The following is a 72,089-nucleotide window of genomic DNA, read 5'->3' on the forward strand; positions in this document are numbered from 1 at the left end:
ACTTAACACTAAGTCTTTGTCTCTGTCGGTCATTTCAAAACATTTTACAGTTATAAGCTACAGGTGCCATCCCATCACGCTACTAGGCTAATGGTAGCTAATGCAGCGTTCCAGACAACTGGGAACTCGAGAACTTCCCAGTAGAAATGTCCGATATCCGAACTGTGAAGTCTGGAAAGCAACATTAATCGACCTCCGACTAGAAAATTTGCTGCGGAACGCCATTCAAACCCGGAGTTCCTACTTGTGAACTCGGAGCATAATCATCTGCCCCGACTTCAACATTGTACTGGGAAGTTCTCGAGGTCCCAGGTGACTTGAACGCAGCGTCCGTCATATTGAAAGGACTCTTGGCGCTCGTGAACATGGAGACGCTCTGCATGCAGCTAACCGCACAGCTCGCGTGCTAGCGTTAGCTGGTTGCTAAGTTAACCCAAATGACACGTCTTCCGACATGCTTTTCCTGCGTCCAAATGGGCTGCGCTCTTCCCGTCATAGAGCTGTTCAGACTGTAATGTTAGATAACATGTATTTGCTGACCAGTTTGTGGTACAATTTATCTCCTTCGTGTCCTCATAAGCGCAAAGAACCCCATGACATGTCAACACCACAGAGCCTGCCATAACAGGGCACACTCGGAAAGTTGTGAAAACAAATCACTGAACACCGGTCCTTCTTACATAAAATATACAATAAATATGCTCTGTAACTATTAAGGAGGGACTCTTTGTCCTTTTTAGTGTTATTTTGTAACAACATGCAACCACTGCCAAGTGTATTTAAATATTTCCCGTGGCTGATTCATCTCATTATGCAAGTCAGATGCTGTTTAATCTGAGATGTATTGATCAGTCATAGTGTGTGATGTCTGATCATGCATAGCCTAATGGTTTTTCCTGTGATGGTCATAAGTGATTGCTAAGAGTGGTTTTATTGTGTTACAAGTTGTGATAAGGCTGGTGTGAAATGACCAGATACTGTAATGTCACACAGACCTGGACGCTATGTTTACTTCAGTGTTGTGTTCTTTTCAGTGCAAAACGGAGCTGTGACCCAAAAGGATACTTTGAATGACGATGAGTTTGAGCCTTACCTGAATACTCAGGCCAGACAGGTACGTTTATATTGACTGGTGTTTGCCAGCAGGTGCTGCTTTTCTGTTAAATCAATGTTATTTTCAAAGACTTGCATAGCCTCATGTATTTTTTAAATACTAGAGTACTTTCAAGTTACTTTTGGTTCTTGGTTAATCATACATCTTGCAGAGTCATTCTAAGTATATCTGAGAAAAGTGTTTCCTACTCCCTAAAGCAAGTAGTATGTGTCAGGAGTCAATTGTATTGGGTCTATTCTTAAATGTCTGATTGATCCCAATACTGACCTTGCAGTTTGACTGAGAACATCCCTAATATTGACATGCTGCTACCTTGGTACGATGACAGTTTGAAATGTCCATTGGATGTTTGGGATTATCCTGAATGTTATGAACTGTACATTCAGCAAACCACATCATTATTATTATTATTATTATTATTATTATAGAGTAAGTATTTGACAAAGACCACTACTTTGTTGATAAGTTTCAGAAATTCAACTTCAGTGTCTGTTTTCCTCTATTGAGAAGAATATCCTCCTGTTGAAGAGAATGTGAAACTTTTTTTGTAATGTATAGTTAAGTGCTGTGCATGTACAAATGTAATAAGGAGGGGCGGATGAGGGATATTAAGACAGTGTCTAATAGTGTGCTAAATTCTTGCTGTATGATAATGATAAAAATATGATGACAAATAATTCGCTAACTGTGCTCATCTTTTATCTTGGTCTGACTTTTGGGATCTACAAGAACAAGGTATACACTTGTCAAACAGAAGATAATGTTAACCATGAATGTTGTTAATTATTTTCTGCTTTCACTTAAGTTTGAGTGTGTTGCGTAAAAAACACTTGCTTTGTCCTGTTTTTAATATCTTTTCACTAAAACAAATTCTTTTTCTATCTAGAGCAATGCCTATACGGCCATGTCGGACTCGTACATGCCCAGCTACTACAGCCCCTCCATAGGATTTTCCTACTCCCTAAACGAGGCAGCATGGTCCACAGGTGGGGACCCTCCTATGCCTTACCTGGCCTCTTATGGACAGCTGAGCAATGGGGAGCCCCACTACCTCCCGGACGCTATGTTTGGCCAGCCAGGCCCCCTGGGGAGCAACCCGTTCCTGGGCCAGCACGGTTTCAACTTCTTCCCCAGTGGCATCGACTTCTCGGCGTGGGGCAATAGCAGCTCTCAGGGACAGTCTGGGACACCGCAGAGCTCTGGCTACAGCAGCAGCTATGCCTATGCTCCCAGCTCGCTTGGGGGTGCCATGATCGATGGACAGTCCCCGTTTGCACCTGCTGCCAATGAGCCCCTTAACAAGGCCCCTGGTATGAACAGCCTCGACCAGGGCATGGCAGGGCTCAAGATCGGAAGTGCCGCTCCTGGTGGTAACGGGGACATGGCTCCTAAGGTGGTGGGCTCTGGCTTACCTGGTGGGGGTCCCCTTGGCCCTGTATCATCTGTAGGACCTCCCAGCATGCCTCCTGTCTCAATTGCCCCTGCCAAGCCCGCCTCCTGGGCCGATATTGCCAGCAAGCCAGCCAAGCCTCAACCCAAGCTGAAAACCAAGGGTGGTATGGCGGGTGCCAATTTGCCTCCTCCGCCCATTAAACACAATATGGACATCGGCACTTGGGACAACAAAGGCACCATGCCTAAAGCTACCACCCCTCAGCAGGTGCCCCCCATTCCCAGCAATGGGCAGCCGCCCAATCAGGCTTCCCCACAGCCCGGAGCTACTGCTGCAGGGAACCCACAAATGCCCCTCAGCAATGGACAGCTGGTGCAGCCTGTTTCCCAGATGGGGCAGCATCAGCTTCCACCCAGTGGACAACCAGGTATGGCTCAGATGCCCCAGCCTCCCCTCTCCCAGGGTCCTGCTCCTCCAAGCCAACAGCAGCAACCTTCTCAACCTACTCGCTGGGTTCCCCCACGGAACCGGGCCAATGGATTTGGGGATGCTAGTGGGAGTGGTACAGGCCAGTCACCGCCCTCCTCCTCTGGTGTGGGTGTTGTTCCTGGGGTCCCCTCTGAACCTCACCCAGTCTTAGAGAAGTTGCGCATGGTTAACAATTACAACCCAAAGGACTTTGACTGGAATCCCAAGCAGGGAAGGGTGTTTATCATCAAGAGCTACTCCGAGGACGACATCCACCGCTCCATCAAGTACAACATCTGGTGCAGCACGGAGCACGGCAACAAGAGGCTGGACGCGGCTTACCGTTCATTGGGTGGTAAAGGGCCGCTTTTTCTTCTGTTCAGCGTCAATGGGAGCGGTCACTTCTGTGGCGTAGCAGAGATGCGCTCACCCGTGGACTACAACACGTCTGCTGGCGTGTGGTCGCAGGACAAGTGGAAGGGTCGTTTCGATGTGCGCTGGATCTTTGTTAAGGACGTTCCCAACAGTCAGCTAAGGCACATTCGGCTGGAGAACAACGAAAACAAGCCAGTGACCAACTCTCGGGACACACAGGAGGTACCACTGGACAAGGCCAGGCAGGTGCTAAAGATCATCGCTGGATATAAACACACCACTTCCATCTTCGATGACTTTTCTCACTACGAGAAGCGTCAGGAGGAGGAGGAGTGTGTGAAAAAGGTAACAAAGTTACTGTTGAATAAAGTGAATGATAAAACTGATGAATGAAAAACATGCTCTGGTTAACAAGTGTTGGAAAGGTTCAGTCTATGAAGCTAGTTAGGATGCTTGTGTGCATGTACAGCGCTTCTTTTTTCATACAAAGGAACACGGGAACGTCTGGAGGGTTTTCAGGATTGATGCTGGATTGAGATCTCTTCAGTTTGTACACATCAGAATATTATTTATTATTTTTCAGTTTTTCACTTTGGGTCCTGTGTGTTCTTCCTGTTGAATCTCATGTATTACCTCACTTAGAATTTATAAGAATGATGAAAGAGAGAATGATTGTACTTGGTTATATTTACTAAAAGCAAATGGGAATGAATCGGTGGAGTACATATCTGAAAACCGAGATAATAAGTAATATTGAGGTTTAATAGTTTCTTTTAATCGCCTTATGAGGGGTATATTGAATGAAATGTTCTTAAATATTTGGGTTTAAAGTGAAATCTGTTCAGTTTACTGTTGGACTGTCGGGCATCAACACAACAAACAAAAACAGAAGAGTAAATGTGTATTTCAGCTCATGTAGTGATACTCTTTTTTTCATTTCAGTTCCAATTTATTGTAAAAAAAAAAAGGTGTTTCATTATATTGTTATATAACGTTGCATATTTACCTGACAGAGGGACACATTGTGTGAAAAGGATGCCAAGGCAACATAATATTTGCCAGCCTTTTATAACACCTGCAGCTTATTGATGTTTGTAAACTGCAATTATTTTCCTACTTGCTCTTCTAAGACATTTCTTATGCTGTCGATTTAAGAAACCTTTCTCTGCCCATGTGCCTTTTTTAGCTTCTTAATGCAGAGTGCTGTTTAGTTGGATTGTTATTTACTCCACTGTATCTTTGTATATTTGAGATATGCTTCAGAAGCATGCTGTCAAGATGGTTTAAAGAAGAAAAATATGCTTCTTGAAGTATAATGTGGGGTTGCGTAAAAGCCAGAAGCTTGTTGCGTTGTTCAACATCCCTCCTTGAAAATACTCGAATCATATTGCAGATTTTATTGGGAACGCAGGCTTCATCTGCTGCTTACTTTCTAACACTTTCCACACAGCAAGCGATGAAGACACCTGTACAGAGAACTGTTTTCCAAAACTGTTATATTAATATAATATTGTGTCTTTAGAGTTGCTCCCTTATCAATGCCCAGTCTTCGCAGCCCTTAGTAACCGGTGAACATGTTAATAACATAACAGTGTTGGTGGATAAAAAGATGATTTCTGTCTATATATGAATCTATAATATTATGAGCAGCTTTATGTTATAAATTGGTTCATGTCTTGAGTAAAATATGTTAGGTTTGGCGTATGAGACACCTACATCTGAAGCCTGTGTAATGTCTGAAGATAGCGATATCACCTTTAAGTAGCAAAGCTACAAAGCTTTTAGCTACAAAGATCTGATGAAAGTAAAGCCACTGCTCTTGTTTGAACCTGTTCCCGTCATGCTCAGCTTTCACTCCTCTGTGTGACAGGTGGAGGTCCAAGGCAGCGAGCCATATCCCAGCAACCCAAGCAACAGGAGTCATTACAGGATTCAGGTAAACTGGTTTTATGCGTCACCATATGCTCAAGATATTTCAAGACTTGATGAATACAGCTGAATGTCTTGCACATAAATCAACTCGTCCTAAACCTAGACGCTGCCGCTGTAAACGTACCCGTTACAGACTTGCCGTGTTATAACCAAATGTAAAAGCCCGAGGGATTGTGCACGTTCGGCTTCTTTAAGAATCAACTAGAAGAAGTTGTAGGTTTCTGGGGCAACTTTACTTGTGAATATGATGTAAATTGTTGTGCCTAACTGGTTGTCTTTTTCCACTCTGTTCCAGGAGCGCCAAGGACGAGTCAAGTAACAGTTGGTGCTTTGGTCAAAAGACTGCAATGGCCCCCCCTAAAGCCCTTTCCACCCCATTACATCATTACATCCAGATCTCTCTATGAAATTCTACTAGGGGTGAAGAATTAACCAAGGACAAAAAAACTAAATGAAGACTTTCTTGATTTCTTTTGACTTTAAAGACTTACTTCGAACTTGTAGTAAAAAGAAAAGGAAACGATTATTCATAGGACTACAACTAAATGCATAGCATCCTTAGGTGAAATCTTTTTTGCCCCACCCCATTCCACTACATATGCTCCCCGCCCCCCTTGTATGCTGCTTTTTCCTTTTTTTAAATGAAAGGATCATCCTCTGTTTTTATGGTCCAAGAGCCAGCCTGTATTTCTCACACAGTCACACAAATCCAAAAGGAATTTGTCGTGTTGGCTTAATATAGTGTCCCAAAGTCAAGAATGGGCTGTTTGTCTCATTTTCTTTGTAACCGCCCCCCCCCCTCCTCACCACGCTGTCTTCTGAGGATGCTCACATCTTCAACCAGGACCCAGCGAAGTTTTCCTCCTCGGTGGATTTTCATCTTCAACGACACTCACTCCAGAATCTGTTTCGCACATGCTCGTCATGTTTTGTTTGAGAGGACTGCGGGTGTTCGTAATCGCCCTCTGTTTTGTTTTTGCATGTTGGACGGAGTGCGTGGGGACGGTTGGGTCTAAAGAGGAAGAGTAGTGAAGGGGGGGGGGGGTGAAGAGTGAAAGCAGAAGAAATGTTAAGTTGAAGAGCCTTGCTCGGTGTATAATTTTATGGTCTAAAAAAAATTGGGGCCCTCTGATAACAGTCTCCATCAGACTTTATTTACCCTCTGTTTCTTCTCTTGGACAAGTTAATTCATCGTTGCTTTGGGCTGCTTTCTTGTATTTTGTTTTTCCTCCTTCCTCAGTTTTCTAAAGACAGTGATGCGAGTGGCCCTGCCCCCACTCTTTCTATTAATCAGTTCAAGTAATAAATGTGGTATATTCAGCAGAACTGGTGTGCATTCCCCTTGTTTGACTGTAAAGAAACTGTCACGCAGCGTGTCTGTACATTTTATTCATCAGTTTTTCTTTCCCTGATGGGTAAAGGGATGAATGTTTTTTCTGCTTACCTTCATACCCGACCCGTCCACTCTCATCCTGACTTCAGTCTGCACCGCTGTACCCTGCATTTCTTTCCACTCTCCAAATGTGTCTCGTCCTCCGCACTTCTATTTCCCCGTCTCTGACTGCTCAGCCAACTTTACATACTATAATATCACAATCAGCTTCCACCATTTTCAGAATGTCATTGTTGGTGAGTTGAAAAAAAAAAACGGAAAAAAAAAACGCAAGGTCCTCTTTCAGAACTACTGGCTTTTATTTGTGGCATAATAAAGATGCTCCACAAAGTGGTGTATGGGTTCTTCCTCTTTTGTGAGTCACATGGGTGGCCTGCTGTACCTGTCTCCTTGTGTTGTATCCCTATCTAGTGTAGGCAGAATACAATACCTGTCTTGATTCCCTCAATTAACTTTTTACCTTGCTGTATTTTATTTGAAATGTGTCACCACTGCAAAACAGCCCTCTGGAATATGTTTATTATCCATAAGGGGCCATAAAATGTAGGGTATATAATTTATTTTCAAGCTGTGAACATGTGTACGTCATATCTCGAATACCTGCATGTGTACAAATTTTTGGTTAGGAAATCATCTGCAATCCGCCATTTTCTTTCCTCGTCAGTGCGGCTGTAGTGCACGTAGTGGCCACAAGAGGGAGACACCGCATTATGTACTGCTGTTATTCCATCCTGTGCAGAGGACAGACTGCTGCTGGAGACTGGCGTCAAGTAAGGCCTTCTTAACGGTTAGGTATCCATAAGTCTTCATTTTCAAGTTTAGTCTCTGATGAGTTAACATTGCATGTTGTCACCGACATTAGCGACATTGCATAAAACTTACTGGTTTTATGTGGGCATTTATTCTTAAGATGTATTGACCTATGTGGCCTATAAGTGCTTAAAGTTTTAAAACACCATCGTCAACAAAGGAAAGAATAATCTAAATTGGGCTGTAATATCACAACCCACAAAAAACAAAAAAGCCTACCAAAATAAAAAAACACGCATATTCTACATTAAAGCCACGCAACGCTGGCTAAACTAAATGCTAAACTAATGCTGTTTGACAGAAACGTAACGTATACTTCAGTAAACTCTCCCATGTTTTCAGGTTTGTTAAAAATTTAAAATATATATGCATTTAGGATGTATAATTCATCCTAAAATCCACGCGAATATACCTATATACACCTAAAAAATTTGAATATATTGCCTCTGAATTTAGTTGACATTTATAGCTTTTCAAAGTAAAACACAGCAACAAACATATGCCTACACTACTGACTTGAAGGCACACGAGTTCACGTTTACATAATACTAAAAAAACGTAGGACTGCCCCTGACCTCTGTACAGCACCTGATGTCCCTTGTAACTCATGGAGTCGTACAGGCTAACGACCTACACTGTAAGGAACTTCATGTAGGCCTAGTAATAATTTCATAACACAATGGAGGAAAGGGCCTATTTTAATTGGGGAAGTGTAAAGCTGCAAAACGTTGGGTTACATAACGTAACCTCGGTTCTTTGATAACAGAGTGAGGTCTTTAGTCTTTGAAACTATTTTCCAAATCTGAGCATCTCGCAGCTATTTGGCATTTAAGTGCAGGCCTTGGTTAGCAAAAAAATCTGTGTGTGTGTGTGTGCGTGTGCTGTGTGTTTGGAGAGTGGGTGGGGGGGTCGACGGCACGTGTCGTGTCTGCGTTGAGGGTGCGTGGCAAACACGCTGCCTCGAGGGGATCTCCCGTGACCCTTATCTGCAGCGTCTCTGGGGACGCCTTTCAGCCACTCCTGGGATGCAAATGAACGGCCATAAAAGAGAGACGGATAGAGCCACCGAGACGATGGAGGAGAAGAAAGGGAAATGGGACCATGGGGAGAAAGTGAAGGCGGAGGAGGAGGAGGAGGGAGGGTTGAAGGCGAAGAAGAGGAGGGGAGGAGGTCAGCACTCGCATCTCTGAGCAAAGATCGGGCTAAATGCATGGAGGAGATGGAGGAACAAAATAAGTTGCCCTGCAGTGGTGAAAGGAGAAATTCCTCTCTGTCAGAGTGTGTGTGTGTGTGTGTCTTCTTTCGCTGACTTCAGTGTAGGCTGTATTCATACAAAATCCAAAAACCTAAAAACTATATAAAACGACAAATAACAATTTTCAGTGTGTATTTTATTTTGAAATCTCATTTAATGGAACATATAATACTTGTTTAATATTTCCAACAGACTCTGTGACCCTGCTTTTAATTTGAATTCCTTTTTTTTAACATTTCTCTGTCATAATTTGCACTGTGGAATATATTGTTCAGTCGTCGAGCTACACATTAGGACGCGTGGTGTCTGTGGGTTCATATTGCACTGCAAGGTCATGGTTCTGCTTTATTTTCACCTCATTATCATAAGGCATCCATCTCTTTCTTCCATTAGTGACGCTTCACCATGTCGCACACCCGACCTCTATTTACATGACTAAATTAGATTTCTCTCTCTTTTCGTGCATTTTGTTTTGTGGAGCCTGCCTCTGATATTCAGAAGAAAAAAATGGACTTAAAAAAACGGCAATACAGGACTCAAGCTTATGGCTGATTTATTTTTAAAATTAAATAATATATGTCCGGTCACTTTATAATTTTTTACTTATATTAAAAAGGTATTTTATTTTGTAGGGTTTTTTTATAAGAGAATTCCCTTCCTGTAGGCCTATAATTCCACCCCGTCACCATTTATCAGCATTATTTTGCCTCATAACTAAAAGCATCGGAGCTAAAAATATATACACATCTATATGTATGCTATTTAGGAATATGTCATGATGATGAATGTTTAAAGCACTTGAGGGGGGGGCCTACACGCGGTCACCTGCTCACAGTCACCAGGGGTCCGGCACTGTTGACACATTGAGTGTTTTCCCCCCTTTCATTTCTCCTCGTGTCCCAATTCTATTGAGAGGTTTTTTTTCAAATGCATAATGTGCAGACAGGCGAAGGGGCCCGTAAACAGTTGATGACCTCTGTCTCAGCATATGTGGCACACTTGCCCTCTGCACGCTCTTATTGTGTGGAGATGACAGGAAATAATGAAATGTCAACCCCTGATGTATCCGAACATAAAGACTCATAGAGGCCTGATACTGATGCAGGGTGTATTCTGAAAACCTCTCCAGCCTAAATATCGTGTGTGCTACAATTCTTCGATTGTGTGAGATGATTTTATCCGATCTTCCTGCGTTTAACAAATTGAGTCATATTTTAAATCGACTACGCTTAAATTAAAACAACAGGAAGCGGAATAGATCGAAAGAAATCTACACAAAAAAATCCACGATTTCTCTTTTTTGTTTCTTTGATATTCCGCCTCCATCATCTGAGATGTAGGTCAGCTCGCATCTCTATCGCCTGCAGCGATTTACAGCTTGAATCGTTTGACGCAGCTCTGTGATTATAGGAGTCGAAATGAAGCTCATTATTTAAATGACTTGATGTGCTTTGGGCCTTTTGACTTTGAAGAGAAGTACTCGATAGTACAAATAGAAATGTTGTCTGTGGAATGACTTCTTTATTGAGACTTTTTTTTGCAGAACAAAAACACAAACAAAGCCGTGACACTAAAACGTACAGTTTTAATGCAACTTATAATAAAATAATAAAGATCAAAGCTGGACGGTGGTCATGGAAATATGGGAGTAAAATAACCCAGCATGCACTAGAATGACCCAGGAGGTGTCGGCTTCTTTATGATAAGGGCAGAATTGTGTAAAACAGTAATTCTCGTACGATAGCGCATCTTTCTCACCCTGTTTTTCCATCTTCCTCTCAGATTCAGCGAGTGTACGCTCATGCGTAAACACCCAGACCTTTGAAGTGGCCCTCTGTCACCACATGGCAAATCCCCCCGGTGTGATCCCTCTGTCCATTTGGCCACAAGACCCACACTGGTAGGCTGCCTACAGCTCTGTCTGTTCTGTCAGTATGGAAACCAGTATATTACCTCGACTGGTGCCCAGTAATTATGGCTGATACCTCTCTATGTTTCCTGTATGTGTTTCCTAGTTTCCTGCCTCAGGTCGCTGCTCTGTAACCTCTCTGCCTAATGCTTCTTTTCCCCGGCTTCTGAGCAAACCGTTAATGTCGTCTCCTGTTAATCTCATAGGATTGTAGCGAACGTCCATCTGTGTAGTCGTCACAGCCACTCTCCTGTCCTGCGGTGGCTTTTCTGCTGGCGTCTCAGGTGAGCGAAGACTGTGGCTTTTCTCTTGGCATTCACCGCGTGCCTTAATTGTATTGAAATTAAATCAAGGTCCACTGTGAACACAAAGAGCTCAAACCCAAACTTATGACATGTTCTCGGCTCCTTTTCAGCTCACCCTGCCTTCAGCGACACTTTCCCTCCTTTGTATTCATCTTGTTCTGCGATTTTCCACACGAACACCACACGCTGAACGCTTACTTTCTCAATCTTAAAGCTAAATCCTATTTTTGTAATTTTTTTTTAATCCATTCCTGTTTGACTTTCTCCTCCCTCTCTCCTCACCTGTGATCTCTCCTCCCTGTGGGCTCAGAGGCGGCTATGCGGTCCTTTCACACGTCAAAGTACATCGCATGCTAATCCCACACCAACATGCATCCTCCTTTTGAAGTAAAAACAGGTTTTCTTTACAGACAATACAGAACAAAAAACACATATGATACAAGCCGATGACATTGTGATTCCTGCGAGTGCACAGCCCCGACTGTGTGAATGCATGCATGCGTTTGTGGAGGTTTTACAGCAACAGAATGTGAACAAAAAGAAATCATATCAGCGCAGCAGTTGCAGCATTGAGGCATTCTTTGAGTACATACACTACAGCACATGATTTAAAAAAAAAAAGCAGCACAGAGAGAGGAGAGCGCAGAGAGACAGGGAGTGAGAGAGAGCGAGCGAGCAAAGCTACCTTTGTTGCACCATAAAGAGAGCAGCAGCCCAGCTACCTGACTGCTACCATTCCTGCAGACCATCTTCCCCTCACAGCAAAACAAAGGATGACGACTACATATTTAGGAGTACACACACGGCGATGCACCGCTATGCCTTATCTCCTCACCATAGCGCTGCCTCCGCTGGTCCTGGTTAAGAGCTTGGTACGGTTTAATCAGACCAAGCAGTTCTTCATTACAGTTGGTAAAGCTGTGTCGTTATCTCCCCTCTTCCCTCCCTCTCTCCCTCCCTCCTACTCTCCATCTCTCTCTCTCTCTCTCTCTCTCTCTGTGCACTCTGCGCATGTAACTATAGCCACGTACAGACTGGAAACAGGATCTAAATAACAACAGTGTCCATCCTCTGATTTATAACACACAAATAATTTAGCAAAGTGTAAATTCGGATGATTTCAAAGCAAAAACACGAGGAAGAATTTAGCTTCTTTGCCGTTACGAAAGACTCGCATCAAGAAAACTGCAACTGTTACATTAAAAATCCCTTTCTTTTTAAACTCATAACCACTGCTCTCACTTCCTTTTTATATTTGCCTATAAAGAACTTCTGTAGCACAAGCAGAATACGCTTTTTTCTCAGATCAAATACATCCTTCCTCTCTAAAGACGAGGCAAAAAACAGCAGAGGAGCTGCAGAGTATTTCCTCCTTCGGGTCCATCCGTGGTCCTGGTTTTGTTATTGTTGTTGCTGAAGTTGTAGCTGTTGACCGTGCAGCTCCATCCTGTGAAGAAGGTCCTTCTGGGGTTGGGAAGAGCAGGGGAGCAGGCACACAGAGGGGGGTTTGGTGGGATGGCGGACAAGAGGGGGCTGAAGGGACGGGAGGCAGGCAGGCAGGTGTCACGCATGCAGTCAGGGGATAAAAAACACTAAATTCTACCAAGTCATCACCGTTAGAAAAATCCTTTGGATCTGCTCAAGACAAAACCAAAAAGGAAGAGGAAAAAAGCCCAAGATGTAAAATATACATATATAAGCCGGGTCGGTATATATGTATAAGGATCCGAGGGGAGAAGGAGGAAGAGGACAGAGAGGAGGGATGGACGGACGAGGAGGAACAGGCAACTGGCTCACACACAGACACACTGCGCCGAGGCGAAGGCACGGGCTTCAATTTATGCTTTCTGGTCGACACCACCCCCCACCTCACTCGCAAACACACGCAGACACACACACATACACACACGCACACACAGCGTCCCGCCCCTATCTGCCCCTGTCCCTGTCCTGTCCCGTACTGGATGCGTGGCCCAGCTGATCAGTGCAGAGGGATTAGCCAACGGGGCCAGCTGGCAGGGATTACACAGGCAAAGTGGGGGAGGTATGTGTGTGTGAGTGAGGGGGGGGGGGTGGGAATGGGAGGGGGGACGATGGGTGAGGAGGGTAGTCCTAATACTGGAGGGGGGGGATGGTAGGCACTATCTTGTCCCACACACACACAGATGTTCACATACACATTTCATGCACACATGTATCATGCACCAGCGCCTGAGCGCGATATAAAGATGCTAACAAATATGTCTTCCGAGCTGCAGCGGCGCAGACTGCAGCGACGCAGCCGGTAATGCATGCGCTGCATCCTCTCGTCGGCGACGCACACTGCTGATAAATGTATGTAAATGTGCGCGAGGCAGCGGGGGGATGGATGGACGGATGGAGGAGGGGGCAGGGAGAGAGAGGGAGGGAACCCCACGGGAGAGCAGGGCCAGGCTGACAATGCAAGGCTTTGACCCTTGACCCCTCTCCGCTCCATCATCCGCGGCCATCAGCTGATCCCGGGAAATGGACAGCCGCAGTAACACCCCCCCCCCCTCCTCCTCCTCCCCGTCTCTTTCTACCTCTACACACACACACACTGGTCCACTAACAGGGCCTACCTCACCTCCTTTTCCATCACTCGCTCCCTCCAGCACTCCATCGCTCTTTCCCGTCTCATGCCTCACTTCACCACTTAGCTCATCCCGATATCCCCGCTCCTAACCTTTCTCATTATTTTGAAATGTGTCGACATCTACAACTGTCACATCCGTGCAGGGAGAGATGCATTCTGTATGAGAATATTTTTATGCGCTTGTGTTTTGATTCATCCCACTGAGTTTAAGACTTTTGGCTTTTCAGAACAGCTTAGACCTTTGGCACGATGCTTTCATTTTATATCTGCAGCCCTAAGTGTAGGAGTGAGGGCAATGATGTCTTACAAATTATATTAAACGAAGGAGTCTCCTCCTCGAATTTGGAATGCATTTTTGTCCTTTAAAAACTGCTGTATGAATTGTTTTATGAACACAGCTCGTTTTGGGGTTTAAAGGGAAGCTGTGGAGGTGATGTCAAATCAAATCCACTATTATCTCTCTGTTTTGCGCTCCATACCGGCCGACACATTGATTGTAATCATTTGAATTACTCTTAGTTTGGTCTTGCTATTTCGGCATTTTTCAGGCTTTCCCAAAAACAGCCGCACGTCTTTCGGGCAGCGATTCGTCACACATCGACTTCACACCCTTTGATCTCCATTTCACTAAAAGCGCCAAACACCTACTCTAATATCGTGCAGAATGAAACCCCACGTATCCTAAAAAATTTGACTTATATTATTCTTCATGGAAAATACCATCTGCCACCTCCTCAGTCAACAAATCTGCGAGGTATAAGGGGATAATTCCGACACATGTTCAGGAAGTATTAGCTGCGTCAAGTGTTAGTTTGTGAAAAGCTAAATGTCAAAGTTTTTGCAGACTGTCATCAGCAGTTTGAGCTACAGCACATGAGACAGAGCTGCGGCTCGGTCCGAATGCACGCATGCAAACACGCCGCACACACACACACACACACACACACGCAGAGGCAGAGTGATTTCTGCAAAATCAAAGAGACATTTTTTGTGGCCTCGCAGGCAGGAAACAGCAGCAGTGTTTTATAGGAAATATATAGAATCAGACATGGTTGATGTGTGACAAATAGGACATTAGTTTGGATGTGTTTACATGAAATGCACAATAAGACTGCAGCAGAGCTTTGGGGAAGAGCTAGGCCTTCTTTTTCTCAGGGATTTCAAGAAAAAAATTAGGCCGATTGAATGAAAGCGCGAGCGAAAATTCCCTCTTTTGTGGAAAACGCTCGTCCGAAATTTGTCTACAATTTGTTTTTGTCTCTTTCCTGCAGAAGACTGGAACCTGATTATTTATGGGCATAAATTACACGCCTTAAATTTCACACATTCTCTACTGTATGTGTTTATATGTTTAGGTTTGCCGTGTTTACCCTCGTGCGCGTTTGGCATGAAGGGGAGATTTTGTGACTGCATTTTGACGCCCTGCTTGCCCCGTTCTCCATTTTAAAAAAAGCTCCTACATGTGAGGATGAGAGCGGGGCGAGCAGGCATGCAACCCCACAGTGCTAGCAGCCAGCGAGGAAGATCACAGAGAGCCAAGCGAAGAATATTTTATCATGCAGAGGAAAATACAACAGCAAGCAGTTATACAAAGTGACAAGCCGGGAGAGACGGACAGACAGGCAGGAAGACAGGGAGACAGGCCCGGGACGCACAGACAGGGCTCGTCCCTAGTTTGGTAATCCGATGGAGAGATTAGCAAGCAGGCAGCATTTGGGTCGGATTATCGAGTCATTAGAAAAGACTGGTGCTCCAGAGCCTCTCTTATGTGTTAATGTGGCTTTACAGATCCTCAGTGCAGTCTGTGCAGATTGTGTGGAGAGTTTCTACAGTGGATTGTGCTTCAATATGTAAATAGGGACACATGAACCCGATGCCCCACTGAGTGATTTGTGTGTGTGTGTGTGTGTGTCGTATGAAACACACTTATTATTATGACTAATGTTATTTTTTAAAAATATTTTTCATTATATTAAAAAATACAAATTTTAACTGCAAAGAGGAAAATAGTTGCAGAAATTGTCATTCTTTTTTTTCCTTCTTTCGGAGCCAAAGTTCGAAACAGAAATGCTGCAGAAGTGGTTGACTAAAACTAATCAATCTGCAAAGATGTGTTTTCGCATCATGTTTCTTCCCTGAAAAGAGCAAAATAATTTTTAAAATTCTTAATCTCAAAATTTGCATTTCAGCACTTTTTAACATCCATTTGTTTTTTTTAATTAAAGCTTCTGTTTCCTTCCTACAAATGAACACAAATTCTGGCCTCGGGAGGAGCGTGAGCCTGAAGACGTCTCCGAGCATATGCACCAGCACTGCGTCTGTATAGCTGTTTAGCTCTGTAAGCCGTAGCATTTAGCGCCGCAGGTCAGCGGAGAATACCGACGTATATGGCCTTCGTGCTCTTGCAAATCATACAGCTGTGATGTTCGGTGATGACGGGATTTAAACGGGATCAGGAGGAAGCCAGAAAGCTTACGAGCGCGTGGGTGCCTGTGCAAAGGGGAATACACGTATTTACAGTAGTGGATTTGGGGTATTTACTGTGTAAATATCAGTGGCCATCCACACGCTTCAACAACATGTGTGTGTGTTCAGTTGTGTGTGTGGGGTAGCTGGGACAGCTGATCAATGCTGCTGACACACACTGTGTCAGATGTGCTGATATGGTCCAGTGACCGCAATATCAGTTTCAATTTCTCTGGAGTGGGCGATGGAGCCCCCCGATGAGTGCGTGTGCATGTGTGTGTGCTTCTGTTTGTGTGTTGAATTCCACATAAATGTACACGATCATGCGTCAGCACGATTTTTCAGTCTCGCACTGACCGAGCAGTTCTTGAACGAGCCATGACGTTGTGTAACTTTCAGGTCGACCCGATGCACGCACGCACACACACACGATCAGATCCACGCTCCCAAAAACCTTCCCTTTCGCTGCTGCCTCTGCATACACCCTGCCCCAGTTCCCCACCCCCATCCCTTTTTGTCAAATAAATTGCTATGTGACCTACTTCCCATTTTGCACCATTTCTGTCATGTTCTGATATTACTGTTTGAACATGAGTGATTTGCTTTGGGGCATACAGTATCAAAGAAAACACGGTGTATATAATATGTGGCATCCTGTGCTGTAAAGTGAATGGAGAATGTTTTTAAAACTGGGGGAAACATTCACATCCGCTGTTGTTTTTCTCTCCTCGGATTCTGATTTGTTGCAGCGTGTCGGCTTCTTTTAACGTGTGGGCATCGCTTTTTTTTTTTATTCAAGGCTTTTGTTTTTTAAAATTGCCCTTGTATGATTTGTAATTAAAATACATGCTTCACGTATTTTCTGATTAACACATACAGTAATACTCGTAGCCCTCTGAATAACAGGATGTCTTTGTGATGGTCATAGACTGGGGAAATAAGGTAAATCAATTTTGCAGCCTAGTTAAGCAGAAAGCACAGTGGTAATTTCCAGTAATAAGCATGGCTAATTCATTGGACCACATTGCATTTATAACCCAGTTAGGTCTGCACTCGTTGGCATCCAATATTCTGTTTGGACTTGAGGTGCATTTAGAAAGAGGCTCCTATAGCACGGCGCGCCCAATCCCAAATATGTAGGAGGATTATCAGCGGCGAGTGTTTGGAGTGTTGCGTCGTCTTACATTTTCTGTTGCTGTTTAGTTTCAAACTTTTTTGCAGCTTTAATTCTTGTTTTATTTGAAGTAAAGCACAAACTTCCATTTTATCTCCTTTAATTTTAGATGCACCTTTTTTTTCTTCTTACATCTGAATACCAGTACGTGTAACATGTCCGTGCACACTTCTACATCCAGTGTGAGCGTGTGTCAGATCAAGGCTCCCTCCTGCCTCCTTCCACACCCGTAGCAGCGATGGCACCGGAGACCACACTGACCCTGATTTATTGGGATCAGAATCCACATGACAGCAATTAATTTACATCCATTAACCACATCGCTCGCTCCCTCTTTGGGGCTCTCTGCGGACATTTTGCACTCTTGCACAATCGCTTTGAACATTCTCCGTTTCGCCCCTCACTCTTTCCACTTTTTCCTTCCTCAGCATGTTCTGTCGCTCTCTCCCCCTTTAATCAGTCACTCTCTCTCTCTCCCAGTTACTCCCGAATCAGGGTACTGGGATTCCGTATTCCTAATCCATTTAGTAGACCTTCAGCATCCCGTGCATTAAGGCCTGCTACATAAATGATAATGTCATCAGGTTCGTTCGTACGTGTTTCTGTGTCTCTCGCTGCCGATGAACCAACCCTATAAATAACCATCATGTTACATGGACTCAGACTTTTTAATAAGCCGACAGACTATCTGTGTAATCGGAACAAATTAAACAGTGCTCATCAAACCAGCTATTATGATTACACAAGGAATTTGACATTATAAGCTCAGCATCTTGTGATCATTTGCACCGATCCTCCGTGCCGGTTTCTCATTAAAGGGTTCGACTTGTGCAGGTTCTCATGCTCAAGGGTCTCTCTCCCTGCCCCTTACGATAAGACACTTTCCTGCGTGGCCTACATCTCTCTTGCTGCCTCTCCACCTCACGGTTTCTGTCTGCCAAGTGCTTTCTGCCGGCTTTTCAACTCACGAAAGGAGACTTTGGCTTCGGGGGGAATTTGCCATTTATTTCGGGAGACAAAAAAATGAAAAGGGGCTTAAGCACTTTGTATCTTTTCTCCCTTTTTTTGTCTTCATTCTCTACGCATCTTTGCTCTCTGCACCATTGTGGAGGCTCTTCATCCAACTCGGGGCCTCCATGCCTTGGCTGTGTCCTCGGGGTGAGACGTGCAGGAGAGCTCGGCTGGCTAAAAGCACGGGGGGGGTTGAGTGATTGGGACGAGCGGAGTGCAGGATGAAGTCTCCAGACTCTCATCTTAATCTGTATGAACTGAGGAAGCACTCTCGAACAATAATGCTCATGCAAAAAGGTGCATATAGGCGCCATTGCATGCACACTCGCTAAGTGTAGCCGTAGCACGCTCGTATGCACACGTACACAAGCGAGCATAGCGTACGTGCATGCCTGATTGCAAATTTATTCTAAAGAGGAAGACAATGCAGAAATCCTTTGCACACATCTCCTCACCGACATAGCTTGGGGACAGGTTCTAGCAGTATCTGTGTGAGGATTGGCTGAGGATGTGGTGCGGGAGGAAAAGTTGCAGTTGGCAGCAGACAGAAAGACACAGCAAGGGGAGCGGGGGTTCACAATAAAGGATTTTAAACCAAAGCCTCTTTGGTAAAGAGGAGGGAGGGAGGGAGTCAGGGAGGGAGGGAGGAAAGAATGGGGCTGTGGGGGTGGTGGATAGATACAGGATGACACAAGGTCCAGATTAACCCTAATCTCAGGCCTGGTGGTTTAGGTGAGGCTGCGAGGGACTGGAGGAAGCTATCCCGTGCCAGGTGGTCATGAGGAGGTTAAAACTGGGAGAGGGTGGGGGGCACTGGGAGGATGAGGATGGGACAGGGTGTTGCTAGGGAAGACGAGCGAGAGAGAGGAAGAGATGCACGTGGAATGAAATGTTTCGATATCTCAACTTCCAGCGGATGGAAATAAAATCCAAAATGGCCGACTGAAAACAGAAACAGAGATGTTAGGGATCGGGGTGGGGGGTGGGGGGGTATTGCGCAGCTAGCAGAACAGCAGGCGCAGTGACGGTGGCTGCAGGGCGATTGGGTGGTTGGTGCATGGTGACAGTGGCACATGCCCTGGTGCATGGGATTAGAGGGACACTCAGTAATCTGCTGTTTAGGCTGTATGTAGGGCAAGAGTGGCTTAGCCCAGCCACTCTTAGCACGGGTGGAGCAGCCGAGCGAGAGGGACAGGAAGTGGACTGCTGTTATATAGCTGCACTTAGCTCGCTCCAATCACCTCGCTTCTTTTCTTTTCATCTGTCTCTTTGCTCGGCTTGTATTTGCTTATAGCGTCCCATGATTCATTGTTTGCTCCACTGCATTCATTTAGTAACCCAGTACTTTGCTGAATAATCTTCATTTTATAATATATAATAAGGTATCATCAAATGATGGTTTAAGACTGAACTACTTTCATTAGAGTAAAAATTCACTAGCAGGGTTTTAACTTGTAACAGAGTATTTCCAGAGTGTCTTACTGCTTATGTAAGCTAAGTCAATGATCTCATTACTTCCTTCACGTCTGCCTGCTGTCACCGTTTTACAACACCGTCACAACTTCCAAACAAAAGTATTGTATTGAGAACGCACGAGGCGTGGGTGAGGACATGTAATTTCTACAGCATCATAACTGCATGTAAAGCCGGTGTGCCGGCTCAACCAGCTTATATACTTCATCTGCATTCCTGTTAATGCCTCCGCATGGTTTACCTTTATATGATTGTCGGTTAAGGCTGATGCTGGGTTTACTACCGCTTCAATGAATTTTCAAAATCTACATACTAAATTAAAATACAGCTGTAATCACTTGATTTACAATTCAATTTTTGAGCAAGAAGGCCGAACTTAATCACTCCCAGCTTCTCCAATGAACTGAATGAAACTGAATGTGTGCGAAACAAAATGAGACTTCTGAAGTTGGCAACTTAGGATCTGTGAAAGTGTGATGAATCAAGAAAACAGGGGCTGTACGGTGGTGCAGTGGTTAGCGCTGTCGCCGCTAGAAGGTTCCTTGTTTGAACCCCGGTTCAGACGAAGTGGGCCTTTCAGTGTGGAGTTTGCGTGTTCTGCCCGTGCATGCGTGGGTTCTCTCCCGTGTACTCCGGCTTCCTCCCACAGTCCAAAGACATGCTCGTTAGGTTCATTGACTCTAAATTGCCCGTAGGTGTGAGTGTGAGCTTGAAAAGTTGCCTTTATTACACTGCCAGTTCAACGTTACGTTCCGTCTTCTATGTAGAACGCACGGAGGCGGGATGGTGGGGCGAAGTCGTTCCGCCTCTGAGCCGGCATCGGAGGTAGTAACAAGCATAACAGAGGCGAGATGGCGTCTATGTAAACAGTGGAGCCAGAAGGGCGGAAGAGCGCTGTGTGTGTGTATTTGAAGCACACACTGTTTGTTTACACACACACGTTTTGCTTGTGCAACGCCGGAACGCTATTTAAAAGGGGCGGCTTTACGCTGGCGTTGCTTGTCCAGTGTAAAATGGCAAAGGCTGCTTGACGGCGGAGCTTCGTTCCGGCGCTGAGGCGGAACCGCAGTGTAAAAAGGGCTTTTGATTGACTGGCGGTCAGCCCAGGACGTACCCCGCCTCTCGCCCAATGACAGCTTGGATAGGCTCCAGCTCCCCCCAACCCTGAGCAGGATAAACGATATCTAATGGATGGATGGATCCAGAAAACAATCTGCAGACTTGACAAAGTTGAGTGAAAATAAAGATTAAGGAGTTGTTACTACTGTTTTTGTTATTTTCTTTGCTATTGATTTTGTATTTAGTGTCAGTAAAGGTGATTGAAATGAGAGCTAGAGGGAGAGAGGGAAAGTTCGACCTGTTACAACCTATTACAGCCTGAGCAGAATGTGGATCCACATCTTGAAAACGTACCATCATGTAGTCTCCCCCTCAGCCTTTCGTGTCATTCAAACAAACTCCATCTCCCGTCTCCAGTTTCCAATGAGCCAAGTGATTTATGTCAAGTGAAGTCAAGCATGGGCCAGCGTATGAATCAAAATTTGTCAAGTTGGCTTTTTCCCCACTCGCGCCTATGAACAGTTTTGAATATGAATCCCGGGAGAGCGCCACGTTGCTTTTAACCGACTGTAGCTTCAGCCGAGCAATCAAAGCCTTTGTTTTTCACACCATCCCACAATCCCACCTGCTTGGGCGAGACGATGGAGGGCCCTTTGAAAACAACGAGGCGGCATGATTTATTATTCTAATTAGGCGAAGTGAGACTTTAGCAAAGCCACAATTACACTAAATGGCCAAAACAGTTTTCTGGTTGGCTGACTCCTGTTCTGTTCAGATGTTAATCAGAGGTAGCAATTGAGCCAAGGTGCAAACTGCTTGTGAGTCACACTATTGCCGGGTAATATCTCCCACAAACACACAAACAATCAAACAAACACTCCATCCTGTGTTGAACTACAAATAAGCATTTTGGCTTATTTGATAAAACTACAGTTGAGCTTGAATTCCAGCTACCGCTCCATCTTGCAGAGGGCTTAATGCTCCACGAAAAATCTACTGCAGTATTTAATTCCAGGTCATTTCATAATCTCTTTGATACTCACTCACATCTGCACATCTCTTCGCTCTCACTCGCTGACAATCAAACAGCTGCAAGCTGGCGTACTCGCTAAATCCTCCGCTACAACACGCAAGACACACGCATACACCTAACATATGAAATCACCCAACACATGCATGCACAAGAGCCCACGCTCACAAACGTGTACAGAAGCTCGAATACACATGTGCACCCAGGCGTACACACTTATGCATGCAAGCGTACACTTTTACTGAAAACCGCTGCCGCACTCATGCAAGAAATGTTTTTATTCACTGCAAATTAATAGTGAGTTCATCCTCCATCATGGCAGAGACTCGGGAAGATACTACATTTATTGATCATTTGTTAGAGGAGAGCACACACACACACACACACACACACTGTGGGCTTTCTGTATATATGTACTGTATATGGCTCCCATCCAGCGCTGTGCTTCTCATCACCTTTTTGTCCCTCCTCCCCTCTCTTCCTCCTACATCCCCACACACCAACAAAACACCCCAATCATCCTGCATCAACAGGCATGTGAACCCAGTGTTCAGTTCATCTCTTCCTCTCCCTCTCGCTCTCTCTCTCTCTCTCTCTCTGCCTGCTCTATTTTCATCTGCGTGCTTCCACTCTCCTAGCTTTCGGGTAATTACCTGGCATTTGCATTGCAAAGTCCCCTGTGCCGCCCTCAGCTCCTCCGCAGGTGATTGAGCTTCATTTCCCCGGCAGATAAGAGAGAGAGAAGAGAGGAAGAGAGAGGGAGAGGGAGAGGAAGAGGAGGATTGCAGCAGGGTGTGATGCTATTCTGGCTGGCAGGATGTAGGAACAATGCCCTGGATTCTTTGTTACTGGTAAATTGGCTGGTTCAGAGCAAGCACAAGAAAGTTCTCACACGTAAATAATCATCCTCGTTACTATCACATTACTAGTCCTGCTGAAGAGGAAGTAAAGTTGAAAAGAAGCGAAATCACTTCTAACCTGTGCGGGGCCTGTGACCCTTTGTGCCTTTTTTATGTTACTTTTCAGGGAATTTAGCTTTTAGTGGATACAGTGGAGAATCTGACGGGAAAGGTGAGGCTGGACTGCGACGGGGATAACGTGAAACAGAGGTGCAAGCGTTTCTCATCCATGGAAGTAATGGTACCAGTAGGCCACTGCAGCCTCTTTTACACTGCCAGTTCAAGGCGGAATTATTACGTCTTGTGTTTTACGTAGACGCACAGAGGTGGAATGGTGCGGCGAGGTCGTTCTTCCTCCGGAATGCAATGTAAAAACACGCACTTGGGGCGGCTTCATGCTGCTGTTGCTTAGCCCAATGTAAAAAGGCAAAGGCGGCGTAATGCGGAGCTTCGTCACGGTGCTGTGGCGAAACCGCAATGTTGAAAAGGGCTTGTGATTAGTGACTTGTGGTGAGGGGTGGTGATTCTTAAACTAAAGATGTATTTAAGGAATCTTTTGGACTACAAAACACCAGAGAATTGTAAAAAAGTCCACAGTGACGTCCTTAAATGGCCTGTTTTATTCAAGCAAAAGGCCTCAAACCAAAGACATTCAGTTCACAGTGATATAAACACACAAAAGCCCATTGGGGAAGCTAAATGCAGATGAATCTTTTTAGTTCAACATTGGCCTTTTTTTTTGTTGCTTGTTGGTGCATTGATTTTCCATCTAACAGAATGTAAAACATGTCCAGCCTTTGATGCCTGGGACACATCCTAGAAATCAGCATTCAGTCAGTGCTGCACTGTTGTCGAGATGATTGACAAGCGACTTGAAGACTTTGGACTGGAATTTGCCATTTTCTGCCCGTCTCATCACGGCAAAGATGGCATTGCATGTGGTGTCGTGTTTTTAACCTTGTTGTTGTTGTAGTACCATCGACTCACCAGGTACAAAAAGGAGAATATATTATTTAGATTAAGTAGGTTAAATTTAGATTAAGATTAAGTATTAAGAGATTAAGTTTTATGGCTTTGGAATTTGTCAACAGATCAACTAACCTGACAATAAAAAACATTACAAAGATGATAAATGCGCCTTTTATACAGTTTCACCGAACTAAACACGTGTTCTAGGTATTACATCACAATAAGCATATTTCTAAAGAAAAATAAACACAACAATAGATTAACAGACCCGATGTGAAGTAGTAGAAATTAAATTGTAGGCTATATGGCCACAATATTTTAATGGGGTAGTATAAATGGACTATATCAATTTCTCTTTCAATAGGAAACATAGTGATGCTCCTCAAACAGCATTATATGGCCAGTGTTGAGTGACAGCCACAGGCAGAGGGACATAATGAGTTTCCTTTGCAGATGCTTTTTAACTTTTGTACAATAAATGCAGGGCTTGAACCATTTCATAGGCTATTAACTGTGGTCTCTTGAAGTTGTTACTCATCAGGATTAACCCAGAACACGCCTGTAAAATGAACCACAAAGGGAAACCTACCCAGCCATACATCCACACTCCAGCCTGATGTAGCAGAAGCACCTCCCACTGAATGGGGGGCTGATAATTGGAGCGAGCTCATTTGAATGCAGCACGGCCTGGATATTTATTTAAATTTAATTTCGTTCCCGCACACGGCGCACTGTAGGCTTTTGTGCCAAAGTCATATTAACCCCTTGATTAGTTAATATGCAGTGCACGACGTTGCCCACGCACGATGAATATTCATATTGATGGCGTTTTCACCGTCGTCTCCCCATCCCTCCCTCCCCCTCTCCATCACACTAAACCCCGCTGTAAAACGTAACGTTGCGCTCTGGTGGCATCCCGGAAGACTGTGCCTCACGTACACAACAACAACACACCGTGTGGTTCCTTCTACTTTCTGTGTCGCTCGCTGCTGCTGACTCAATGGCTGAAAAAACCCACCTGCCAAGCAGAGACCGCGCTTTGAAAGGAAGAGAGGAGAAAATAGTCGTGGCAGGTAAATAACACACAGTGACAGGTTATACCCAGAGTGATGTGTTGGCAGGAGGTGGGGGATGACGCTTTGTAAGCTGTTCACGTGCTGGAGTTACGGGCCACGAACGCACGCGCGGTGACCTGAAATCCATCCAAAGTAGAGAAATATCGACAGATAATGGCGTATAGCTGTTTTATTAAGGAATAAACTAGTTTGATCTGTTAAGACAGATATTATTTTTAAATAAATTGACTTTTAGCTGATACACTGATTTTCAAATGAAGGCCAAACTGTAGCAACTTGCAGCTAAACTAGCTCAGCCTACACAATGCAATTTATCTAAAACATCTCTGTGCTTTTTTGAAATTGTGAGTTAAAGAAACCTCCCCCTCCCCTTGCTTCCTCAGCAATAGCTAGAATTAGTGTTAAGTTTGGATATACCACTAGTTTAAAACTTTTTTTAATGTCTCCAATCAACAGAAAAGACAGACAACAGCAATGGCAGATCGTAATCATTCAGGGTGTCTAAACCTTTTTAAAGTGTGTGCTTGTGTCTTCAAGTAGTCCTTCATGTTAGACAATGGAGGATCTTAAACAGCAAAGCCTGCAGGGCACAACAGTGCTGTGTGAGTATGTGAGGCACGCCCTTGTTACATTTTCTGTGGGTAAATGTAACGTGGCAAGGGCGGCATGAGGGGTGGATAGAAGGCTGGATAATCTGGAATGAAATAATGGGAATGGATTACAATGTTAGCTCATTCTGGCGTTATTTTAGTTTTAAAACCTTTTGTGTCCAGCGACTGTTTTAGTGCCTGATAGTTTTAAACACCCTATTTTTCTTCCTTTGTAATTTTCACCATTCTTGCAGTACCACAGCAAACCTTTTTTATCCTTGAATTCAGCTGTTCATCATACGATTGTGGGACAGGAGTGCTTCTAGAAGTGCACTTAAAAGGGTGAAACATTTTGCGACTTCACCCTGATCCCTTTCCTCACCTACTCCATTGAGGTGCCCTCAAAGTGCATTGTGGGAGCAGGGTGTGAGTGCATAGGAGGAAGCTGTGCCGCAGCGTCCAGGGGCCCATCTGGGCATTATGCGCATGAAGGCTCCGCCCCGTCGTAAGTTCCTGCTCCGTCTGTCGGAGCAGCTCGGAGACACCGCATGGCAGAAATCTGTTCCTCCCCTTTCACCGTGGGGTGCAGCTTAGGTGGGGACGGGGTTGTTCCTGTGTGTGTGTGTTGGAATAGCACGCTTGTGTGTTTGTCGCTGTGGGCCAGTAAGCATGAGTAATTTAGGGATTGCAAGGACTGTCTCTCCACATATTCCCTGTGCAGTCCCAGCCCTGCGTGCGCATTTGAGAGTGTGAGTGCACACGTTTGTCCTCTCCACAATGAAGATCACTAATTTTGAAAGTTGCTTCTTCCCCTCCAGCCTCTTTAAAGAAGCTGCTTGTTCCTTGTTCTGATGTCCCGGTGTCCTGCGTCCCCTCCCTCGCTTCAGTCTGTATAATGTACTCTGTGACCTTGGCGAGAATGATCCAGTGGCAGATTGCTACATGGTAGGGGCACAGTAGCTATTATTTTGAGTCAGTGCAGGATAGACTGCCAATATTTCTTCCAAACAGGATGGGGGAGGTCAGCTGACCAAAATCAATCTCTGTTACTTGCTTCACTATAACTCTTCAAAGCAGGTTCATGGCGAAGATATATTTCTGGAATTATTTCTCAGTTGTTTCCCGATCTCTGCTGTCCTAGATGCCCTTGATTTTTTTTTTTTTTGTGGCTTTTGCAATAAGCTCAGAGCGGGAAGAAAGACTATGTAACCAAATGGGAAAGCATGCAAATTAAGTAAACAAACAGTAGATAATTAATGTGAGGGATTGCTTATGGGTAGCACTGTGGCTCACTGATTTCCACTGTTGCCTTAGCGCAAAATACATCTTCTGTTGTGACCCGAACCTGCATGAGTTTCCGACAGGGGGAATACAGATCCTGCAAGAATGCATGCTGGGATTGACTCCAGCCCACGTGACTCAAGAAAATAGATTTTTATATATTAAAAACGTAAATTAAGTTTCATTTTCTCTCTGTTTTGTAGTTAAAAAGTCCCATTTATTAATTTGTGCCACTTCATCAGTGTTGGAGTAAAGATATGAGACCAGGCCTCAACAGGATGTGCCTCCATCTTGCTGGAAGCAGATGATGCAGCCATACTAGGTATAGTCTTCTCCATAGCAACTGTTTCCGTTGCTAGGATACAGTATGTATGTATGGCTTCAAAGTTTTTTCCCATCAGAGTCCAGACAGTGTTCCACCCCAAGTGTCACAACACAAAGTTGGGTTGATTGTTACTTACCTCACACTGTTCTCAAAAATCGACCACCTCCGTTCAGTCTTGCCTCTTTCCTCTTCTCCCCTCCCCTCTGTTGCCCCACTCCTACCTCCCCCACCCATTCTCCCATACAGCAGAGGGTAGTTGGCATCGGTATAAAGCGTCAGCCTCCTCCGACGACTCGTGCCTGACTCTCTGCCAACCTGTGTGAAGCTAGAAAGAGGAAGAGGGAGGGAAGAGGAAGAGGAAGAGAGAGAGAGAGAGGGGGAAGGAGAGAGAGAATGGATTTTTTTTGGAAGGAAATAAACAGAGCAGCCTGGAAATCGACCTTTTCCGTTACCAGTTTTGGCATCCAGGGATGGTACCTCTCCCGTGTCTCTGCATGAGGGGGCAGCAGCGCTTGGACTTCAGTTTTACGGGTGAGAAACACGGGACCACAGCTAGAATCGAAGGGTTACAAAGACTAAAAGCCCACCGAAACAAGTACAACTTGACGTTGTTATCCGCTGAGCAACAGATTGTTGTGCCCTTGAATGATGGTAGCCATGATACAAGCAATGTGGCACAGCGCCGGGTCCGATATTTTGGTTCTGGTCCAACCGCCTACAACCACCATGCAAAAAGAAACAAAAGGTGACCAAAGTTTCCGCTTCAGTCCCGCTGTACTGTACTGTGCTTTTCAGATATCCTCAAAAACAAAGGTGCACAAAAGAAATTACGCCCATATCTCATCCAAGTTGGAAAAAAATCCTTTTCATGAATCCTTCCCCCATATTCAGCCTGTTTTCTTCTTTTGTAAGCTCAGTCAGTCACCCGCCCTGCTTGTGTTTTTCTCGTCCTCTGTTCTCTCTTTTGCTGGCGTAGTGAGGCAGCGTAGTGAGGGTATTCAGCCAGTTCTTTCTCTGTGCCTGTGTGTGTTAAGGTGGGGTAATTCTGGCAGAATGGGGTGTGGGCGCTGGGCTGGCAGGGGGGGGGCAGGGGGTGGGGGTGGGGGACGCTGGGCTAGGCACAGTGAAAGGAGCCAGCCTGGCACCACCTGGACCTCTGCCAGCTGCTCCATGGGAGAAATACCCACAGCAGAGGTTGGTGTGTGAGCGATTGTGCGGCTGATTGCGTGCTTGTGTGCGTGCAGGCGGGCATGCACGTGTCTGTAAGAGGAGAATGAGGGATGATGGGAAGGTGGTGTGAGGAAGAGAGTGTGAAGTGAAGATGGAGGGCGGGGAGGGTTGGCTCACACTTGGCTTCTCTGGACAGCGCTGTGTCGGCGTGTTCTTGGCCGTCTTCATTTTTACCTCTTTTTTTTTTGTTTGTTTATTTGTTTGCTTGTTTGTTTTCCCTGTGTTCTCTCTTGGATGAAGTGCTCTGTCTTTTTATATAGCGCCTAAAGGCATGATGGTCTGAAAGCCAAAAGAATCCTTCACTGCCTTTCTGCTCCCCTCATCTGTTGCTTCTCACTGGCTATTTACTCCTTTTATTGTTTTGGCAGGCTGATCTCTCCTCCTCCCACTCCTCCTCCTCTATCGCACACTTGTCTCTCTCTCACTCTCTCAATTTCTCTCCCTCATTTGGCAACTTCAGTGCTTTTTATCTCTCTGGCCAGAGAGGCAGGACAGGCGGGTGAGAGTGAGCAGAGGATAGAGAGGGAGCAAATTCGCAGGAAAGGATAAAGATTTTTCCTGTCCTTCATCCACCTTAAGTCACCCCTGTGGAATATTTAGCCTGCACAGTCACTGACACAGATACACTCTGATTGTAGCTGACTGTGCCCGTGAACATGACCTGGCAGTGCCGAACAACCTGCTGCTAAAAGACAGAACTGTCGCACAACAGGAGGGCAGGAAGGGACTGCCTGAAGGCAGCCAGGCCTCTGTGACATTTTAGGGGTCCTTTCATGCTTCTGCAATCTGTTACTGTACGCACAAACCAAAGCTGTTTGGCTAATATGAGAAAGTGCCCTTGAGGGGGCACAGCAGGACAGGTGGTACCAGGTCAAGTGCCTCTTTTGCTTCTTTTGAGATGTTCTTAGAACCTTTCCGTTACCAGTGTGGTAACACATGTATATTATTGGTTGAAATAATGCTGTTATTAAGTTGCTATCTATCGCCGAATGAGGTTAAACAACGGTGATTGAGCCTATGGCCCACTGATGAAAGCCAGTTGCTTTTCCGGTCTCTGTAAGTGTTGTGAGTAAACAGTAATCTACTATGGCTGAACAAACAAAGAAAAGATGGATGACTACAGATACAACTTCAAAAATAAGTGAAAATCGCTCAGACGCTCAGATGAAGCAAACAGTCTGAAAAGGAAAGCGACCGTCAGCGAGGAAAATCAAGAGTTACAACCGGAGCCAACCGTGGACGTCACACATGCAACACTGTCTGGATATCTGGGAAGTGTGCTCCCGCAATTACTCCATAGGCGCCGCCTAAGAGAACAAAACTGATAACTTGATGATTAGCACTTTAACCTGAAATCATTTTCATTGGCTCTCGTATTTGCCAATAACAATTTAGACAGTATTCAATGCCGATACTGGTACTACCTGTTTTGGTATCTAACCAACTGTCGCTTCTAATACTCTTCAAAACGCTGGTTAATCTTTAGGCGTCAGGTCGCGCACTAAGTCCTTTTAATGCTGGTGCAAGCTTTAAACTTATCACTCAAGACTTCGAAAGCATGTAGCCTGAATCAAATAATATGTCCGTATCAGATTGTTTTGATTAACGTCAATGCCACACATCACATCCTGTAAAGCCAGAGAGCAATCACACATTGAACTTAGAGCAAGCATCCATTAATGGTATGTGCCTAAGCCCTTAGTGTACCCTGTGGCCTGTTTATCTGTAGACTAATATTAGTGGTTGCAGTACAAACCAGCCTTGCTTAGTGGAGATTTGCACGCTAAGTCACCTCAGTCTTCTTAAACCCTAATCCTCCTCACACATCTGTGGGGATACACACACACACACACACTTCCTTTTTAGCGCTCTAATTCCACGCAGCACAGTTGGCAGAAGAGTGCCCCCCCCCCCAACCCCCCCCCCCCCCCCCTCACTCCACCCGCCACCTCTCAGCACTTCAGTTTGTTTTACTTATGAGGTATTTTTAACGTGCGGAAGATTAGGGCTGCTCGTGAGGTTATACAAGTGTCGGCTCCCGAAGTGTCTTCAGAGGTTAGCTTTGTGGACGCCCAGCCGTGCTGAGCGATGCACTCCACGCACATACATTCACAGACAGTGCAGTAGAATAAAAGAGAGATCAGAAAGTAACTGCATGATTGTGTTTAATTGTGGGTATTGAAGAGAGGACAGCGGGGATAGAATGGCGGTCAAAGCCGAGTAATCTCTTAAATGTCTTCCAGTGCAGAAGCCTCTGCCTCTGATCCGCTGGCCCGGGTCAGCCTGTGCCGACGTGCAGACCTATGAGGCCTAGCCGAGGCCGCTAATGGGCCTCTCTTTCTCATATACTGTAATTTGTGCTGTTAAAACACTGTTTTGATCTATTTTAACACTGTTTCCCCTCACAGACAAGCATGCAGTCAATGGGAATCCCACTGTGGAGCCTTTTCCAGACGGCATGGAGACCATCATGTTTGGTGAGACTGCACAGTCACACATTTTTGTAATCAGATTCGGCCCAATATGGAGTCGTCTGTTACCAGTTTGTGGTTATTGACACATTTTGGTGAAGTGTTGCCCTCTCTGTGCTCGCTCTCGCACCACATAAATACTGAGTGTGTGTGTGCGTGTGTTTGCTTGCTGTCTTTCTGTGCAGGTATGGGCTGTTTCTGGGGAGTAGAGAAACTTTTCTGGCGCCTTCCAGGAGTCTTCTCCACACAAGTGGGCTACGCCGGCGGCTTCACACCTAACCCCTTTTACGAAGAGGTCTGCACAGGTAACACCCCTCTGCAACGTATATCTTCTGCTCTTTGATATACGTTACCTGCTCGCGCTCCCTCCCTCTGAGGAGGTGATGTCGGCTGGCAGGACATCTTTTTTTTTTTTTCCCGTGAGATCAGTCAGGGTTCAAGAGCCAAAAAAAAAAATGCAAAGGAAGAAGAAAATGATACAGATTTTCGGAGAGGGCGTTTTAAGTACAGCGCTCTCATCCTCTTGCCGCCTTCCCTTCATCTGCAGTCAACTACTCAGAATGCACTGCTCCAGATGGGCTGCACCCCCCCCCCCCACCGCCTGTCCCCGCCCCCCCATGACCTACTTGTAAGGATTGGGCTCTGTACTGTGCTGTACTGCGGCGTTTTTTGCAAACAGAGGTTACTGTGTATGAAGCGCCGTGAATGTGCTGAGATTTTGCCGATCGTGATGTTGCCGATACGAGCTCGAATTCGGTGCATTTTCTGCAAAATATTCCCTCCTTTTTATGTCCAAATCATTCGATAGATTAATGTAGGAATTGATGTATAATTCCAATGTTGCTGTCTAGTCTACCTCTTTGAGTTTTGGAAGACGTGAGCTGCTTTGGCGTCTTCATTTGCGAGGGCACATCATTACAGGCAGGCATGGAGTCTAGGTGCAGGCGCAGCACGGGGGACATGGGAGAGGAGGGGAGAGATGTTTGGGCTTGGCTGGCAGACTTTCTGAGCAGAGCCCTTAAAGGGATTGTATGTTCTCTATGTGTCTCCAAGTCTCTCTTCCTGTCAGCCTCCCAGCAACAAGATGGTCAGCTATAAGAGGACGATGGAGATGGAGACAGATGACAGAAAAAAAGGAGAGATTGAGAGCTGCGGCGAGTGAGGGGAGGGAAACGGGTAAAATAAACTTTTTGAACGGAAAGAAAAATTTGAGTGTGAGAAAGAATGGCTGCCTGTCCATCGGCTGAGAGGTTGCAGGCGTCGCTCCAGTGGCCATGACGGAGCAGAACACTGCGACGGCATGAGACCGAGGAGCTGTCAACACAGCCAGGGCAGGACAGACAGACAGACGGACGGACAGGAAGAAGGGAATGATTGAACTGTCAGCAGAGCCAGGGAAGGATGGAAGGACAGGCAGGATAGGTGGATGGTCTGACTGACAGAAACAGGAGAGCTTGAGGCGCAGTCAAATTTGTATTGGGATGACACATGATGCAGACGGCTGAGAGATTGATGGAAGATGTTGTTAGCAATCTGAATATTTTGTCTTGACTAATTCACAGCATTGTCTGTTTCGCAGCACGTTGGACAGAATCAAGAGATGATGCTGTAACCTTTTGTACTTTTCATCTACAGTGTTGCAATGGGCTCCAACTCTCCTCATACCTCAATGACGAAATAAGTACAATGTTGTTAGTCGTACAACTTAACCCGCATGATTGACACCTGAAACTACTGTTGAAAGAAAAGAGAAAACGCCATGATGTACACGGTATTTGTGAGACATTCTCTTCCTTGTTTGACTGTGTCCACCTGCAGAGAACCGGAGAGGAGACGACAGGACGGCCTGGTGACTTTGGCTGGGAGCTTTTTCGCCCTGCTGAAGTGTCCTTCAGCAAAATAATCTCTGGCAGCTTTAGTGCTGCCGCTCTGCATCACCTTTAGCCTTTCACCTTCTTCAGCTTAAACGAGCGTAGGAATTCACAGACGAGCACTTTCACCTGTTCAGCAATTTTTTGATGTTTTTCTTTTTGTTCGACCTTTTTAATTGACTTTCTTACTGTGGCTGCTCGCCCACAACCAGTCTCACTACCGGTTGTGACCGCAGCCTTTTGTTTAGATATTGTGAGAGTTTGGGTGCTGCTCTGCCCTTCTTTCTGGCTTGAAGGCTGTCCTTGCGAGTCTCAGCAGAACATGGCCGTACAGGGGACTTTGCACATTTAGAACCTCTACATTTGTATTGAGTTATAACAGACATACCAGCATATCAAACAATGGAAAATACAAAACATAAATACATCACTTACAACAGAAACTTAACAGCAAGAAAAGTTAAAAAAAAAGGACCTAGTAAACACACACAAGAAAGATGACATACAGAAGGGGGGCTACGTCCTGTTGTCCTTAAGGCGTCTTAATATACAGAAGAAATATTTCCCACTTCGAGTCGTTCTGATCGTTCCTACCCAGCAGTGAGTAGGAGACCCGTTCATATGCGCCCACCCTGGCGAGTAGATTATACCAATCAGTGATTGATGGGGTGTAAGCTGACTTCCATTGTTGGACAAGCACCCTTCTACCTAGCAGGATAGCAGTCTGGACCCATTCAGTATAGCTTGAATAAACTGTCCCTTTCAGAATGGAAGAATAGTCGAAAGCAGAAGGGGACTGCCTGACCAATGATGCAGTCATGAACTGCTCTCCAGGAGTCCTGTACTCTGGGGCGATGCTATAGAATGTGAATAAATGTACCTGTTTCTGCACTCTTCCAGCACCCCTTTGAGCTTTAAGCTTAACACTTAAAGTATAATATGTCCTTATGATAAGTTGTTCTATTAAAGGCACACATTTATTCTTAGTCGTACACTCATGACAGACTGTAAGTATCCACCTAAAAGCCTGCCTGTCGTGGATTAAGCCAACAACTGTTTAAACAGGTGAAGTCTTCCACGTTCGTTTGGCGTGAGAGGATCCTCTGGGCTTCATGTGGAGACAGAAAGTGGGTCTTCGGCCAGATGCATGAATTTGGCAGCCCTTCTCCCATTGTCTGCAATGATGCATCTATATGTGTGTGTGTGTGTGTGTACATGTGTGTGTGCATCTATATATAAATATACAAGAGAAGGGAATAGCTGCTACTAACAAATTCCTTGGGTAACAACTATTTACATTAAAGAAAGGTACGTGTTAGTGTTGACATATGTGAGCGTATCTCCTCTGCTGTATATGTGTGTGTGTGTTTGCGTGCATACACCTGCATGTGAGGCCTAAAGCATGCCAAAGTTTGAGAATGCCTGCAGGCAGCATGTTGAAGCTTTGGGGTCCTGGCAGCTGCAGACAGTAGCAGGTGTCTGTGTGCTTTTGGCAACTTTCACCATAAGCTCCAACCTTTGCCGTGCCTTGTCTCTCTCTCTCTCTCGCTCTTTCTCTCTCTCTCTTTATCCCTCTCTCCCATTGTGCCATAAGCAACAACAAAGCTCTGTGTGGATTCAAGCTGAATTTCTTGTACCCCTGGCACGTGCACTCAGTGACACCAAACTCTTAAGGATGATATTCCGTTTTTGGTCTCTGAATTTCAGCTGACATTTTTTTCATACTTTGTCAGGAAATGCAGACATCATGATTTTTGTTTGACTCTTTTCTTATCTCCAGTGTTTTGCAGAATTTAGGAGGGCGATAGGATTGGAGGGAAGACCAAGTCAAGCAGAAGCAGAAGCTCAAACGTCACACAGCATTTCTTTCTATTTATGCAACTTGTGTGTTTCTTCTTCAGGTCTGACCGGTCACACTGAGGTGGTGAGAGTGGTCTTTCCCCCTGAAGACATCAGCCTCGAGACGCTGCTCAAAACCTTCTGGGAAGGCCACGATCCAACGCAAGGTAGCAAGCACGCACGTCACGTACGCACACAAACCCACACGAACCCAAAAGTTGCCCTCAAATAAGACCCGTCCCGAGGGGCGCGGGGTGTATTAGAGCAGAAGGATGATGCCCAGACGTGTGCCTGCGTGTGTGTTGTGGTGGTGGTGGGGGGGGGAGGTCTCATGGGTGTAAGTCAACGCCAGACAGTGTTAATGTGTCTGAGATCCAGCCATCCATGGAGAGGCGCACCAGTGTGGTGCATGTTCGAGCCCTAACTGCACAAAAAGAGACGTCTCTGTGTTGGAGCGTGTGCGTGGCGCGTTCTTCATCCAACGTCAGCCAGGCTTTTGTCATTCACTTCACATTTATGCTTCTGACTGATGCAATGGTGATCCTTAATCTATTCTGGGTTCTCTTGATTATGAAGTGGTAAATCGCAGGAACTTTGGTGTAGCATTTACTACTCTATACATGCCACATATGTTCAACTTCATAGCATCCGTATCCTGCTACCTCAACTCTCCTCTTTAATGACACACGTCTCTCCCCCCCCCACCCGCCTCTTAACTCCCCCGAAACCCGGCAGCGACACGAGCGACAAGAACCCCATCCCCCATAACTCATCTCTCCATCTCTCCCAGTCTCTTTTTTTGCTCTCTTGTTCTCTGTGCTCACTGGAGGAGGTGATGTAAGAACATTAATGCACCGGGAGGGCACAGGGAGGATGTGTGTGAGTGTGTGTGTGAGGGAGAAAGGACAGGCAAAGAGGTACTCTGCTCACTCATATTGAATGTAGGGAGGGGCCATGACAAGTTGGGAAGGTATCAAAGATGCATAGAGTCGGACTTCAGCCTTAAAACAGACACTCGGTTACGGCGCCCTCGTCATCTCTTTTGCATCTGCCGCGCTTGTTTTCTCAAACCCTGCGTGACCTACATACGCTCAAATGTCAGCCATGTTTCTGCGTCTACCACAAGAATACAGAAGGATGCATATGTTAGCCGACAGGCCAGGTGTTTCATCAGGTCTTAAAATTTAAGTTTCAACAACCATCAGGTGCGATGCTTCTCCTGCTCACCATACCCGAGGGCAGAGACGCGTCTTACTACGGGCAAAGGCACAAGTCGAGCCGACACGCCACGGGGCAAAGGCAGTGAGGCCAAAGGAGTAGTCATGCATTTCCCCTGACTCACCGCCTTGTCTCATCTCATGTTTTATTAATAGCATGCAGCTCATTGACTATGCACTCCACTACTTGTTTTTTTTTTGTCACAGTTAAAGCAAGGCGACATCTACTGAAATAACCACAAATATACGTTCTTCTTCGCTCCCCCGTGCGTGACTTTAATGTGTATCCCCGCGTTTCTCCGTCTCCGATCCTCGATTCACGTGCGGCAGAAACTCCTCTGATTTGACAAATGTGGCGTGGAGTGGTGGAAAGGGGCCCGTTGGCTGTGCCTTCACGCATGCTTAAGCTCCAATTTATTCTGTCCACCTTAGAGCTGGGCTTAAAAGAGAATGGAGAAATTAAGGAAGTTTTTCCCTTTCAACTGAGTCACCAGAGATCATCATGTATGGAGACGAGCCCAGGAACATTAGGAATTCTGTTTCCTCCTGACACGATCAACATCCTGGTTTATATACACACTCTATGAGTGCATGTGGAACTATCATGTACAGATGCATTCAGTTTCATGCAATACTTCCTTTTAATACGTGTATGTGGGTGTGTATCTGCAAGTGTGTGTGTGTGTGTGCACATATGTGTGTGTTTTGAGATCTGTGCCTCTCTGCTTTGCCTCAGTTCAAAAGGGTTTAGTCCCGACAACGTGATGTCGGGCTGCGTCAGCTCCACCAATCCCAGCCTGGATAGCAACATTAGCAGCCAATCAGAAACTCCCAGCAGCCTTTGCTGTGTGCCCTCTTTCCATATTCAGCAACACTAGTCTCAATCTGCTGGCTTCCCTGGGATGTTGCATAAAGACCCCCCATTCAACACGCTCCCAAATTATAAGTTTCTCACATCTGCGTTAAAGCAACTCTTCGGTAGCGTACCGTCATACATGTGTGTGTGGAAACACTCGAGCAAGGATGAACCCTCAACAGTCAAAGTGACATCCGCATGTCAGAGGGCAGCAGCGGCTCTGCCTCGTCGTCCGGGGGTCCACAATCCGATGTGATGTGTTTAGGATGATCACTGTTGGTTTGCAAACACAATCTTGCTGTTCTTTCACACGCTGCAGATCAATTGCGCACACATTTCCATACACAAGCATACTGTTCACTTCACATTATGCACAAGTGCTCATTATGCCTACTCATAGGCTGCTTTACTCCATTTGTGCGTACATGCGAATAAGCAGAACACACGCTAACTGGATGGAGAGGGTGCACACAGCTGCACCAATGGGATGCAAGCTGGTTTATTGGTTACTTCCTTGTTACAGAACAGAGGCCCGGTTCCTTCCCTGTATCCCCCGTCACCCTTACCCCCAGCGGAGGATAGAAGCATCTTATTTGGCCACTTCTACAACGCTCACCTGTCAACTCATCCCTCTTCTTCACTCTAGTTCTACTCCCCTTCCATGCTCCTAAACCCATTTGGAAAAAAGGTCAACTGCGCTCTTCTTCCTTTTTCTGATTTCTTACGTCACCTTTCTCTCTTTTCCACATTTTTCCCTCTTTTTTTCCCCCCTACTTTCTAACCCACCTCACCCGTCTCACCTGCACCCCTCCAACCCCTGTCCTCTTTGCAAGCGAGCGAAGCGGCGGGGCGAGCGAGTGAGCAAACGGCCCGGAGCCCGTCAGCACATCCGCAGAGCAGCACAGTGAGTCGACCGCTCCCCGAGGCCATCCGCTCATCACACAAACACACTCGCATCCACTCACTCCACTTTTATCTCTTAGTCACTCTCTCCTCCCTGCTCCTCACACTACCCCCCCACCCCCACCCCATCTCCCTTCCTCCCATCTCTTCCTCGTCTTCCCCTCCTCCCCACCCTACGCCGCCCTTCATCTTAACAACCGAAGCTTTTCTCCTGCTCTTTGTTTCCTCCGTCTCCCTTCCTCTTCCCTTGTTTCCTCCATCCTCTCTTTCTTGAGGCCATGCAGTATTCACGGTGCGGGCTGCTGCTGATGCTGCGTCAGTGAACGGGCATCACGTGCATCCACAGATAGACACAAATGCACGGCTAAGATGACCGAGGCAGCTGTCATCTTCTGATAAGGTGTGTGCACGTACATGCACTCTTATCCTTGTAGGTCGGTGGAGTCAAGCAGTAGAAAGGAGATATCTTACAAGTCTTTTAAAAAGGTTGGCGGCCATTTTTTTTAATTCTTTTGCCTCTTTTCTGTTTTGTTACTTGTGTAAGCTCACATAGGGTCTACTTTCTGTCCTAAGCTTTAAAAGCAGCTCCTCACATTAGAGGGGCTTATCACACATGCATGGACGGGGTCAAATCACACAACAGACATAAATCAATCTGTCTTCCATCTGCCAAGTCATGCTGGTAGCGGTTACTTTCCTCAATCAAATTTACCATGCATATTCCCTTATATAATATCTCCAACCCCAGCTGGCTGGGACACACTTCAATTCCCTGTTGGGGTACCCCCATGTCCCGCTGTGTCACCACATCCCTCAATTTAGGGATGCTAAAGCCAAACCCCTCAGGAGGTGCCCTTGACCCCTGATCTCTGACCTCTACCACCCCCCACACTTCTAACCCAACCGAATCCCTCTCCGCTGGTTGGCTGAGAAAGGCCTGCTCATTACCAGGTGTCAGTTATTACACCCTTACGCACGCTGACGGCCCTAATTTATGGAGATTGCGGCACGTGTGTGCACGCTGTGGGGGTCGAGTTATGTTTGTCGGCTGCATTATGTAGAAGTTATACATTGGCTTTCCTTAGACACAATTCTCACCATGTTCTGTGCACTTTGTTTACTTCTTCACCTTGCATGGAAATAGATCACAGATAAATTGAAACAGAATGAGAGGAATAAAATGGGAAAGGGGGGAGGGGGTAGCAATATAGAAGAGAGAGGAACAAACAAAGATGGAAGCAACTTCAAAAATAAAAAAAACATTAGATCTCAACCTGAGCTTTGATTTTTGATTAGACTCAGAGACCTCAGCTTTGTATAATAATAACTGATGGATTAAACACACACAAACACAGAGATGCGCACGGATACTAAAGAAATGCAGCGATAATTTCAGGCTGTCTGTGACTGTTGGAAAATTGAGCTGACATCAAACATAATTCTATGAATTGTATTAAAAGAAGTGCTCTGAAACAAGATCAACATACATATATATATATATATATATATATATATATATATATATATATATATATATATATATATATATATATATATATATATATATATATATATATATACATCTTTAGTTATATATATGTATATATAGGCTTGGCTCAGTTGGTTGAGCAGGCACCCCGTGTACAGAGGCTACAGTCCTCGACGCACTGATCGCAGGTTCGACTCCTGGTCTGCCGATCATTTGGTGCATGTCATCCACTCCCTACTCCCCACATTTCCTGCCTCTCTTCAGCTGTCCTTTACATTAAAGGTAAAAAGCCACAAAATTATCTTAAACAAAAAAAAGATATGTTGCCTTCGGGGAAGTGAAACGAACTCTGGACTTCAGTCTGAAGTACCTTCCTGAGGACTACGGATGAAATGTAGCTATTGTGCTTTGAAGTGTACGGCTGATTAATGTGCACTGTCCTAATTCAATACATACATTCAAACCAAATTGTGGGGAAATTATTGTTAAATCAACAATAATATTTGAGTTTACATCAATTTGAAGCTGTAGTTCTGTATGAAAATGTAATCAAAATGTAACCCTCTATTTTCTAAGATGTGTGTAATGATAATTATGTTCCACATGTACACTCACCGGCCACTTCACTAGGTACACCTGAAAGATCTAATGTAATCCAGTACACCAGCTCAGCCATAAGGTTTCCTTTTATGTTGCCTGTAATGTACAGGCTTCTTTCTAAGCTGTCATAGAGGTGGTGATTCAATGATATTTCAGCGTCAGGGTCTTTATTAGTGGTGGGGCTGCACTGAGCTGCATTATTTTCAGAGGAGTTTCTAACACTCTGGCCCCCTCATGCATGTACATAGGGAGCACAAATAATTAGAGACACATCTCAATATAATGTAGCTCAGTACAACATCACCTTTAACTACGGCCTCTGTAATAAGCATGACTGAATTCACACACTTCCCACTCTCAACAAACCAAACTTCCTAACAGCAGAATCCATGGCAGTACTGTTGTATTGAACTGCATTAGATTGTACATGTGAACCTAATGAGGTGGCCGGTGAGTCTATGTTTGCTTCCGTAGCTGAACCTGCGGACCTGACCACTATCTAAATTATTTTATGGCCATCATGAAATCACAGATTGGAATCAGCGAAATTTAACTACTGCTCTCATCCGGACTGATTTGAGTACAACCGCAGAACAAGCTCTTCTTGTTAGATTTAGATGCGGCTAAAAATAAACATGGTAAGGGCCAGAATCGCAGTGCTCTGACAACATGCCCAGAACCATGAAGTGATCATGTTAGAGAGCACTGCTCCTGCAGAGAAAATAAAACGGGAGCTGAGGAGAGAGATGAAATAGATTTTAAAAACTCATGATTGTAGTTACTGCGGTAATCTACACAGTGTGCCCGTGCACCTTACAGTCATACACACGCACACGTACGTGCACAGTGCTGTTGCCAAGGCGCACACAGTTCTGCTGTTGGTTTAAGGTTGCCTCCGTATGCATACTGTCACCATCTGACAGCCAGCGGAGCATCACTGGGCGGTTTTTGCTCTGTATGTTTGCATATGTCACACATTCCCTCCCCTTACTCTATATAATCTCTGTATGTGTGTGTTTGCACGTGCAGGCGAGTGTATGTGTGTGTGTGTGTGTGTGTGTCCGCTGGGGATGCTCTCACCATCCCAACTCCGTACTCTGCCTCTGTCTCCAGCGCGTCAGGAGCGGCTTACATAAGAACAGGGCAAAAATAGCAGCTGAGAGGGGAGAGGAGGAGAGGGCTCTGCTGGCACGCACACAGTCGTAACGGGACCGCGGGGCACGGCACAATCCGGAGTACTATCACGCACACACACACACACACACACACACACAGAGGGAAGACTGCAGTTATCAGGCATTAAAGTTCTTTTTTTTTAATTTGTGGTGCACGCTTTTGACAGAATAGTAGAAATAACGCCTGTTAGTCGGACTCCATCAGCGTGGAAAATACCAAACAATCCCTGCAGGGTTAGGATGTTCTCTAGACCTGAAGAGGCTGAGCAAGTTTTACATTGTGTGACATTTGCAGGTTGTGAGGAGGAATAAAGAGGCATGAGAAGAAGTAAAGAGACTATATCAGATTGTTCATTAGCGCTCACTCTGCTGCAGTCTAATTGGTACGCGACGCCAAACGCAATAATTCCAAATTCACTTCAGATTTTTTTCCTCGGCGCTCACAAGGATGCGAAAAGTCACCAATTATGCAGAAACATTTCTTAATTGCGGACGCTGACAATAGCTTGACGGTTGAAATGTTTACTCTTTCCTCTCTGTAATTAAATGCTTTTCTCTTTTTCTTTTTTTCTTGCCTCATTTGCAATCTTTTCTTGTTTTACATCTATTTCGAGTGCTGAAACACAGAGGAGGCTGAGAGAGACAGAGAGTAAGGAGGGAGAGAGGTGAAGTTAATCTCAGTTGTTAACGGATGACGGATCATTGTGTAAAAAAAGATGCCAGGGGAGAATAAGATGGGGTCAAGGTACCGATTCGGAGAGGGGGCAGGAAGACGGGGACACGGGGCGCTCAGTCTCTGCTGGCCTGTAATTTCTCCCACCGTCTCTACATCCCTCAGTTCCAGCTTTCCACAGCACCTGCATGCGTTTTATTCAGATTACTTCTACCATCTATTTCATACGTCCTTTATTTTTTTTGCTAACTTAAATTACAAGTCTGGCTAAGCTTTGTGCATCCCCACATGTAAGCACAAAAACAACATATATGCACACGTGGTTAGAGAGATTAGCAGTTGGGAAAGAAGTGAGTTTGTTATAAGGAAAAAAAGTCAATGACAAAAGGTGAATGAGAGCGGTTTGCAGAGAGAAGGAATGAAGGTGAAGTTGGAAGCAGGAGAAATAGCAGGCTTTTATCCCCGACAGCCAGCAGGGACAAGCTGAGTGGTGCCATTTTTTTTTTTTTTTTGTGTGCGAGGATAAACACTGGAAAAGATTTAACAGACTTGCAAGAAATCTCAGCGGGTTTAAACACAACAAGCCAAAAAAAAAAAAGTGAATGCACGTATGTTTGTGTGCGCAGGTTTGTGCATGAATGTCTGTCGGAGGAGGGAGTAGCTACTCCCTCCTGAGACTTGAGACACCCCTCCCACACCTCCCACTTTGTCTGATTTTGCTTCCATTTGCGTTGAAGGGGCTACTTTTACATTTTGTGATTTAGCAGGGAGCAATTAATTAATATTTTTGGCTCCGTGGGCGTAGGTCAGCGACCCTGAGAGGCGGCGTGTGTATGTGTGTGTGCACGTGTGTGACCGGTAGCCCCTCCCATTCTGTCCACCCCCCATTACCCTCTGCTTTCAGAGGCAAGGCTCTCATGCATAATGCAGACAGAACGGGGAGGCTCTCATTAATAATTACTGCTGCCTTTGATGGATGGAGAAAATAACGAAGGGGGCTGTTAAAAATGGAGAGAGCGAGAGAGAGACGGCGGAGGCGGGAGGGATTCGAAGTTTTTCTTTTTTTCTTTTTTTGGGTGGTATTTGTTGCCGTTGTAGTTCTTTGAGGACCAAAAGCTGTAGGGACGGATTTGGACTTAGTATAGTCAAAAGCTGGGCTGGTGTTTTGGATGGTGTTTGTATTTTGATAAGGGAGTAGCTCCTCTTCAGATGGTGGAAGGATCTTTGAAGATGTGATGAATCCTAATTGTCTTTGTGTTGGAAGCAGCTCCGACCACTCAAGGGTTTTTGTCTCTTGACTTGCCTCTGATATTTCATATCATTAAGAAATCCTCTCTTTAAAAGTCGTCTTTAATATAGGAGATATTGAATGTGCACATTTGCTGTATAGTAAAGACATAGTTCCAACATATATGCATATTTTATCCACATCTTCTACATGTATGAGCTAGCATAGCTGTCTCTGTGTGTGTGGTTGGGAGGGTCAGAACCTCAGGGGTCAGCGTGGAAGGTCAGAGGGAACAGCAAAAGCTACAAGACCCCTCCCAGCCAGCCAATCAGAGTAAAGGCTTTGCTGGGCAGCCAATGGCAGAGAGGCTCGTGGCCTTTGATGAAGGGGCCACCATTAGCCTCGTCGCTGAACAACAGCGCTGGGGGCAAGATGGCCGACATCCAGCACTGCAGAGATGTAGAGAAAGAGGGTGAGGGTAGAGCTGGGTCGGGAGACGAATGAAAAAAGAGACAAAAGCAGAAACATATGAAACAGGAGAATATTAAGGATGTTTTCGGCCAGGTCAGGTCTCGGGATAGTAATGGTGGTCTGTAGGTAGGTCCATCACTTTGGTCCAAATATCTCCACAACTGTTGGATGGATTGTCATGAAATTTGGTACAGACATTCATGCCAAACAAATAATGAAGCCCAATGACTTGAGTGATCCCAGACTGTTCCTACAGAATGTGACATCCACAGTATTGAGTGTAGTGCAATGTAGCTTACAATTTAAATAACTTTGGTGATGCTAACTTTCCATCTGGACAACATTTTGTTAACTATTTTAATCCCTCAACATGACTTAGTTTGGCTAGTGCTAATGAGCTAGCTAGTTAGCATGACTAAACCAACTTAACCAAGAATGTGACCCTGCTAAACCGTTGGGAGCTCAACTAGCTTTCTGCAGTCGCTCCAGACCAGATCCAGTCACCTCCACCGTCCTTCCTTTACTTTGCTTCCGGGCATCCAACCTCTGATTGGCTCATATTAGATCAGGCTGTTCTTCTTGAAGCTTGGCAACCAATCAGAAATGACAAGTGAATACGTTTTTGGCATGTTGGCATGTAGCGCCAAACACTATGGCTAATACTATGGCTATAGACTCTTTGAAACACAATCGAGGGAAGGTTTTTAAGAGGCTAACAAAGGAGGGAAAGACAAATGAGAGAGTGTGTTGTGGTGAATTTTGCCTGTAAAGTACTAAAATGTATCTCAGAGTATGGTAAACATTTTCTCTGTCAGGGCTAATATGGAGGAATTTAATTCATTTTATTGTTTGATTGAATGACAGTAAAGGGAAAAAGCTCTTTCCTGAACACAGACCGATACGCACACATTTTCTCCACAACACACATTTTCTAAAATCATATTCGAACAACTCAAGCATTTAATATTGTTGATGAAATTTTCAGTGAAGCAAATTCTCCGAGGCGTTCGGTGTGTGTCAGCGAGCGGGGCGACGTCTGCTTGTCTGCTCTGATTTGAATGAAGACCAGATGAATACTTACAGCCATTACATCTGAACAGACTGCGTCACAGATAGGTTGTGACACTCTATGATGTAAGGTAACATTTAATCTAAGGAGAACAAGATATGCAGATCACTGACAGGGGGATGCCGGGGTTTTGTGTCCTCAGCTGCATATTTATTGAATATCATTTTTTTCCCACAGTATAAATAGAAAGCAACATATGGGATATTAGAAAGTTACAGTATGTTGTTTGACAAAATGTGAAACACTATAAAGCTTGGAAGGGCAGCAGACCTTATCTCACAAGCCTGCATGCACAAGCAAGCACTGCCAGTTTGGCAAGGGAACACTCTGGCATGACAGTGTTCTGATCGGTTAATAATTATCTGTTTGACACAATAAAAGCTTCATCACACCGACTGACTCTCTTTACCAAACATTGCAATAAAGACGGGTGATGTTTTACCACTCTTAAGCTGCACACACCAACATGTAATCTTCACAAATGATCAAATGGCTTTGTTTGTTTTGAAAGTGGATTCTTGTAGCGCCGGACCCTCGTGACGCTACGGATCCCCTCAGCTGACTGTTTTAGCAGCTTCTAGCAAATTGTTTTGGTTTTTACAGCTACAACTTTATTTTTTGGTTCACTATCATCATTCCCCTTTCCCTGTTTCCACTTGCAGTCGAACAAAATCCACTCTACACTAGGGGTGGGACAAAATATCGCTGCGCAATACAATTACAGGGTTCCCATGCGTCCTGGAAAACCTGGAAAACCTGGAAATTTAGAGACTAGTTTTCCAGTCCTTTAACACCTGGAAATGGATTAAAATGACCAAATTTCCTGGAAATAATTTCATGTTGTCCTGGAAAATTTAAATTTAATTTAGCCCCATGCTCAGCACAAGTTTGCCGCTTCAACTGTAGTCAGAGCTCCCAGAGCTGTCACATTCACAATCGAGTCCTGCGAGGGGTGCAAGATCGCCGCCTTTAGACGCTTTCTAACCAACTGAAAGACGATAGAAAAGTATGACACTATAATCTTTTTTTTTTTTTTCAATACATTGCTATGTCCTTTCAGTTGTAACTTGGATAGGTGTAGGCTTAATTGTGGCTTGAGACACTTCATCATGAACCCTGCATCATCAAAAAAAGGAGGAATAAAACTGGGGTTGAATGTGTCAGTGCTAGGCCTGCCGGTAAATGATATGACCGTTTGAGAGCAAGTGCTGTCCCGAAAAACTCCTGGAAAGGTCCTGGAAAATGATTTCTTAAAAAGAGTGGGAACCCTGAATTATCAATAGGCTGCCGCCAAATATCGATAGTCACAGCGTTGCTACTTCATGACTCCTCGTCGTGGCGCTCATGACATGAATGACGGTAACGTGAACAGAAATTAATGGGCCGAAGAAGAAGTCGACAGCAGGATACAAGAAGAAAGAGAAGACAGTCGGTTAACGTCGGACAGCGGTGAAAAGAAGTTAAGAGATGCACCGGCCACTTTCAAATCCAAAGTCCTAATTTGTTTTTACAGTTCTCTAAGTTTATTTAATTTACAGACTGAAAACACGGACATTGTTTCATCTCAGTTTGTGTCAAGTTCTGCGAAACTGACGGCAAAATGCAGTGAATAAATACATGAATCCTGCACTCTACCTTTTTAGGGGCGTTTTGTATTCGTCAGCTAATCAGATATCGTGATGTATTATTATATGATTGCAATATATTTATTATCACAGAATTGCTGTATCGTGATATTATCATTATCGTGCATAAAGCATAGAGATAGATATATCCCTCAGAAGGAGGTGGAGACCAAAGCAGAGCTAAACAGAGCGTGAATGACTCATTTTTTCAACTACAAATGACTAATTATAATTTTACTCTGTCTAAGGTGTAAATAAACTCTTTCCTTACACTGTCTGCCGTATAATGTGATGTATTGACAGCTTGTTTTGTTACAGGCCTAACAAAAATTCATTGAAAACTGGAGGAAAAAAGGGAAAGACCGCAAACAAACTGTTCAAATTACTTCAAAAGAAGTTGATATTGTTTTTTCTGCTGATCGTTTGTCCTTTATTTTGATCTGCAATCATTGTCCAACGCTCACTTATAATCTGTTGTTCACTGGACTAAGCCACTGTCACTGCCAGCCATCAGAGAGACAAAGCCTTAAAGAGGAACACACACAGGCCACTCGCCCCGCTCTAACAGAGGGCCAAAGATTCAGATTCAGAGCGATAGATGAAGGAGAGAACGATGCTCCTCAGTAAAGATGATGAACAAAAGCTGAGTGGGTGAGAGAGAGTGAGACGTAAAGACAGAGAGAAGCCTGCCATGTGATGATCCGTGGATGTCAGATCTGCTCAGTGTCGTCGCCTCTGAGAAGCGTGGAAGTGATGGCAGTTGTTTGGCCTCCTGTACAAGGTACACTAGGCCTGGGCCTCTTCCAAACACACTGATGTAAAGCTGATGAAAATTCCGACAGTGCCACATGGATGACAAAGAAAGAAGAAAAAGAAGAAGAAAATACACCCACCTACATGAGCACATACACCTACACACCGCGGGCCTCCCTAATGAAAGCCCAAATCTGCTGTGATCTTTGAATTCATTTGGCTTCATGAATCCAAGATGCAGGATGATGACATAATTGTGAAAACCTTTTGCATGCAAATGGCATTGTGTCTGTGGTGATTGTGGCACTGTTTGTGGGGTGTCTTATTCTTCCTTTTGTGTGTGCGTTTTATGCAGGTATGAGGCAGCACAAGGACAATGGTACTCAGTATCGTTCAGCCATTTACACATCCAGCCCCACTCAACAGGAGCTCTCATTGAAGACCAAAGTGGCCTTCCAGCAGGTACACACACACACACACGCGCGCACACACATCACAAGGTTTCATTACAGCTTTACACATGCATGGTGTTGCTTATAACAAAACCGTGTGTGAAGTCGCAGCAGAGCATCCTTTGAAAAAGTGCCTGTAACATTTTTTTATATCCTCTGTTCAGACTTGAGGTGTTACATAAGACACATTGGCACAACAAAACATTATTTTTTTTATCCTTTCAAGTAGCTTTTTTTGGCCGTTAAGCAAAGCCGAGCTGTGGTTTGGAGTCGTCCCAGGTATTTGAATAACAATTCAAAGCCGGTCTCTGGAGTGGTGACCTCTTAGAGTTTGATGCTGTTTAGTTAAGAAAAGCCACCTCTGTTAAGTTGATCCCCATTTACGTCCAATCGGCGACTCTCTCCGGGGTCAAGGGGTCATCAAAACCCATTTCTAAAGCAGTCAGGGGCACGCGTGTCGTCCTTTTGTTCCTTCATCCATCCATCTGTCCGTCCGTCCATTAGTCCGTCTATCCGTTGGGTCTCGTTGGTTCGTATTCATGGACGAGCTAGCAGGAGGTAGAGAGAACCAAATTATCATCATCATGCTTACTTAGGGACCCCCGGGTCAGCAGTCAGGGTCCACATGGCTTGCCAGGTTGCCACAGCAACAACCTCCCAACCTTGGCCTTGGGCTGGGGTCAGAGGTGAGAGAGGAGTGGCAGCTGGGACCAGGAAGGTGCTGAATAGGGGGAGGAAAAGCAAGAAAGGAAAAAAGAGGATGGCAATCAGATCAGAGGGCCGTGACTGACAGGCTATCAACTGACGGTGACCCCACGCACACACAATTACACACACGCACACACAGCAGAGGTTATAAGCAGTGCACCATCATAGCTCTTAAACATATAAAACCATAACCTGCATGTGAGAGTCAGATGAGAAGTTAAAAACAAACTTATTTTACTCATGACCCAAAGCTTGATGGGTAATGTAGTGCAAAATCTTCCTATCCGTGTTGTCTTGAAGTCGAGTTTCAAAGTTCACGGTTACTAGTTCATAAAATCATCTTACCTCAAGCGATCTAATGATATTATGATTTAACACATGATGATAAAAACATGTTGTTCAATGATAAATGTTTATGGAATATAATAAACATTAAATGGACTTTGACACTCAGTTTTCAAGCCACCAGGACGAGGAGTGAGTGGAAATCTAAACAACTACAATTTCACACCAACTGAGCAAACTCCACCTGCTCATGTAAAATGTCCAAATGCTTCAGAGTAGCAAAGAAATGCACCTTGAGATTAGTTGCTATTTTGTTTTCTTTAGCCTTTCAAAATGTTTTTATTTCAGAATAAAGTTTGCTATTTCCTGGCTTTGCGGTTCTTTAGGGGCCAGTTCGCCAATTTTCACCCTCAGTCCTTTCATGCTATCACAGGGAGCTAATGCCAAGCAGTTTCACTCTGTGTCTTTGGAGGACGCTATCCACTTCTGCAATGGGCCCTGGAAAACCTCCACCGCGCTACATAAAAGGCGTCATCTGGTAGAGGCCAGGGAGCTTGCTAAACTACACTTCCTCAATCTAGGGCGCCAGCCTTCGATGTCATGTCTCGTTCAAAATCGTCAGGTTTGAAATGTAGACTGCAGACCTGAAGACGATCCACCCGTATATATTCTCGTCGTATTCTGTATCGCTCTGAGCCATTGCCTGCAGCGATCAATGTCCTTGACTGGAAAACAGTAGTATGTCACTCCAGCCTCTCTCGCTGGGCCGTTCCTTTCAGAGGGAGGGGCGCAATGCACGCTGGGTGTTGTAGGAATGTAGAATGGGCGAAACCACAAGCTATTTGTACAACTTTCTCCACAGCTATGGCGCCAATTTCATATATTATTGCTTCTATCGATTACAGAGAACACCAGCTTTGACTGACGGTGGCTTTTTCCAGGGGCAAACTGCTCCTTTAATCCCTGATGCACTTTTTTTTAATCAATTAATGCAGGACACAGATACATGCTGTGATAAAAACATTTGGATTTCCAAGTAAAACCCTCGGCCCTTTGCCGCGTGTCATCCCGGCTCTCTCTTCCCTCGTGTCTGACACTATCCACTGTCTACTCTCTATCAATAAAGGCCAAAAATAAATGTAGAACTTAATGAAAAGATTTTGTTTGTTTTAAAAATAAAACGGTTCAACCACATGCTATCTGGTAGGATTTAAGAGAAGCCTAGCCTTGCCTGCATGCCTGTAAGACATGTACACCTACACCATCATTGTCTTCATAAGCAGAGTGAAAACAGCTGATGGTTAAAGCATTATCTCGCTGAGAACCGTAACCCAAATTTTCAGCAGACACTCGTAAAACACACGCGTTTACTAACATTCACAGGAGAAACAGCACTCAGACTCTTTCCTCCTCCTCTCCCCACCGACGCTGCTGACACCACCGATCTGTCAGCCACTTCACTGGCACCCCGGTTTCATCTGAGGGCCACTGGGACACATATCTTCTCAAAGCAGCTGACACGCTCTGAACCAAAATGGCAGCTTCCTGTCCTGAAATGGTTGCCTTTGCCGCATTGATGCTGAGTCTCGAGAACGCGAGGAGGCTTGAAAATGGCATCTCTACAGAGGAAGGGCTCGCCGTGTGTGTCCGTTTGTGTGCGAGTGCGCGTTTTATCCTAAAAGGCCAACGCTCTATATCAGGACGAGTGGGTGCATGTTCGGCAGAGTGACACGAGAGAGTGGGTGGAGGCGATCTAAGACGATCAGAGATAAGACAGGCATCACAAAATCCAGATTCTACCCCACTGCCAGCCCGTGACTCACACACACACACACACACACACTCGCATGTGCGCACAGACACACACTCGCAGACATACATTTGGCACATACACGCCCAGCCCAATGAATAATTAACCCATACGAAGAGTCTCTTCTGCAGGGCTTTCAGTTTCTTAACTTCAGCATTGGGGGGGTGGGGGTGGGAGGGGTGAGGCAGAAAAGCTTGTTTAAGCGCGAGAGCAGCGAGGGGGGAGGAGAAGGAGGGGGGGAGAGAGGAGAAGGGGGTTCTCTATAATGAAATTTGAAATTTGCAGAACATCAAAGGCTTCTGTAGCCAAGCCGCTGTGGCAGCAGAGCAGAGAGGAGGAGTGCATCTCTTCCTCTCCCTCTGTCTCCCCCGTCTCTCTCTCTCTTTCCTTCTCTCCATCTCTCCCTCTCTGCTAAAATGTGTCTCCCCAGAGCTGGGTGAGGGGAGGGGGTGAGCGGAGGGTGAGAGAGGAGGGATGGGAAGAGTTGATTAGGAGGAGAGTGCGGGGTGGGGGGGCGGGTTAGAGATGGGTAAGGGTTGGGAGGGAAAAAAATGGAAGAACGGGGGTTCTATATATATACATGTGTGTGTGAGGGAGAGAGAGAGGGGTGTGTGTGCATGTATGAACAATAGGTTTTATCAAGCCAGCTCCAATATTGCGTGTGTACGCGCACACGCATGTGTGTAAGGCCTCGGAGGGGTGAGTGTGCCCTCTGATAAGGCATCCTAACTTAATGAGCTTGAAAAGGGGGAAGCAGGGGGGAGGGAGGGGGGGTGCACAGGGGTTCAGATGATGGTTGGGAAGGAAAAAAAGGAAAAGCGGGGGATCGTTTGGGGCTATAAGTCTTGAGGAGAAGCCCGAGGGTTGTTAAAACGGGGCGTAGCGTGTCACAGAAGCTTACGCTCTTATTTTGGAAAGTCTTCAAAAGTCAAATTTACTCGTCCGACTGTTCGTCCGTTTAAGTCTCGCATGTTTTTGCTACAACGAGAGAAGACGTCAATGGCTGAGATATAACATAGAAATTTGGTGTGTTGTTTTTAATTGCCAGGAGGTAAACGTCAAACGCTCACGAAGGTGTCGTCGATTTCAAAAGCAGCTTAAATGTACAAACGTGATCACATTTCACGAGACCGCGAGCGCGATCTTCTGCCTTTTGCCGTCTTCAGATGTCGAGCTACTTGTTGTCTGCCCTGGAAAGAGAAAAAAAACAACAAAAAAACCCAAAATAAAAACGTAGGAGCGCGCACCGCCTCGCTGCGAGACAGAAGTGTGTGCATCCTCTCCTCTCCTCTCAAAATGTAGGAGTGTTGGCTTCCTCGCTCACAAAATGTAGGAGCGCTCGCTGAAGATTAGAGCCCAGCTAAAATGGATGCCTGACCCGCGCTGAGAAACAGAGATCAACAGAGCAGGGCAGGGGGTAAAAAAAAATACCAAAAAAATCTTTATCCTCTGTGTTCAGGCGGACGCACAGAGGGAATACACATCCTTCACATCTCACACGCACACGTTTCACATGTATGGCATTTTACAGAAACCAACAGAAGCATCATTTTTACACTATAATATTTTTCCTCCACCTTACACTCTCTTCATAATCCCCCGTGCTCTCCTTCCCTGTGCGTGTCTCCGCACCGTCTCTGTCTCTTTCTCCCCCCTGTCTGTCTTCCTCCTTCGTCCTCCTTCTCCATCACTCCCCGCTCTGCCGCTCTCTCCCCGAGGTCATCGAGGGCAAGCGCGGTGCCGCGGACTAGTCGATAAGTATCATGTCAGGCTATTTCATGTGTTTTCAGCCAAAGCCGCGCTCCATGTGTAAAGCGGCACTGTACCACAGAGCAGCTCTGCTGTGTGCAGCACTCACAGTGTATTTACATTTTTAAGATGTTGGAGGGCTTTTTGTGCAGCAGCGTTACAGGCTGCTTTTACATGTTTGCAAATGACATCCAGAGTTTATATCAATTATTTTCCCTTTATATTTTATCACCCTTTATATTCTTAATGACAGTAGGGCAAAGTATTGCTGCATTTAAGGTAATTAAGTAAATTAAAGTACTCAGTTTGAGGTATTTGTTCTTCAGTCATTTATTTTATTCTTTCTTTGATATTTCACAATGATTTTTTTAATTTACTACATTTTTTGGCAAATTTAGAGACTAAACATATCAGCTTATAAAAAAATGCTAATTAAATATGCAGCATTATGTGCAGAAATATCGGTAATAAAAAACCCTAAAGTCTCCTAATGTATCACCTTTACAGGCGTCATTTGTCGCCTTATGAGGACTTTTATTTTGTAGTATTTTAAGAATCAAGAGTGTTTTCTTCGTCTAATTTATTCAAATTAAGAAACGTGGCAATAAATATTTTTAATCCAGTGTTTTTACATTCAATCATTACAGTTTGTCTTCAGTCGAAGTCCTCAATTCTTCCTCCATCACTGCTAAATTATTTAATGTACATTGTAAACCTTTTAAAACGCGCTGTGTCACGACTGTATTTAATTATGGTAATGCCAAAAGAGCAAATTTGAATAGGGATCAAGGCCGAGATGAAGCCATTAATAAAACAGTGAAATGGTAAATAGTGACCACACACCAGCGACAGGAGTGGACTCAGGGATGATTACATAAATCACTGAATTGAGGTCGTATCCCTCTTCAAATGTCTTCACCATGAGTCATCGGGTGTCACAAACTCTATGTCAACGTGCGTCTCTTCCCCACCACTCCGCAGCCATAGGCCCTCCTAGGAAAAAAAAACAGACAAGACAGTGGGGTAGGAAGAGAGGAGAGAGTACACTCTCCTCCTCCTCCTCTTCCTCCTTCCTCCACCTCCACCCTCTCTCGGGGTGTCACGTCCTATTTGTGTCCCGAGGCCGTCTCTCTGGCGATGGCGATGGCGAGAGGGGGCTCTCTCGCTTGGCTGGAGAGCAGGGAGGACTTGGTTGCACGAAGCGGTGGTCGGTGCTCACATGGGAGAGAGAGAGAGAGAGAGAGGGAGAGAGAGAAAGAACATGGAGGGAGATGGCGAGAGAGTCAGAGAGGTAGAGAGAGATGCACCCGTTCAGCCATGTCTTTGACAGGGGAGTCTTTCCGACAGGCGTGAAGAAAGGAAGGGCTGACTGGGCTGAGTGAGCTCAGCCCCTGACACACACACACACACACACATTCATGTTTTTGTCGCTTAAGAGGACATTGCATTGACTTGCATTCATTCCCTGGCGATTTAACCTTACATTAGCTAACGCTCTACATGCCCAACCCTGACCTTAATGAAAATCTAAACTAAACAACCCTGAAATGTAAATGTTCTGCATCAAAGGGACCCGCTTTTGTCGTAGGTGAGTCGACATAATGTGGCCGCCTGATGAGATTTCTGTCGCCACAGTTTCACACGCGCTGAACTCTAACTATAATTCCCAGTATTCATGACCCCCTGCTCCTCTCGCACGCACATACACACTAACGTTTATGTGCATACACAAACCCACATGACCACTTTCCTCTCCCATCATTTAACATCATCATCTTCAGCTCGCGGACATCTACTCTTCCTCTCTCCTCCATCTTTGGCGGTTCTACCTTCCCTCCATCCCATCCGCCGATGCTGCTGCAGTGAGAGAGAGAGCGAAGCCACATAAGGTTATACACAGTGGCGTGACGCCATGCATTCTGATTTATAGATCTAAAATGGCCGCCGTGTTGTGACTGCTGTAGAGGGCTGGATGGAGAGCGAGGGAGGCATGCGGTGGGGGGGGGGGGGGGGGGTGTATGTTTGCCCAGAATAGCAGACCTTTTCTTGGACATTGTGTTCTGCGCACATGAAGCATCCTCTGCCCTGGAGCTGCTACAGTGGTTTGGTGATGATGACTGATTAATTAGGCCATGATGTCCACAGCTCCACGCGTGTGACGGCTGGTTTACCACAGTGCTGTAGGAAGGGGGAACGGGCTCCACAGTGAGCACGTTTGGAAGGTAAATATCTCCACGCTCGTTGAGGCCGGCGTTCAGCGTTGAGGGCTGTTTGGTTTGTGGATGTTTGGTCGCTCCTGCGGGGAGATTAGAGCCCTCACATTGTAGCGGCAGCCACTGAGGACTTAGAGGTCAGCTGCTGCCTCAGCCTCTCTGTGGGGCGCAGAGCTTTGATTTACTGACTCCACTGCATCACCTACAGCACACACACACACGCACACACACACAGACAGCTTGTACCACACTGCCTCCATGTGGACACATTTATAACCCACCCTGCTGCCCTTGTCTGACATTAGTCCCTCTTGTACATTAGGGGTTCACTTTTTATAGACTTCCTCCCGAAGATGACTTAACTTGTTCTCCCCGCCAAAATAAAAGCTGCTCTTATTCAGCTCGGTTGATGCTAAAGCAGGAGATTGGTAGGCAGAATTGTGTGAGGTGTTTCTTGTCTACCACATGCACGGCTCAGTTTGAATATTGTTCTGCAAATCTCTCTTTTTGAACTTGCAAAAATTTTAATTGTGGAAACAATTAGACAAAATTAATTGCTCCCCACACCTACCTTTATTTAGATTAATTGATATTTAACACACAAATGATACAACATAACAAAAAAACAGCACAACAATGTTTCTGATTCCAGCTACTCAAATGCAAAGATCATTTGAAGATTATTGCTCACTGTTTCTTTACATTTCAAACACTTACAAAATAATCAGCTAATTAAAATTGAAATACCGAGTCATAAGAAGTTCCCATCAAACTCATAGATTTTGAATTTTAAGAACTCAAAGGTTCACAATAAAAAGTCACAGATTGGCAACAAATTAAAAGTAAACACTGAAATCAGTGGGTGAAGTTAAAAAGGGATTATTGAATAGTTTCATAAATGATGTGAATGATATGCTGGGTCTGGTCTTAATCCAGTAAAATACCAATACTGACATGTTATAGATTTGGGTAGAAGGTAGCTCAGTCTGTTGGGACTTGGCTTGGGAATCCGGTGCGGACCAAGCGTGGATCCCTTTCCTGGGCACCGTCGAGGTGTCCTTAAGCAAGGCACCGAATCATCCAACTGCTCGGGGCACGTGTCCATGTGCAGCCCCCTCACTCTGACATCTCTCCATTAATGCATGTCCATAGAGTCCTGTTTGTGCGTGTGTGTATTTCGGGCCTTTGTGTGTAGCAGGTTTGTAAAAACAGTAAAAACACAAACAAATCACCATTATCAAAATACTAAATGAGGGTTTAACTGAGTAGGAACTTCGAGTAAAGGCGTTCATCACTCTTGTATAGTTCTTGGAGAATCTATGCTGAGGCGCCTCGAAGCTGCTCTGGAAGTTTAATGTAATTCACTTCCGTATTTCAAGAAATGTGTTGACTCCATCTGTAATTTGTCAATCCCACAATAATTCATACATTTTTTTGGCCACTTGGGGGCAACAGAACAACTTGTACACACAACACTGACTTATTATTGTTCTATAAAGTTGCAAAGCTAGCACCTAGCTAGCAAAGCAGCTAACCGAGCAAACACAGAACATTCAGATTAATTATCAAGCTAAGGTTGTCTGTCTGACGCCTGGTACCAGGCAGGTAGCATGTTGCTAGTTTATGAGAACTGACACCTTTTACATTACACATAATTTGTAGCTCTGAAGTCCTTCCTTGAACATGGGCCGGCTCTGCATTTCCTGCTACAAAATCCATCATATCACCGAATTCAAGCGGACCACAGCCTCCAAAGAGGGAGCTATCCACAACCTTTAACAGACAATTCAACTGCTTCAGCATGTTAAGAACAATTACGTTCCCCGTCCTGAAATTCTCCAACAATATCCATGACAGTATCACACAGAGATACGGACCGTACACAGAAGCTGATAAGAACAGGTTGAGCCAGGACTGCTACTTTCAGCTTCAGTGTTTGCTGAACTCTGCCAATTGACGCCCCCATAAGGCAAAGCTCCTCAGTGCTGCACTCTGCTCTGAGGTGCAGTGCACTACATGCAAGCTACTTGTTGCCCACAGCCGGTCCCAGTGCACCACGAACTTGTTGTTTTGTCAGCTCTCAGGAGCACTGATCTAGAGAGGACTGAGTGCTTGTATTATTAGATAGAGAAAACCACTCAGAACAGCAGCTTTTTGATATATTTGTCAAAGGTGTTTAGTGCGTGCGTGCGTGTGTGTGTCGGCGTGAACGAGTGCGCTCTTTTTCTAGTGTCTTTGAAGCCTTTTCTCAAGGTGTTTTAAAAGTGTAAGTATGAAAGTGTCTTAAGGAGTTCTCAAAGAGAGCGGATACCCTTTGATGCTTTGTCCCACAGAGAGAGCCACAGAGGCAAGCTGCACTACAAAAAGGAAAAGATGCTCCTTTCTTCTGTCACTCAGTCGCCCTGCTTCCTCGTCGACGAGCTGAAACTCTTTACTGTATTAGCGAGAGGTATCCAAAGTTCACATCCAATACACTGCAGAATAAAACAACCATTTAAGAGGTGTGTTCGCTTTGAGAAAGTTACAGAGGAAAGAGAAGGAAGTGCTGAATGTATGTCATGACTGAGCTGATGGGAGCTGAAGCTGAACAGACGGCGATTCTGCGTTAAGACGTTTATTCCGGCCTGCATTAACTTGTACAGATCTTTAGTGTCGGATAACTGTGCGTTAAACTCTGGAGTCTGTTTGTGTTTTGTCCACAGGAGCTGAATAAAAAAGGTTACGGCCCCATCACGACAGACATCCTGGAGGGGCAGGAGTTTTACTACGCTGAGGACTACCACCAGCAGTACCTGAAGAAGGTACCTAAAGGCTACTGCGGCCTCAAAGGCACCGGCGTCTCTTGTCCCATCATGGCCGACGAGGACGAGCCTTAAAGGAGGTGTGGTGAGAGGAAAGGAGGCAAATTTATACGGCAGTGATTCAGGTCTTTAATCTTTATTTTCTAATGATACTTGAAGCACTGGTTAAATATATGTCAGTATATTTCCAGTACATGCATCAGCATTTCAGGGTTTTTAATTGAGTGGGTGCGCACAGGTGTATACATTACTAAAAGGGAATCTACACAGGCAACGTATTTGAAGCGTATTTTTGACACATATGAACCAGGACAGAACCGCTCCAATGTTATTCAATGCTGCAATCTCCACTAACCACGTATGCTGCGCGGGAGGCGGGCGTAATATACGAGTCATTTTCTGCTACTCGATTTACGCGTCATGTCTATTTTTCCTCGCTGCTGCGCGTCAGTCATGCGTAAAAGGCCATGACTGCTTTGTAAATATATGCCCACAACCAAGGAAGCCATGTTAAACAATGTGATCTCTTCATTTTGGCCAACTTCGATTTCAGTTTCCTCTTGAAGTTATTGATTGGGTTAGAAGAGCAGGCAAGATGAATTTATACGAGCATTAAAATGTACATTAAAACAGAATTTATGCACAATTAAGAAATAAGTCGACAAGTCTTCTTCTAAATGGACTGTACTTATATAGCGCTTTTCTAGTCTTTGCGACCACTCAAAGCTGCTTTTACACTACATATCACATTCACCCATTCACACACTGATGGCAGAGGCTGCTACGTAAAGTGCCCAACTGTCAATCAGATATCACATTCATACCCGTTGGCTATGCCACCAGGAGCAATTTGGGGTTCAGTGTCTTGCCCAAGGACACGTAGTCTGAGGGAGCTGGGCATCGAACCTCCGACCTTCCGATTGAAAGACGACCGACTCTACCACTGAGCCACAGCCGTCTGTTTCCAGTAGACTGCACACTTTTTGGCGTCACTTCTCCCCCCTTTTTATGGCGAGGAATCGCAACTACAATTGGCTAACTTTGAGACTCATCTTTGCGGTGGTCGCAGCAGGTGCAGATCGCAAAATAGATGCTGCTTACGTGTTGCGCACGTTCGTCTGACGCTTACGTGTCGGTGTAGATTCCCAGGAAGCATTAACGAATCAAGAGAATATGATTTATGCACTGAAAATCTCTCTCTGGTAGACAAACACTGTCGTTCACTGTGATGTAAAACCAAAACATTTTTTACATTTTAAAGACAACTGGAAGCAAATTGACTTGAAACACATGGAAACAGTTGATCTAAATGAAAAGTCATAGCAGTGCAGCTGTACTGGCTGTTGGGCTGCAGGAACACGTAGCGTCCAGAAGGGGGCGATGTTTCTCAAAAACCACAGTAGAGCTCCAGCTGAATCCTTGTATTGCATCCTCTGTAGTGTAGAGTGTAAAATTAGAGTCTAGGAAGCATATGAAAACTTTTTTAACATAATTGGTTTACAACGCTTTAAAGGTTTTACATCCAAGCAGCATTTTAACGTCCATTTTAGCGCCAGAATACATTTAAGAGATGCAGATTATTCAGTGTGTTTAGCAGGTTAAAGGCAATCACAATATACCAGCTTAATTCTAATCAATCTTGTTTTTAATTCTACTCTTCATACATGATATAACTGAATGTACTCAATCAGGACACGGCCTTCGTTTTGTACTTCTTAATACCTCACTTTAAAAAATATTAAAACACGTCTTCCTAAACCTTTCTGTCGCCTGCATCCGTTCTTGTGTTTGGTGTGTTCATTCATGCGTCTGCTCGTGCACCTCCATATTTGAAAGACAGATACCCCTTCTGACAAAAGGGGACACACCATACCTCTGTGGGCGAATGACTCACGCTGACACACACTCAGACCAGTCATGTATTACAGAATGACACACTCGAGGCACTCATGTATGCAATATGATACACACTTTCCCTCACTCCCGTGTAGCCCTTAATTAGCATATTATAATATCATATTACTACATTTAAAAGCGATCACAAAATACACATTGTGTTCAGTGTTTGTTATTATGTGACACTTTAACCTGAAAGTGTATTTAAAAATCACTCTCATCGCTGCGTTCCAAAATACAGAGATGATATCTAGAAAAAGCTTTTTGGTCGACCGCAGCCGAGTGATTCACCCCGCTCTCGTTTTTCCCCCTCCCTCTCTGCTATCTCTCTCTCTCTGTCTGTGTGTGTGTGTCACATCCTGACACCTGTGTGTAGGTGTGGACCAGGGCACAGGTGCAGGTGCAACCTCTCAGGGCCTATTTTAGTATTGGGGCAGATATTTTTTGCATGTGTCTGCATGCAGCAGCCATGTGTGCGTGCGCTTGTGTGTGTGTGTGTGTGAAGCTGTGGCTTGCTTGATCGAACCACGCTGAGTGGTATGCGGTTGGGCCAGCTAGCTGTTTTCCAGCGCCTGCCTGTATTTTTGCATGCTGTTGTGTTTTGTGAAATGTGCGAGAGGAGATAACCTTTTAATGAAGCGATCTCCATCGTCTCGGCTTTGAAGACAGGATGGCATGAGGGCTTTGATCGCATCATGAAATCAGGCATTCTACCATCTGCGATCATGTCTGACTTCAGTGAACCGACACATGTTTCCGTTCACCACAGAGAAGGCCTTATCACAAACTGACATGAGTGTAATATGTAGAAAGAGATGAGCGTTTGCAGCGGAAGATGACCACTTTTACACACACATTTAAAAGTAGCTATGTGTATTCCTTTGTAATAGACTAAAATGGGGCATGGAAATGCATGGTACTCTCATATACGCATCCATACACAAACACAGTGAGGCAGGGCAGGACAGGAACCAGGCTGTGTGTGCCCTTCAGACAGAGCCTATTGTCTGCAGATGGGCCTTTAATGGCCCCACAGCTGGCCACAAAGAGCATACCGCTCCAGCTCGCTGCTATGCCTCTCTCTGGCCTTTACTCAGTCACCCTGAAGAGAGGAGGACGCTCACCGCAACACCAACACCACTGTGCGCATGCATCTGATATCTCACTCTAACGTGCTCTTCACAGCAGGTTTATTTTCTTGTCAAATTCCATTTAAATATAAGCGAATTTGAAGGAAAGAATAGATTTGCGAGTGGGTTGAAAGGCAAACAGCGAGGTACTGGTTGTTTATCAGAAGTACTCTGCACCCTTACCCACACACGCACATATAAACACACGTCCCAACCACCGCCTCTACCTCCGTCCTGTACCGCCGCCTAATGCGAAAGGCAGCGCCCACGCAAAAGAAACAAACACGCCAAAAGACACCTTGCAGAGACGTGCACCCACACAAATTTCTTGCACTCTGATACGCTCTCTTTTGTGTCCTCCTTTCACAGCTTTTCATTTATCTTCCCCCCCTGACAGCTTTAATAGATCTCGCCCTATGTATATATACAGCACAGTGTATGTATACATCATTGATGAGAGCATTGTTTTGTTCTTCTTTAGGCTTTGCAGTTAAATTATTTGTTTCTTTTACGCACCAGCACAGCATTGTTTAGCGAGCTACAGAAATAGAACAACAGCAGAGCGGTGTACTCTGGTGCCGTCCTACCAGCTGGAGAATTGTTGTGCCATCTTGTCTTGTTCCTCACATAATTACTTTTCTAGATTGTAGAGGTAGCAGGCACACAATTGTTGCTCGCTATGCATGTGGGTGTGCGTATCTTCTGATAGCAGATGCAAACAAAGCAACCTTTTCTATATGGCCCCGTGCATTTCTCTCGTGATGCTATGTGACTTGTTTGCAGGGTTTTTGCAGATGCCAGATGTGTTTGCATCCCCTCCCCTGCTCTCCCTTCCCCTCCCTCTGGTTCCTGCATGGGCGCAGGGTCTCAATCAGAGCATCAGGGCTCCAGGAACCGGAGCACAGCAGTCTCTCTGTGCTGCCCAGAGAAGTGCAGCCTTGTCTGGGTCGGTGCATCTGCAGCCTGGGGGCGAGCCGAGGGAAGAGGGTGAACCCTGGTGCCCCTGCATGCTGGTTTCACTCGAGGTCTCTCTCCGTCGGCGCAGCCTGACCCCTGAACTCTTTCGAGAGAGGCAAGCTTTTTCTAAATCTGCACGGAATCTCTTCTGCACAGGTTGATGCACATTAGGTGAAAAACTGTATCATCAAACAGGTTAGTTTGGTTCAGCGATACACGCAGCGATACACGCATAATGAAACAACAAAAGGCACGTTCACACATGCAAAAACGTATGCAGGCTTGTAACATGAGAAAATGTTACAAGCCTGTTCCTCCTCTCCTCCGGGAGTAGCAATGGGTTAAGGGTGGAGGTGGGGGTGGAGGGCAGCACGTGCTGCAAGGCCCGGTTGGCTTGCTAACTGGCCCACTGGCTTTCTGGCTGATGGCCCACACTGTGACACTCTCTCTGCACCTGGGAGCCTGTGTGTTGTCAGCCATGCTAGCTAGCTCGAGCTACCGCCACATGACACACAGGAAACACAGAAATAACTGCTGAGTGTCTTCAGCACAGTAACCACTGACTGGGGGTGTGCTGCTGACAGAACGAGGCCGAGGAGAGGGGTTAAAGGGAAGAGGAAGACAAAGGAAGGCTAGCTGGGATGTGAGAGGGTGATGGCATTAGAGAGTAAGAATAGAAAACTGGAAAGGAAAGTGAAACGCAAAGATGCTAAGGCGCTTGCACCTGTTCTTTTGCAGTTAGAGGAAGATTCCAGCAGCCTTGATTGAGACAAAATGTTCAAATGTACGTGCGGCACAAAGTATATCCTGTTGATCATCTTTTCTTATAATCAAACCACTACAAAAGTGATTGCGCAACAATAAAAAGTTTGACATTTAACAGCTGAGGCACTTGTGTAACAGTTACATTTCCGAACCGTCTCTTTCTTCTTTTCGTTTTCTGGTTTTATCTGCTCCGTCCATCTGCACCTTGAGTCATCTGAGCTTCACCTCGCACAGGTGTGAGTGGAGTCGAGCTGTAACGCTACCGCTCAGCTCTCGATTAGCGTTGTGCAACTGTTGTCTTTCTCAGGCCGGTGATGTGCTGATGTGTCACAGTTTTGAGGAAGCAGGACAGAATAAGGACACACTTTTAGCGTTGCAACATGCAGAAACCACCTTTTCTGCACACGCTTATTTCTGCCAACAATGCAGAATCAGTCTTGTCTAATCATGCCCAGCTTTCAGGGGAAAAGCCAGCACATGTGGATAAGATGACGGTATTGTCTGACTGAAAGTGTTTCCCGTCTATGCTAAAGATGTGAAGGAAATGAGTAGATAAAGGGAGAGAGAGAGAGAGAGAAGAGGGGGGGGAGATGGTGCTGCTGGCTGCACCAGGAGGAAGCTGGGTCTGATGCTTCTCCATGCAGCTGCTCCCGAACACCCACACTCTTCCTGTTGGAGTGTGTGTGCGCGTATAGATAGGTTTAGTGTTTTACTTCCACATAAGGAAACCGGCATTGTTTAAGTATATTCTCCAATCTTTCTGGTTTAGTGCTGATGTGCTAAATATGCAGTGCTCTTCATTTAGCAAAAAGGAGGAGGCTAAAGAGGGGTTAAATAGTCCGGTATCGCAGCTTGAAATCTCTTGAAATGTAGATATTCAGGTAGCTGGAAGCAGGTTCCTCCCGCCTGAGGCCCTGACTGTCTTTTCAAAGAAACACTGGCCTCAAAAAACATCCGCTGGTGGAAACACTGGCCTGACAGTCAGTGAATGGAAAGGTTTGAGGTGAGAATGTGGCCACACTGAGGTGTCAGCTCAGTGTGTGATTGCGTACCAGTAACTGTGTGTATGTGCGGTCTTTCTAAGTTTCCATTACAATTAAATGCAAAAGGATGTTCACAAGCCACATCCCTGTAACTGACTGGTGGGTTTGCTGCAGCTTTGTTTCTGGGCAGGTGGACCATTGATATGCACTTCCTCTTCTGATCGCACGACTAATATTTGGTATTATGACTGTGTAGAACAGGTTATCTGCTTTTAAATCAGATGCAAGAAATAACTCTACTTTCTGTAGAGAAAATAAGCAGTTGCATAATAGAAATAGACAGAACTGTGAATGTGTCATTACTGATGTAATATCCGGATATCAAACTCATCGCTGGCTGAACGAGGAGAGTTTGTTTTACAGTCTGACGAGCAGAAGCCAACACATTAAGCTAAGCTAATTCCTCATTAAGATAACATTGTAATCTCAGCTGTGTATCCAGCTATGCAGACAGCTTCCACATCAAACGTCGCCCTTTACAAACTGAGATATCAAACCGGATCGGGATTCTGTGTCGAGTGGAGGCTCCTGCTTTTGCATTGTTGTCTCTTCACATGTGAGTGCGGCTGTAGCTGGGCGCTGAGGCAGGATACAGTACATCTGCTACACAGTCCATAATGATGGGGCAACAGCACGTGTTCAGCAACCAAAACTGTGTGATAGTCAGACTATTCCATTACAGTGGTGCCAGTTCAAACTGGATTGCTGTTATTGGAGGAAATTAGAGTTTGGGTAAATTATAGAACAGGATTTCCTCCCAAAAATTTGGGTCATTTTGTGAGTAAAATGGAATCAACCCACCTCTTATAGGACTTTAAGTTTGAAATACATGTAAAATACATTCACATTTAAAGATACAGCGCTCTGTTTAGGAGTCCAATGCGTATGGGTGTTCACTCCATAATCCCCAAATATCCCATTTTTGACAGTCCTCTTCCTCTTCAGCCTCCTCTTCCTCTCTTCTTCTTTAGCTTACCCTCTTTGTGTAACTCACGCTCTCCTCTGTCTGTCACACTCTTCTCCCCCTCCTTCTCCTGGGGCCGTGTGAGATGAGTACAAGACAGGGGAGAGTGTGAGCTGTGGCTCACCACAGACCAAAATAACTGGTACTTTTTTTTTTTATAAAAACACATGTGCATCCACCCACACATCAAGTCACACATGCATACACACACACACTCTCACACACACACACAGACAGAGGTCCCTTTTTAGTGGATGATCCCTGGAGAGAGGTGTAGTTGGATATATTTGGTGCTGATATCCAGAGCTGGAAACGGACCACTATTGAGAGTGAAACAGGCTTTGTGAAGATGCTGGTTATCAGGGAGGAAATTTGTCATCTGTCTGGAGTTAAAACTAGAATATAAAGTTGAAAATTAAACCAATTGTTCATCCTTTCGGTTTCCACTTCTTCTAATCAGCTGCGAGACGCTTCTCTCCGTCTGTCTCACTTTCTCTCTCTGCTGACAGATCCTGCAGCCTCCCTGTCAAGCTGGCATAGTGGCATCATTCTAAAACTGGTATTAGGCATTTCCTGCTGCGTCCGTTGGCGGCTGTAAGGGTGTGTGTGTGTGCACGTGTTCATGTATATATGTGTGCGTGAGTGTGTCAGTATGTGTGTGTGTGTGTGTGTGTGTGTGTGTGTGTGTGTCGGGGCGGAACGCACCTGGTCCGCGCAGCTGTGGGGATCCTAGCAGGGGGGAGACAGAGAAAGAGAGAGATAGAGGAAGGAGAGAAAGAGAGAGGGATGGGAGGAGACGAAAAGGGGGCCCTGTGTGCTGTACTGGGGACCCGACGAGTTCAGATAGAAAAAGAAAGGAAGGAAGATGTAGGGGAGAAAGAGAGGGACACGGTTTTTAGGCACAGTAGCTCAGCAGGCGGGGAGCTGAAACTGTATCCACAAGCTTTAAAAGTTGCTGGAAGTGCCCTTTAAAAAGTTCTTGTGTTTATAAGAACGAGGTCTGGTCTAGAGAAAGTTTCCAGATCAGGCACATACAACGGAAATCAGTGTGCTCTGCTTCTTCTCTAAAGGTTTGACTATGATATTAAACACCTCCCTATGATAAATCAACCCTGGCTGTGTATATACTGTTAATAAAATCATGTCAAATGTTAATATCCGTCTCTCAAACTAAGCTTTCCCCGCAAAATGATTCACAAAGTTGCACGTAAAACACAATAAATCTTATTGTAATACAAATGTACGTGATATACATGTTTCTGAAGTCTCCTATTCCCACTCCTGAGCCTCAAACACATCACTGGAAACTGTCGTCTATTCCAGGATGCAGTTCCTCCACTCTTCTGCAGAGGGGGCAAGGAATCTGGGAACAACAGGATGGAAGAGCAGAGATCCAAAGATTTTACAGATTTAAGTGTGAGCTACAAAAACAAATAGGCCATCGATAAGAGGAAACCACACAGAAACCCACACGAAGAGGGAACAAACAAACGTGGTTATCATTAGTATTCTTCCAAAGTGCACAGAGCTCCTCCAGGATGTAGTCAAAGCACAGATGTGCTCACACACACACACACACACACAAAGTCTATTTCACAGCTGGGCGACCAAGAAGCGGTCAGCACTTGGAAGGTCAAATGACCAGGTCAAAGGTCAAGCCACAGAGAACTGCAGTAGAGGAAAGGGGGAGCAGGAGGGCATCAAGCACACACATACACACACTCTTACACACACATTTATTAAAGTCATCATCAGCACTGTTGCAACTCATGAGCCTTTGCTCCAGATGGGCCAAGGAGGCTGAGAACGTGCGTCTGTCTGCATGTAGAGGCAGTTTGGTTGGACATTTACACACACACACACACACACACACTGACCCTCCAGCAGCATGTCAGTCAGACTTGTGGTCATTTGATAAGAAGCCAAGCAGGACAAATGGGTCAACATCAAAGCAGCGACTAAATTAACCTGCCCCCACTACGTTTTCCTTCCCTCTCTGGAGGTAAGAGATTTATATATTTCTTTATTTTTGAAGTGGACACTGCACATTCCTCAATCTTAATTAAAACCAAACGTCAGCCAGTATATAATATTTAATGTCAAAATATCAACTGTATTTAATCTACATGTAATGTTTGAGGATGAGACACTTCTCTAGTTGTATGTGTGTTCTCTGTTTTCAATATGCAGCAGATTCTAATGTTTGTTTTTACAATGAAGTGAGACTATGTGACTTTAAGAAGGTGAAATAAAACAATTTTACTGTGAGAAATAAAAAATAATATTCACAAGCAATAAAATGCACCTTTTTGAACATATAACACATCTATTTTGCTGCTTCAGCTGCTGTGACCGGTAGCTAATGGTGGCTAATGTTAGCTAACGTGAGCAGACCTAAGCTAGTCTACTGTCTCAGCATTAACCATTATTCTGTAATAGTCATTTGTAGCCACCTTGGCTGCTTTTACAGCAAATGTTCAAAGTCTTAAATTAACTATTTTATAATAATATTACTTATACAACTGTGTGAACTGTGGCCTTTTTCTGTTTTCTAGTTCTCACAGGAAGTAGCTGCTTCTCTGCGAGACCAGGAGCTAATGGTGGCTAATGTTAGCTAACGTTAGCGAAATTATTTCAGCACTATTATCCTGTGATATTCACTTGTAGCCACCTTGACTGCAGTTCAGCAAATGTAACAAAGTGAACAGTAGATAATAGTGGCTAATATTAGCTAATGTGAGCAAACCTAAGCTAGGCTACTGTTTAAACATTAACCAGGTATTCAATAATAGTCACTTGTAGCCACCTTTTCTGCTGTTCAGCAAATGCAACAAAGTCTTATTTTAACTGTTTTATAACTAATTGTTAACAACTGTATGAACGACTAACTGTGGCCGTGTTCTGTTTTCTCGTTTTCACAGGAAATCCAGAGTAGCTGCTTCTCTGCGAGACCAGGAGCTAATGCTTGCTAATGATAGCTAACATGAGAAAACTTAGCTAGGTTTTTATTTCAGCACTATTATCCTGTGATATTCACTTGTAGCCAACTGTATGAACTACTAACTGCTTCTCTGCGCGACCAGGAGCTGTCAGGTCAGCAGCCGGTGATATGAAACGAGTCTAAAGTGCCTAGAAGTGACCGGACTAATGTATGACACATAGCTGTGCTGGTAAGTGCTCTAATTACAGCAAAGTGGATTTAGCGGCTATTTCAAAAAAAGCCCTAGCGCTACCCAGTGTGACCTTTGGATAAATAGACATTTGTATTTGCGTGTGAGGGCGTGTGCTGGTTGATGGTGTTTTCTTCATGCGGCTGTAAACGTAATGTGAACAGTCTATTTAGAGAGTGACAAGTACATGAAATTCAGTTACAGGGTATTTGTGGTCTCTTATATGAGGAAAACAGCCAAGACGTCAAGGAGGGAAAAGTTGCCTGAGGGCGCTGCTGAGATCTGTGAGAAAATTTTCATTTGGCCTCTCTGGCTTCTAATCCCTATCCCTAGCAATGTCCTATTAGTACTTTTCAAGGTCCTTATTACTTATTTGTATCTTTTTAAGCTAGGGTTAGCATTCAATTCTAAACCTACTGTACCATCAAGAACAAAAGCCGGGCAATTATGCGTGTTTTTCTTTAAAGCAGCAAACTGTGACACTGCACTATTTTGCCCTTAAATCAGTAACACCTCGAACCACTAAACTCATCTTTCCTCTACTTATCTAACAGCTTCCTTGTTGTTAAGTTTGTTATTGTTACTCCTTTAACACACACATACGATCTTATCAGTAGATTAAGATATGCAAAGTAACGTGCATAGTCAACGATCCACGTTAGTGACCTCTGAGTTCAATTAGCCCCGGCATGCAGCCTAATTTCACAGTGTGACCCCTGCTGCTGCACGCTCACACTCACACAGAGAACGCAGTACAACTATCTTAAATGTCTATCTGTGTCCGCCGGTGATCAATGTGTCCTTTGAAGGAAGCACCGGCCAGTAGGCCGAGGGAGGGGACTGGACGAGCGAGTGCGGAGAGGCGAGGAGGAGGAGGAGGAGGGGGAGAGATGCAGTGTGGGACAAGAGGTGAGGAAGGTGACATTGTATCTGAAGTGATGGATGGATGTTCACATACAGAGAGAGATAGTATCTTTAGAGACTAGACGACCCCTGACCGAGGCCATTAGGCTTTATGAAGGGACGACGACTTCATCAGTTGTTCTCAAACTTAGAGGAAGAAGAGGCAGGGATGTTGACTTGACAACAAAACAGAGAAACTACTCAATTTTTAGTACTATTTCTTCTAGTTAGTTAAATTTCAGAAATAAGGAGACCTTTTTTGAAGTAAAATACAAAAAATGATGCATTATGTGTAAATGATATATTATTATAAGGTCATTTTGAGCTCTTATACAGTTAATATGAATGCAAATAAAGACATACCTTTTCAAACGAATTGGTATTTAATCATATTTACATATTGTTTGGGTCAAATTGGGCCAAAGTAAGACCAAAAGGTCTTAAGGGATTCAACAAAACACAAAAATGATCAGGTAAAATAATTTAAGGGGAGGTAATGAGAAAGAAAGAGAGAGGAGGAGGTACGTGGAAGCCCTCTGCCCTCTCTGTCTCCAGCCAGTCTACTACAACATCTGGAGCAAACATCAGCCCTCCTCAGAGACTGGCACTGCGAGAGGGAGGGATGAGAGAAGGAGAGAAAGACAAGAGAAGAAAGGTGTAGAAGTAAAAAAAAAAAAAAAAAAAAAAGTCGGGGAGGTGAAAGAAAGTTAATAAACTAGATGAGAAAAAAAAATTTGAGGATGGTGAATGATCTGATTGTAAAAGTCATTTTTATCTGAAGGGACTCTCCCAATACATTGTGATGCAATGTGATTCTAAACAGCAACACTGTTTGTGCTCATGCATCTGTGTTTGTGGTTGGTGTGTGTGTGTGTGCTTTGCTGATGATTTTCCACTGATCAGCTTCTATGCATAGCAGAGAGAGAATGAACACTGGTTAGCGTCTGTGGCAAAACACTGAGTGTGGCAGGAAGCTGAACAACCTGTGATCTCTGCAGAAACACTAATGGAAAACTTTGATAGAAAACATTGGGTGTGTGTGCGTGTGTGCATGAACGCAGCAGTGTGTGTTGACATGAATGTGGTTGCTGTGCAAGATGTTAAAATTCTAATTATTCCATTACAAACCAAGGGTATGTTTTTTTTAAAGACGACTTATATACATATGCATCTACATCTGCTGTTGCAGCAATTAACTTGAGAACCACAGACTTTCCTTTACAGATAACAAGCAGCACTTTACTTAGAAATGTGCAAACAAAACAGACAAGACCAACTGTAGCTCTTTGCTATATTTGTAACGGTTTTTTTTAGACTAGAAAACACCCCCTTTAGAGCTGTGTTGGGTTCAACTGCCGATTTTAATCACTGCTGCTGAAACCTTATTTTTTTTCTTCCCCTACTAGTCTTTGTTTCAGCAATAATTAATTCAAACCTGGGTTATATTCAGTTATGACATTATCGATGAAACGTGTTTGAATGTTAAGACAAATGCAGGAAAGTTACTTCTCATCCATCTGCTCGAAACACGTTCTAAGAAATACTTGAAAATCTGAATTGACCCTTGTTTCTTGTAATTTGGTGCAGTAGGTATAACCCCTCTGTTGTCTCAGTTGAGCCACACTAATCTTGCGATTCCTGTTGTTAGTTAAATCAGTCATTCATGTGAAGAGGCCAGGATGGCACGGTGAAGCCCTGACGATGATGTCTTAACTGACTGAACTAATACTGGTGGTGAAGAGGAGATTTAACTGGGTCAACAGTTTGAGGATGAGATTGAAACCGAACGTACAGGTCCACCAATGCGAACGAGGTAACTGTGTGTGTGTTAATGCGTGTTTGTGTGTGCGCATGGGTGTGGGTATCAGGGGGGTGGGGGGTCACAGGGATGTTCTTGACTGTGTCATCTCCAGCAGCTGTTTCCCTCAAACCCTGCCTCGCCCCCACCTCCCCCTCCCCACTCCGTCGCCTCACAATGAAACCAATACAAAGGAACAGGAAGTGCCTCCCGTTAACTGGGGCCCAATCAAAGCCATCATTATTCCTGTGTCAGAATTTTAACAGGAAATAGCTTCTCAGAAAATATGCCAGCTGTGCAGGGAGTGTGGTATTATTGTCTTATAGGTCTTGTCTGTTTTTATCAGTGGCTGCTAACAAAAGGACGCATAGACCCGTCTCGACCACGTGCGCGGCACACTGTCACTGCTGTGCGTTCACAAGCCAAGCCAGGCACTGTGTTCTCTGGGGCTGTGCGGTTATTGTGCGCGCTGTGAAAAGGGCTCCCCTGCTGTGCCTGCACCGGCTTCTTTGGTTCCCATCCTGAACCGAGCAATTGTCTTTTTCAAACCCGTTGCGAGCCGGAGTTGAGCCCGGAGAGCGCGCAGATGTAGGAGCACATACATGATCGCACTCACACACACACGTTAGCCTACTGAAGGCGCATCTGTAAGAACGCTGCTCAGATTACAGCGTAAACGGCGGGTTCAGGTGAAGCCTAACGTTTGCCAGATGCTGCGATAAAGTCACCAGGAGGTTAGCCTAACATTGGAGTGTTGTTGTTGGTCGGGGAGGGTGGAATCATCTGCCTCCCTAACAAGGGGGGCACACATCTGGCGTGAACAGAAAAGTCATTTATGAGCATTATCTTAAACGAGCGTGAATAACAGCACCGATGCTTTTGCTTATCTGGGCTGTTTAAACAGCAGAGCGGAGCTTAAATGTTGAGCTTGCTGAAAAGAAAGCTCGCTCCTCGGCTGATCTAATCTCCCAGTTTGTCCTCTGTAATCTCTCTGTGTCTCTGAGGCTTCGCAGACGTCTGGAGGACAATAATTAACTCAGTCACTCAACGCGTTGACACAGGTGAGCACGACTCAGGCTGTTAAACAGTCATTATGAGGCTGCTGTGATGTGAATGAACACACACTAACACATTTGATTGGCCGCTAACATTGTCTTAGCTTGTCTGTCACATTAGGCTGAGGCCTATTCAGTTACATAACACCACTGTTGACTGTAGGGACACTGATTAGATAAAGGGGTTTGTGCCATCAGACAGAATCTTTCAAACTTTTGATTTGAAAAATAACTTCACACTTGTGGCCTTTTGTGAATACAATGCAGAGAGACAGTGATTAACAGCAGTTTAACACTAGTTCTCACCCATCATAAACTGGGCTTTGTGAGGGCTATCTCTTGTTTTGGCCAAAGGAGCTGCCCTGCGTCCTTCACTGAGAAGCTTATCAGTGCTGTTTGAAGTGCTCTTCTTTATCTAAGCTCACGGAGCTGAGGTCATCAGCCTGACCCAGGCTCGTCTCTATCTCTGCCTACATGATTTCTCCCCCACTTTGTCTTTTAAAAAGTGGATTCACCCAAATTGCAAGAAAGAAAACTCACCAATAATCCCAGCCATGCAGATCATTTTGATAACTCAGAGATCTGAGTTACCTGAAACGTAGAAAGACAGTAAACAAAGAGAGATGGTGATGAGATATGACAAAACTTCCTGCCCAAACTCTACTGGGAAAGTCGTAGGTGTCGAAGCGGTTGCTCAGTCTGAAAATAGCACTTTGAATTCTTAAAGACGCAAGAGCCCGATTGAGTATTACATCTGTAAGTTTGATGCCTTATCACATGCAGAAACAATGCCTAATAAGTCCTGCTACTGTCGGTCTGAAACCCTCAACTTCCAGGACACCCCCTCTTGGATTACTGCATCCAAGACAACAAATGTTAATACAAAGAAACATTCAGTATGAGAGCTGTCTGGCAAGGTCAGAAAACTTTCTTTAAGTGTCTTTATGAGGGGGTGGCGAGGTAGATATGTCAACTCAAAACCATGACTTTCTGGGAAATGCTATGACGCCAAATGAGACAATGAATTATTTCATGATTTTGGCTGACCCACATTTTTTTATGTCAGAGAATTGTCTGTAAATTTCTAAAAATCATTGCCTCCAGGCCGTGAGAACTGGCGTCACCAGGCCGTATCCCTGGAATTGGAGGATGAGACATTTTTAGAAGACTGGCTTTGACTGTCCACTTGGCCAGATTCTCCAGGATATTTTCAGTAAATTACAGAGTAGCGAGGGAATGTTAGCAGGAAATGTCCAAAAGACAATACACACAGACCAGACACTGCTAAAGCGATAAAGGCATTTCCTGGTAGTGTTACTCTCTTTGGGGGTGACTCACGGCTGCGTTGCTTCAGCGTTTATTCTCAGGAACAATACATCACACAGATATTAAAAGCTGTTTAGCTTAGCATTGTTCATAAGCATTGAAACCTGATTAAAAATATGCACTTTATAACGTGTTTTTAATATGGTATGGATTGTTTTTTAATGCTTTCACACATTAACACTCACTCCGTAATGCTCAACTAAACATGGCCGTGCAGAGCTGGCCACCTGGCATACTGTCCATTTTCCCTGAGTCCCTCTATGTCCATCCCATGATGCTTTGCACATCACACAACCAAAATCACACACACTTCAGAGCAAGAGGGAGGTGGGAACAAAAAAACTCAAAATGCCTTATAAGAGAATATAAATGACTGTAACTGGAGAAATCTTATAAGCAGATGTGTGTATGACAGTCAGAGGGAGTGAGAGACGCTCCAGTAGCAGTGTCGGGGTAGTGTGTGTGTGTTGTGTTTGATTGGTTACAGAGCTCACTAGTCTGTGTAAGAGCTTTTAATCAGGTCACGGAGAGTCCAGACCTCTCTGCACCCACTCTGCCCCCTCCGTCTGGAGGGCTCCGCCAGGGGTGACCAAGAGGGGCACCACTGACCCAGATTAGGAAAGGGTAAGTGTGTGTCTCAGGCGTTGTGTGAGCGTGTGTGTGTGTGTGTGTG

General features: G+C 44.9%; 2 protein-coding genes across 2 annotated transcripts in view; both read left to right on the forward strand.

Annotated features, from left to right (window-relative positions):
- Positions 1-7,194, forward strand: part of ythdf2 (YTH N6-methyladenosine RNA binding protein F2) — an 8,007-nt gene extending 813 nt beyond the window's left edge. Inside the window, exons 3-6 of the mRNA XM_069662003.1 lie at positions 1,035-1,114; positions 2,001-3,695; positions 5,221-5,286; positions 5,578-7,194. Of these exons, the coding sequence (XP_069518104.1) occupies positions 1,035-1,114; positions 2,001-3,695; positions 5,221-5,286; positions 5,578-5,601 (1,865 nt within the window). The 3' untranslated portion in view covers positions 5,602-7,194. The remainder of the gene's footprint in view (positions 1-1,034; positions 1,115-2,000; positions 3,696-5,220; positions 5,287-5,577) is intronic.
- A 17,440-nt stretch (positions 7,195-24,634) lies between these two features.
- msrab (methionine sulfoxide reductase Ab) lies at positions 24,635-56,484 on the forward strand. The gene is made up of 6 exons (XM_069661727.1): positions 24,635-24,722; positions 30,560-30,628; positions 30,808-30,927; positions 34,395-34,499; positions 46,747-46,853; positions 56,311-56,484. The coding sequence occupies exons 1-6, from the start codon at positions 24,650-24,652 to the stop codon at positions 56,482-56,484; spliced, it is 648 nt and encodes a 215-aa protein (XP_069517828.1). The 5' UTR covers positions 24,635-24,649.
- Positions 56,485-72,089: the final 15,605 nt, after the last annotated feature.

The sequence above is a fragment of the Semicossyphus pulcher genome, unplaced genomic scaffold (genome assembly GCF_022749685.1).
Source record: "Semicossyphus pulcher isolate SPU_LCO1_2020_fin unplaced genomic scaffold, fSemPul1.0.p SCAF_14, whole genome shotgun sequence".
In the NCBI taxonomy this organism is placed as follows: Eukaryota; Metazoa; Chordata; class Actinopteri; order Labriformes; family Labridae; genus Semicossyphus; species Semicossyphus pulcher.

Excerpts from the sequence above, each read along its gene's own strand:
- msrab (XM_069661727.1), top strand. The coding sequence starts at position 24,650 with ATGGCTGAAAAAACCCACCTGCCAAGCAGAGACCGCGCTTTGAAAGGA. Across the intron at positions 24,723-30,559 it reads GGAGAAAATAGTCGTGGCAG|ACAAGCATGCAGTCAATGGG; the intron begins GTAAATAACACA and ends TTCCCCTCACAG. Across the intron at positions 30,928-34,394 it reads TTACGAAGAGGTCTGCACAG|GTCTGACCGGTCACACTGAG; the intron begins GTAACACCCCTC and ends TTTCTTCTTCAG.